Source organism: Hylobates moloch, unplaced genomic scaffold (genome assembly GCF_009828535.3).
Source record: "Hylobates moloch isolate HMO894 unplaced genomic scaffold, HMol_V3 SCAFFOLD_8, whole genome shotgun sequence".
NCBI lineage: Eukaryota > Metazoa > Chordata > Mammalia > Primates > Hylobatidae > Hylobates > Hylobates moloch.
The window spans coordinates 82816186-82888099 of NW_026652283.1; the positions used below are offsets into that span (position 1 = coordinate 82816186).

At 43.5% G+C, this 71914-nt stretch overlaps 1 protein-coding gene across 1 annotated transcript; it reads left to right on the forward strand.

The window, feature by feature from the left end:
* The first annotated feature begins 20193 nt into the window (after positions 1 to 20193).
* Positions 20194 to 54536, forward strand: LRRC2 (leucine rich repeat containing 2). Its single transcript, XM_032161798.2, has 8 exons — positions 20194 to 20318; positions 26494 to 26701; positions 32496 to 32652; positions 40589 to 40725; positions 43422 to 43567; positions 45925 to 46080; positions 51863 to 51999; positions 54448 to 54536. Exons 1-8 carry the CDS (start codon positions 20194 to 20196, stop codon positions 54495 to 54497), a joined length of 1116 nt encoding a protein of 371 aa, XP_032017689.1. The 3' UTR covers positions 54498 to 54536.
* The last annotated feature ends 17378 nt before the right edge of the window (positions 54537 to 71914 follow it).

The following is a 71914-nucleotide window of genomic DNA, read 5'->3' on the forward strand; positions in this document are numbered from 1 at the left end:
TTAACACCTGAGCTACACTCCTGCGGAAGCATTATCCACCCAGTGTGTCCTGGCCACACTTCATTAACAAGTTAATGGCTTTCTGTTTTCACTGGCAAACTTACAAATTGCAACTGGAAACTTATTCGGTATTTGCCACAGGTCTCTGTGTGGGACATAAAAGGACAGATTCCTGCATTCAAAAATCTGCAATTTCAGTGGGGAAGACGTGCTCAAGCGAGTCATTTTAGAGCCATATTGTTACATAAACAGTGTAAGAGGAATGGAGAAGGGCTTAAGAGAGGACTTCATTTTTATCCGTGCGCCATGGGGGCCGTATCATATTTCTTCCTATGTAGACATACTATACATTATTTTATCAATGAATAGACATGACATACTTCCACATTTTATGGTGAACTTCCTTGTACATATATCTTGGTGAACGCTTGACAGCATATTCCTCTTGTAAATTTTCTAGCACTGGAATTGCTTAGTTAAAGGGTGGATGCTTCCAAATTATTTTCGAAGAAGCCTACACCAATCTCCCCTCCGCCCCTCCTCCCTCCCCCTTGAGTTGTTATTGAGAGCTCATCTCCCAAGTACTTACCAGCTCTGGCTGCAGCAAGCATCTTAAGTTTTGCTAATACAGTATGTGAAAAGTAGTATTTCATTGTTGCTTGGATTTGCATTGTGTCCTGTGGTTATTGGGTGTTTGTATTTCATTTTCTATGACCTGGCTGGTCCTCCTTACAGAGCACTTGGACTGGCTTCTTTGAGACTCAGCCCAAATGTCATTTGCTCTGGGAAGTCCTTGCTGAGACCATCCTCCCTACTCCAGCTTCCAGCTGTTCTGAGAGCCCTGTCCTGGGCAACCACTGTCCCCAGAGTTTATCTTGTCATCACAGTATATATATATATATATTTTTTTTTTTAGATGGAGTTTCACTCTTGTTGCCCAGGCTGGAGTGCAATGGCGTGATCTCGGCTCACCGCAACCTCCGCCTCCCGGGTTCAAGCGATTCTCCTGCCTCAGTCCCCTGAGTAGCTACAATTACAGGCATGCACCACCATGCCCGGCTAATTTTGTATTTTTAGTAGAGATGCGATTTTACCATGTTGGCCAGGCTGGTTTCAAGCTCCCAACCTCAGGCCATCTGCCTGCCTTGGCCTCCCAAAGTGCTGGGATTACAGGCGTGAGCCACCTTGCCGGGTCTCACAGTATTGTAAACTGCTTGTGTGTGTGTGTGTGTGTGTGTGTGTGTGTTTGTCTTTCACCAACTCTCCCCTTATCCTTTATTCCCTCGGACTAAGAGGTCCAGAAATCCGGTCTTCCAGAAACCTCAGCTTCTCCAGCCTCTAGTGTAGTGTTTACCTGTGCTGGTTTTCTTTTGGCTTAGTATTTCTCCACCAGCCACATCTGCGACAGACACATATTAAATCTCAGCCCTAATACTTTCTAAAATGGGGGTGGGGCGAGGGCAAGGTCCTTGAGAAGCGCCACAGGAAAACAACTTGTTTCCTCAAACTTGATCCTGGAAATAGAACAAAGAATACCCTCTTCCCCCAGCAAAGAAGGGAAAAAAGACAAATTTGAAATATGTAACCCAAACCACCACTGATATTCTGGGCTGAATTCTGGGCAACTTATTACGAGTATTTACCATATATAGCCAGGCACAGAGACTCACGCCTGTAATCTCAGCACTTTAGGAGGCCGAGGCGGGCGGATCACGAGGTCAGGAGATCGAGACCATCCTGGCTAACACGGTGAAACCCCGTCTCTACTAAAAATACAAAAAATTAGCCGGGCGTGGTGGCGGGCGCCTGTAGACCCAGCTACTCAGGAGGCTGAGGCAGGAGAATGGCGTGAACCCAGGAGGCGGAGCTTGCAGTGAGCCGAGATCGCGCCACTGCACTCCAGCCTGGGCAACAGAGTGAGACTCTGTCTCAAAAAAAAAAAAAAATGATAATTTAACACATATAAGACAAGATAATTTTGATGTACTTACTGGGAACCATGTTAGACTATGGAAACTCTGATTTAACCTTTTTTTTTTTGAGATGGACTTTCATTCTTGATGCTCAGGCTGGAGTGCAATGGCACGATCTTGGCTCACTGCAACCTCTGCTTCCCAGGTTCAAGCAATTCTCCTGCCTCAGCCTCTTAGATAGCTGGGATTACAGGTGTGCGCCACCATGCCCGGCTAATTTTGTATTTTTAGTAGAGAAGGGGTTTCACCAGTTGGCCAGGCTGGTCTCGAACTCCTGACCTCAGGCAATCTGCCTGCTTTGGCCTCCCAAAGTGCTGGGATTACAGGCATGAGCCACTGCACCCAGCCCTAATTTAGACTTTTAGACATAGCTATAATTTAGAATTCTTTCACACCAAAATCTTAATTTTTTTCAATTAAATTCAACAAATATTTACTGATCAGCTATCTGTGCTTAGCACGATGGGGTAAACAGAGATTTCCAAGGTAGGGCTCCTGCTCGCATCTCCCCTCCCCTGAGATAAGACAAGTCCAGTAATCTAATGAAGTGCCATTTTAGTGTGATCAGTAAGCTGCTGATGGTGAGGAGGCAGTCACTTCCTAATTTCCTACCAACCAAGTCAAGGCCATTTGGCCCCAGCAGACAGATAGATGGACAGACAGACTCCCAGGAGTTAGACTTGGGAGGCAAGGTGGGGCCTCACTTGGTTTTAATGACCTGCACAATCTCATTTAAAAGTGCTTCTTAAGCCGGTGGTGTGGCTCATGCCTGTAATCCCAGCGCTTTGGGAGGCCAAGGCAGGCAGATCACCTGAGGTCAGGAGTTTGAGACCAGCCTGACCAACATTCAGAAACCCTGTCTCTGCTGAAAATACAAAATTAGCCAGGCGTGGTGGCAGGCGCCTGTAATCCGAGCTACTCAGGAGGCTAAGGCAGGAGAATTGCTTGAACCCGGGAGGCAGAGGTTGCAGTGAGCTGAGATCAGGCCATTGCACTCCAGCCTGGGCAACAAGAGTGAAACTCCATCTCAAAAAACAAAAAACGAAAAAACAAACAACAACAACAGAAAAAACAAGTGCTTCTTACGTGGTGGATTTTGTATTTGATCACATACAGCTCTTAATGGATATTTTTTTTTTGAGATGGAGTCTTGCTATGCTGCCCAGGCTGTAGTGCAGTGGTGCCATCTTGGCTCACTGCAGCCTCTACCTGCTGCTGGGTTCAAGTGATTTTCATGCCTCAGCCTCCTGAGTAGCTGGGACTACAGGCACGTGCCACCACGCCTGGCTAATTTTTTTTCTTTTCTTTTTTTTTTGAGATGGAGTCTCACTCTTGTCTCCCAGGCTGGAGTGCTATGACACAATCTCAGCTCACTGCAACCTCCACCTCCTGGGTTCAAATGATTCTCCTGCCTCAGCCTCCTGAGTAGCTGGGATTACAGGTGCCTGCCACCATGCCTCGCTAATTTTTTGTATTTTTAGTAGAGACAGGGTTTCACTATGTTGGTCAGGCTGGTCTCGAACTCCGGACCTCAGGTGATCCACCTGACTCGGCCTCCCAAAGTGCTGGGATTACAGGCGTGAGCCACCGTGCCCCGCCAAAAAGCATTATTTTCAAAAGGCCGGGCACGGTGGCTCATGCCTGTAATCCCAGCACTTTGGGAGCCGAGGTGGGCGGGTCACCTGAGGTCGGGAATTCTAGACCAGCCTGGCCAACATGGTGAAACCCCATCTCTACAAAAATACAAAAATTAGCCGCACGTGGTGGCCGGCGCCTGTAATCCCAGTTACTGGGGAGGCTGAGGCAGGAGAATTGCTTGAACCTGGGAGATGGAGGAGGTTGCAGTGAGCCAAGATTGCGCCACTGCACTCCAGCCTGGGCGACAGCGTGAGACTCCTCTCAAAAAAAAAAAAAAAGAAAGAAAAGAAAATAATGCTTTTTAAGGAAATGAATTTTAGAAGTGTGACACATATATCACAGAAAAGGTATTTTTCAGTTTAGGCTAAGGGATATGAGGAGCCATTGCCATTAAGGATCAGGAAGTGGTCACATGGACTCCTGGGAGCAGCCAGGGACTTGATTACTGATTATTAACTTGTCATATTTTCACGATGTCGGCTATCAGCAAAACATATTTGGCCAATTAGTAAAGTATCTAAAGAGAACCTAAACTCACACACATTTTAGGATATTAAAAAGATAAAATATAACGGTGAAAGTGAGACCTTCGATGTCTGCTGCTTCTAACATCTCGAAAACACTTTTACATTCCCTTGGTCATACGGCTTTCAAAGCCTGCGTCTGGCTGGGTTCCCAGCTTAGCGTGCTGAGCACTCGGAACCCGCTCCTTTCCATTCCACACCCTCTGGGATCTCCAATGTGAAAATGTCTGGCCCTGGGTAGGAGGCTGCAGATAGTCCCTGGGCCGGGGCTCGCGCCGGCCGGCTGCACCGCGCAGGGTGCCAAGCCCTCCCCTACGAAGTCTGTTTTGTCTCAGGCTGGGCTGAGTCACAGAGAATAGATAGATAGTTGATTTAGCACATGTCCTCCAGATCATATTATCCGCCTACAAATATAGCCTGTTAGCGCACAGGCACGGGAGGCTTCTTCCCGCTCGGCCGTGCTGCTCAGCGGGTGTAAACAGCCTCTGCGGTGTAAACAGCCGCGGCGGGCAGGCCAGGACTGTCAGTGCCCGCCCCTCGGGGCAGGTAAGCGCTGGGCGTCCGAGGTGGCCGGCGGGGCGGGAGCGGGGGCCTTGCGCTGCTCGTGGGAGGACGCGGGCCGACGGCCGGTGCCCCGGGCGTTCAGTTGTTTACTCCTTCCTCCGTGCCTTGGTGACCTGCAGTCGGCCGGAACGACAGGGGTAAACGTCCCTAACCGGACAGCGGCTGGGGCTTAGGCATCGACCGGTATCTGAGGTCCAGGATTACGGTGGGATGGCGAGAAAGGAGAGAGCGTGGGGAGGCAAGGGTCCCCGCGAGTGAATCTCGCTCCGGCTTAGCAGTTCCCCTGCGCTTACTGCTCCGGCGCCCAAGGCTGAGCCCAAAGCTTTCTGGTCCAAAGCGCTGTCCAGGGGAGATAAATCAACTTTGTTTGTGTCCTGAATGGTATGATTGACACATGGCCCTGGCGGGGAAGTCTTTTCTTCCAGCGTCTCACGCCCCCTGGCTTGGGGTGGGGACAGGCGTGAGGCAAGGGCGGAAAGTGACTGGAGACCCAGAGGAGGAGGAATTGTCTGGCTTGTTAGCGGCTCTGCCCTGTTGCTGGCTCTTCTGCTGGACCAAACCCTCTCCCAGAACTCAGGGACTGGGGGTTCACCCATTATTCACCCAAAGAACCTCTGCTAATCATGCCAGGTGGAGAAAAACCTTCGGATGCTCTCATACCTCTTGTTTTTGTCTTACGTTTAATTGGTGACAGGGATTCTTAGTTTCCTTTCTTTTTTCTTTAAATGATTGAACTTTTTTTTGACCTTACTAGGTGCCAGGTACTGTCTTAAGCTCTTGACACAATGATCCTACGTGATGTTCTCGCCAACCTGTGAGCTCAGTGCTGTTTGTTCCACCACGTCCACATGAGAACACCAGGCTCAGAGAGGTTAGGCCGTGTTCTCAGGGACATGTGGCCAGAGAGTGGGTAGGCAAGGCTCCAGCCCAGGCAACTTGGCCCTGGAACTGACCTCTTAATCCCGTCTGGACCCTCTGCCTCCCCTGGCTGGATTTGCTAGCTTAACAAATTACAATAAAATTAATCAGATGTCCCCAGGGAAACTCTGATCATGTGGCATAAATGTCATTTAATTCAGGATTTGGCTGACTATACTGACCTTACTTGACTATTTAGCTCCTATTTACCCCCGTTTCTATCAGAAAACTCACTGCGTTCATTCCAACCCTAGTGTCCAGGCAGTGGCCTTATGTGAGGATAGAATGGAATTTGTGAGTCACCAAAGCTCCTTGGTTGTCTTATTATTGCCCATTGTATCTTGGTGCCCCCAGAAATTCCCATAGGTTAGTTGTTCTCTTGGATACAGCAAGGCTGATGATAGAGGTTTTCCTTACATTGATGACACACCTGGAAGGGTGCTGTGGAGGGCTTGGAGCTGGGTAGCCTGGGGTGGAGGGCTCCTGGGAGTTCTGAGGGGCAGGTGTGGAGGAGAGAACCTCTCTCTGCTTGGCTGGTTCAGGTGACCTCTGGCATCAGCTCCGTCCTCCTCTCCTGCTCCATCCCTTGCTCCTGTCCCCCTCCCAGCCTCACAGTGGGAGTGCCAAGAATGGCTTGGCACCTACATGATGAGGTGAGTCTCCTCCCAGACTCCCCCAGATCCTTCTTAGGATGCTCTGAGAGGTTAACTCTGAACCCACTTCACACCTCTTACCCAGCAACCCAGTGTCATTTGACAAGAAGGGAGAGGACTAGGTGACCGGAAAGCCCCTCCTCCCCCTGGCATATGACTTCTGAGTGGAGACTAGTGCCCTGGTGCCAGGGGACATATTTTTCCAGTCATGCCCTCTGGCTCTGTAAAGTGGGTGGCTCTGTAAAGTGGATGGCTCTGTAAAGTGGTTCTGATATAACTGGGTTGGGGAGGGGGGTGTGGAAAGTTATTCAGCCAAACCCGCACTGTTAGCCCTTTCCCCTTCCTCAAGGTCCCTGCAGGACTCTCCCCACCCCTCCCCCTCCCCTTTCTCTTTTGGCTCCTACAGGGGTTGGTTCAGCCTCTGTTGTCTAATGAACGTACTGCGCTCAAATATATCCTTCGATGCTCTCCCCTGTAGATTGGGAACTTGGAGGCATGGACAAGGCTTCTGTCTTTCTGCATTTCGTGAGTGTCCATAATGTCACTTAGGGTTCCTAGGCATTGAAAAACAGAAATACACACTAAGTACACTGGCTCAGTACACATGGTTTCTGTGTTGAGGTTCAGAAGCAGGAGACTGGCATCTGTAGCCCCTGGACTACTCCAAACCTCCTCATTTGATGGCCATAGCACACCTCTCTCTGCAGGGGCTTGGACAAGGTGATGGAGAGGCCCCTCCAGTTCCCATAGTATGCTACAGTATGACCTCTCAGCTGAACTCGTGGGGGGCAGGCTGTGAACCCAAGTCTGGGGACTCCCAAGTGGCTGCTCCTGTCAGTAAACTGTGGCTCGTCTATGGCTTGGTCCATGGATAGATAAAATATAATGAATCAAATACTTTAACTTGCACTAAGTATTGTGATGCAAATAAACAGTAGACTGAGAACTAAAATAACAGGCGGGTTTACTTTAGATGAGGAGGCCAGGAAGGCCAGACAGGAGAAAACATTTAAGGTGGGTTCCAGGGGTGTGGGGAGGAAGCCACATGACTTGGGGAGGACTGCTCTAGGCTGAGGGAGCAGTGTGTGCTGAGCTCTGAGCAGGAAGAGGCGTGGGGTGGATAAGCACTGAGAAGGGGAGCAGGAGGGGTGAGGTGGGATGGGCTGGCCGAGGGCAGACCATGCCAGGGGCTCACTGCCTCTGTGGAAAGCTGGGATCTCATTCTTATTTCAAAGGCAGGCCTCGGGGGGATTTGTGCCAGGTGGTGGCATGATCTAGGTCTCATTGGAAAGTGACTCTCACTATTGAGTAGAAGATGGTTTGGATGGGGTTGAGTGGGAAGCCAGGAGACCAGTTAGGAGGCCTTTCCCCAACTGAGGCAAGGCGTGACACTAGTTGGTGGTGAGAAATGCATGCCCTCTAAGACGTAGGTGATAACTGGATGTGTGGATGAATGTGTGTGTGCATGCTGTCTGCATAGTGGGTGGGCAGAGTGAGGAAACGAAGCAAAAGAAGTGACTTCTGGCCGAGTGCAGTGGCTCATACCTGTAATCCCAGCATTTTGGGATGCCAAGGTGGGCAGATCACCTGAGGTCAGGAGTTTGAGACTAGCCTGGTCAACATGGTGAAACCCTATCTCTACTAAAAATACAAAAATTAGCCGGATATGGTGGCTTTTGCCTGTAATCCCAGCTACTCAGGAGGCTGAGGAAGGAGAATTGCTTGAACCCAGGAAGTGAAGTTTGCAGTGAGCTAAGATTGTGCCACTGCACTCCAGCCTGGGTGACAGAGTGAGACTTCATCTCAAAAAAAAAAAAAAAAAGAAGTAACTTCTAGATCTTCTAGATTATGATGGAGTTATTCTTGAGGTGTGGAATTAAGGGAGGCCTAGGATGGACAGACTCTAAAGGAGCAAGTTTGGAGAACATCATGTTTCTTTGAGATATGTGTGAGACATCCAAGTGCATATTCAAGAAGGCAGCTGAGCATGCACACCAGATGGCACTAGAAGTTAAGACTGATTTTTAAAGTGTCTTTTATAAAAATCCACTGTCTTGGTTATTTATTGCTGCATAACAAGTTACCCCCAGGCATAACAGTTTAGAATAACAGACATTTATTATCTCACAGTTTCTGAGAGTCAGAAATCCAGGGCAGTTTAGCTGAGTGTTTCTGGCTTAGGGTCTCATGAAGTTGTGGTCAAGAGGTCCACAGGGGCTGCCGTCATCTGAAGGCTTGACTGGGGCTGGAGGATCTGCTTTTAAGACAGCCCCCTCTCATGGCTGTTGACAGGAGGCCTCAGTTCCTCTCCTAGTGAAGCTTTTCCACAAGGCTGCTTGAGCATCACCATGACATGGCAGCTGACTTCCTAGAGTGAGTGATCTGAGAGAGAGTGAAGACCTAGTCTCAGAAGCCACACACCATTACTTTCACCACATTCTAGTCATTAGAAGTGAGTCACTAAGTCTAGCCCATGCTCAAGGGAGGAGGAATTAAGTTCTACCTTTTTAAAGGGAAGAATGTGAAAGACTTTGTGGATGTAGTTTAAAACCATCACATCCACCAAAGCAAAATATTTTACATTTTATTGTCCACTAAAGCTAGGATCAGTAAACTATAACCTGCAGGCCTGGCACCTGTTTGCATATGGAATGTGGGCACTGCTGGAGCATCTGGGGACCAAGCTGGAGTATTTTCTTCTGTTTCTATTCCCCCACTGCTCTCAGCTCCTGTCCACCTGGCCAGCTGTATTTTGCTGCAGCCCAGGGCCCACCCTGGTTGCCATCTACACATTGGAGACTCTATTGTTAGCAACCAAGCAGTGGAATCTCAATTCAGGAGCTGGTGACTGAGTAGGTCACCTTGCCTCCAGCCAGCTGTCCAACTTGTGATGACTGGAGGAGAGAAGGACACACAGGCACCTGTCTGGGTGATACTGGGGCAGAGAAAGAAACGGACGGCAGCAGGCTCACTCCCCGGCCCCTTCCCCTGCCAACCTCTCTCCTCTCTGTTTTTTTGAGACCCAGGCTGGAGTGCATTGGTGCAATCTCAGCTCACTGCAACATCTGCCTCCCAGGCTCAAGTGATCCTCTCACATCAGCCTCCTTAGTAGCTGGGACCACAGATGCATGCCACCACCCGGCTATTTTATTTATTTATTTTATTTTTTATTTTTGGTAAAGACAGGGTTTTGCCATGTTGCCCAGACTGCTCTCAAACTCCTGAACTTAAGCAATCCATCCACCTCAGCCTCTCAAAGTGCTGTGATTACAGGTGTGAGCCACCGCACCCAGCCACCCTGCCCCTTTTTCACCATACCTGCTAGGCCTTTCCCTCTTGGGCTAGTCCCTCTTGTTCTGAGAATGTTTTTGGCAAGCAGCAGCTGGACATGAAACATGCTCGCTACTCCGGATGGTTCTCTGGAGGCAAGCAGGGAGAGGCTCGCCAGAGGGTTCTCTTTTGTTAGGTAAACACCTACATATATCTTCAATTTTGCTTATTGGCCTGTGAAACCTCTATTATTTACCATCAAGTTTTCTCAGCCCTGCACTGAAACAAAAGATTTTCCAGGCGTTATTTTCCTTAATCCAACCTTTGAGAGTGTGCTGATGGTTAACATTTTCACTCAGGAGCTGGAACACTCCTTTGCAGTGAGAGATGCCACCGTTCTCCTTCTGTCTCATCATTGCAGGTGTTTTCTTCCCTGGAAGATGCTGTGTGACTGTGGACAGTGTAGCCCAAATCGAGGGAGGCTTGTTCTCATAATTCTGCTACAACCACACAAAACCAGACCCACAGCAGGGAACCGGAATCAGATGCTGTCTTGGAACCATGACACTTTGCTGTCAAATTCAATGAGGGCCCAGGCTGAAGCTTTACACTTAGGCTGCTTTGTAGAATCTACTTCGTTGTAAAGTTTCCTATAAGAGGATATTGCTTTGTTTGTATTGAGGGTCTCCTGACTGGATCCCGTAGAGGTTAACTTTTCCCTTTTCTGTGTTGGAGTAGCATATGATGATGACATTTCTATAGTCCTAGAGAAAGTTAATGCTTAGGACATTGCATTCTATGTTTTTGCCTGAAAGATTGTGTTGACTAGAGTTTATTTTACAAAGAAGAGATTAGTTTTGTAAATTTGTGAGGAGATCTCTCCCCTGAGCTGCTGAGGGACTGACACCTGTGTCTGTCCCTGACAACTGTGTCCTATGGGATACCCAGTGTGGTTTCTCCCCTGGATGGAGGGTCTCCTACTTACCCTGGACTGACACATGGACTCTCATTTGAAACTACTTTCTCAGTCTCAGAACCCACCCATGAACTACCTTCTAGGTTAAGGTAAAATTTGTCCAGTTGTCTAGAGAGGTCTGGACTTATCTTTGTCCTACATGGAATGCCAGGGGCTGGGCTGGAGCTGGCACTCAGGACTTTGTATGTCATAGCTTCCCAGCACCTCTGGACATCACATGTAAATTGCTAGCAAATGTGGTCATCACTCACTGTTCTTAGAGTCTCCAGTTTTCATTATACATGTTTACAAACCAAACTTCATCTTATAGGCAAGATGCTGATTTACATCCCAGTACATTCAAAGCCCCCTTAATTGTATAAGAGAACCTCTTTTCCTGCTTTTTAAAAACACACGGAAAATGGTGAACATGGTTAGATGACAGACAGAATATATTCTTTCCCACCAAAATACCGAGACTAGTAATGACTTATAACTACTTAAAAATGTCAGGGCCTTTGGTAATTAAATTTCATAATTCCAGGAATTTATTAAAGATGATTAAGCTGTTTTTTGTTGACATGATCAAATATTTAGAACACAAAGGTATTAAGAAGAGACCATTCCTCTAAGATGGGAATTAGAATTACATTTCTCTAAGTTAATGCATAGCAATTCATAAGCAACGATTTTTAAAATGTAGGGGCAGTTAATGTACAGCTCTGGCTACTTGCCAAGGGCTAACTGGCCTAAGGAAATGAAAGAACGTCAACAACAGAGTCTGTGATGTGTCTGGTTGATCTAGAGAACACGAGCCCTGTGTGTAGGGGGTAATTCTTCCAGCTTCAGTTACTCTGGCTGGCTGGGCTGCCCACACTGCTCAAATGCAGTTAACTTTACTTTGGCTTTTTGGTTTATGTATAGACTTGGGATCTGTGTAGAGATTTCCTCAAAAAAACTAGGCTGACTGATTCTCTTATTAATGTTTCTTCACCACTGGCTGTGGACTTTGATCTTTATTTTCAGGATGATGCGTAGTGTTCCTTTATAGAGACTTTTAAGTCGAAAGCCAAAGCCTTAATTAAGATCTTTGCAGGTTAGATACTCCTGAGCTGAAGATAACAGAGTAAGAAAAGTGGTAAAAGAAAAATTAAATGCACTTCTTTTACCTATCATTTTTATGGTAGACATTTGAAATTTACTCTTTCAGTGATTTTGAAATATGCAATACTTTATTATTGACTGTAGTCGCCCTGCTATGCAATAGATTTCAAAACATTCCTCCTACCTATCTGAAACTTTGTACCCTTTGACCAGTAACTCCCCATTCCCTTCCTCCCCGGCCCTAACCTCTTTCTACACTCTCCTTCTACGAGTTCAACTTTTTTAGATTTCACATAAAGTGGGACATGCAGGGAAACTTCCTTTTCTGATTAGAGGAGCTATAGCCCAAAAGAGTGGAGCAAACCGTCACGCTTTCTTACTCTCTTAAATCTTCGCTGCTTGGCCGCGACTGTGGGTACAGTAGTAGGAAGTGCACGGCAGAGCAGGGTAACTACACCACCAAGTTTTTGGCCAGAGGACCGAAAAAGGGAGCCCAGCGATCAGGAAAGGACCAGGGAGATCACAGAGAGGGAGGAATTGGGAGAAAACAGCTCCGTAAGTTTGTTCCTGGGCTCCTCCCCGAGTTGCGCATGCGTGGATCTGACCCTAACCAGCACTCCAAAGATGTTAGACCTGAACACTGAGATAGACATTCAGCCACGCCGTAGCCTGGCCACTGGGTGGCGCACACGGAACATAGCTGAATAGCACCAGGAAAACTGGAAACCGACCTGACATGGGGATCACAACCCACAGAAGGCAGGTTGGAATTTGTGGTCTGAACTCAACCAAATTGGTTACCCACGGTGTCAGTTATCAACTTACTGCCTCTCAGCTTTGAATGCGCCACTCAATAAATATACCCTGTGTTATACAATGGCATTCCTTTAAATATTGGTCCTTTAAATATTGGTCCTTTAAAGTGAGCGCAGTGCTATGCTTTCTCAGTAGAAGGCACTGGAGGGGCAAGGTAGTAGGAAGAGGCTTCCTGCCTCTTTTTGGCGTGGGCTGGGGATCAGCAGTGTGCATGTGAGAATATCCATCGGAACCTGCCCCAAGCATGGGCTCAAAACAGTCCCTTTGCGACTTTGCATCCTTGGCCTTGCAGTCACATTTCTACAGCTCTCTTGAGCCAGAAAACAGAGCCCTTGTGCAGCCCACGTGCTCTGAAGACCTACTGCCTGTGCTTGTATTTCGACTTTCTTCGCAAGCCTCCATATTACCTGCACACAGCTGCCTGTGCCCCTGAGGGTCACATGTCAACCTGCCATGCCTTCTGCAAGTGCCTGTGTGGTCCACACACTCTGAAGGCCATCTGGACTTCCATCACATGCCCATGCCACCAGTTGCTGATTGGCTGTCCCTGCCTGCACTTGAGGGGTTCTTCTATTAGTTGCCGAGCAACTCCAGACTAGCCTGCCCAAACCAGTGGACTTACCTGCTATCTGATAGGCTGAACCCCTTCCAAGTTGGCCCTTCCTTGGATATGCTCCCTCAGCCCTGGGGTATGAATGGAAAGATAGAAAAACATCAACAAAGAAACAGAAGATACAAAGAACTAATTGGAAATTTTAGAAATAAAAAGACAATAATTGAAATAAAATACTGGATAGGCTCGCAAACCTAATGGAGATGGCGTAGGGAAGAGCTAGGAAACTTGAAGTAGATTACTGGGTTTCGTGCGCGTCGGTGTGAAGAGACCACCAAACAGGCTTTGTGTGAGCAATAAAGCTTTTAATCACCTGCGTGCAGGTGGGCTGAGTCCGAAAAGAGAGTCAGCAAAGGGAGTTAGGGGTGGGGCCGTTTTATAAGATTTGGGTAGGTAAAGGAAAATTACAGTCAAAGGGGGTTTGTTCTCTGGCGGGCAGGAGTGGGGGTCGCAAGGTGCCCAGTGGGGGAGCTTTTGAGCCAGGATGAGCCAGGAAAAGGACTTTCACAAGGTAATGTCATCACTTAAGGCAAGGACTGGCCATTTTCACTTCTTTTGTGGTGGAATGTCATCAGTGAAGAAGGGGCAGGGCATTTTCACTTCTTTTGTGATTCTTCAGTTACTTCAGGCCATCTGGGCGTATATGTGCAAGTCACAGGGAATGCGATGGCTTGGCTTGGGCTCAGAGGCCTGACACTGGGTATTACCAATCTGAAAAAAAAAATAGAAGATTTATCTAAAATGAACAAGCCCTCAAGAATCTATGGAACAATACTGAAAAGTCTAATATTTGTGTCATCAGAATTCCAGAAGGAGAGGAGAAAAAGTGTAATGCAGAAAAAAATTTCAAGAAATAATGGCTGGGGCTGTGCGCAATGGCTCATGCCTGTAATCCCAGCACTTTGGGAGGCTGAGGCGGGTGGATCACAAGGTCAGAAGTTCGAGACCAGCCTGATCAAAATGGTGAAACCCTGTCTCTACTAAAAATACAAAAATTAGCCAGGCATGGTGGCATGTGCCTGTAATCCTAGCTACTCGGGAGGCTGAGGCAGGAGAATTGCTTGAACCCTGGAGGCTGAGGTTGCAGTCAGCAGAGATCACGCCACTGCACTCCAGCTTGGGCGACAGAGCGAGACTCTGTCTCAAAAAAAAAAAAGAAACAATGACTGAAAAATCCCCAAATTTGTCAAAAGACAAAAATCAAGTGATTAAAAAAGCTAAACAAATCCAAATCAGGATAATCCCACCCAAAATCCATGCCTAGACATAATAATTAACCTGAAGAAACCCAAAGATGAAAAAATTTTGCCAGGTGCAGTGGCTCATGCCTGTCATCCCAGCATTTTGGGAGGTTGAGATGGGAGAATCACTTGTGCCCAGGAGTTTGAGACCAGCCTGGGCAATAGTGAGACCTCATCGCTGCAAAAATATTTTTTTAAAAAATTAGCCGGGTATAGTGGTGCATCCCTGTGTTTCCAGCTACCTGAGAGGCTGAGATGGGAGGATTGTTTGAGCCTAGGAAGTTGAGGCTGCAGTGAGTTGTGATGGTGCCACTGCACTCCAGCTTGGGTGACAGAGTGAGATCTTGTCTCTGGAGGGGGGAAAGAAAAAAAAAAGAGAGTAGCAAGAGAAAAATGATGCATCTCCTATAGAAAAGTGTGATTCAAATTATTTCAGATTTCTAATCAGAAACTATGGATGTCAAAAGAAACTGGCACAACATTCTAAAGGTGCTGATTAATAGAAAAGATTGCTTTCAAATTCTATATCCAGCAAAAATAATATTTATGAATGGAGGCAAGAAAAAGACATCTTCAGTTGAAGGAAACCAGAATATGTCAGCATATTTTCTCTAAAATAATTGTTAAGGCAAGTTTTTATTTTATTTATTTATTTATTTATTTTTTTTTTTGAGACGGAGTCTCGCTCTTTCACCCAGGCTGGAGTGCAGTGGCGCAATCTCGGCTCACTGCAAGCTCTCCGCCTCCCGGGTTCACGCCATTCTCCTGCCTCAGCCTCTCCGAATAGCTGGGACTACAGGCGCCCGCCACTACGCCCGGCTAATTTTTTGTATTTTTAGTAGAGACGGGGTTTCACCGTGGTCTCGATCTCCTGACCTTGTGATCCGCCCGCCTCGGCCTCCCAAAGTGCTGGGATTACAGGCGTGAGCCACTGCGCCCGGCCCAAGGCAAGTTTTTAGATAGAAGGGAAATGATAACAGATGTAAACTTGAACAGCAGGAAGGAAGGAACAGGAACATATAAATATCAAGATAAATATAATGGACTAGTTTTCTCCTCATGAGTTCTTTAAATTTGATGATTAGAAGCCAAAAATATAACATTGATTGACATAATACATAAGACAACTGCAACATAAAGGTGGGAGTGTAGGAGGACCTATATGGTGGTAAGATTTTTACATCTCACTTGAAGTGGTAACATACTGTTTCTAAGTGGACTATGAAAAAGTAAGTATGTGTAATAATTCTTAGGGCAACCATAAAACAAGAGAAAAAAACTACCCAAAGAGACATAGTAAAATATATAATAGAGAAAATAAAATGTAATACTAAAAAATGTTCAGAGAAAAGAAGGCAGGAAAGTGTAAAAGAGGAAAACAAAAGAGGGATCAAATAGAAAAAAGTAATAAAATTACAGATTTAAATCCAAATATACAAGTAAGTGTATTAAATATAAATGGCATACATACGTCAATTAAAGACAGAGATAGTCAGAACTGGTTAAATAAATGATCCAGTAATAGTCTGTCTACAAAATCTCACATCAACTATAAGCATATAGTTAGGTTAATATAAAATGATGGAATCAAGAAAGTGAAAAGCAACTCACAAAATGGAAGAAATTTTTTGCAAATTATATACCTGGTAAGGGACCTGGATCTAGAATATATGAAGTACTATTGCAACTTAACAATAAATAAAAAGACCAATTAACCCAATTAAAAAAGGGGAAAGGATCTGAATAGACATTTCTTCAAAGAAGATCTATAAATGCCTAATAAGCATATGAAAATATGCTCAACATCATTAGTCATCGGGAAAATGCAAATCAAAACAACAAGATACCTCTTCACATCTACTAGGATGGCTATAATAAAAAAGACAGATAATAACAAGTGTTGGTGAGGATGTGGAGAGACAGGAATCTTCATACACTGCTGGTGGGAATGTAAAATGGTGTAGCTCCTTTGGAAAACAGTCTGACAGTTCACAAAAAGGTTAACTATAGAGTTTTTTTTTTTTGAGACTGAGGTTGAAGCGGTCTCTCGCTCTCCTGACCTCATGATCCGGGCTGGAGTGCGGTGGCTCAATCTCGGCTCACTGCAAGCTCCACCTCCCGGGTTCCCTCTCCGAGTAGCTGGGACTACAGGCGCCCGCCACCACACCTGGCTAATTTTTTGTATTTTTAGTAGAGACGGGGTTTCACCGTGGTCTCGATCTCCTGACCTCATGATCCGCCCGCCTCAGCCTCCCAAAGTGCTGGGATTACAAGCGTAAGCCACCGCGCCCAGCCAAGGTTAACTATAGAGTTATCATATAACCTAACAATTCTCCTTTATATTTACCAAGGATAAGACAACAAATGTACACACAAAAACTTGTGCATCATTTTAACTTTTGTCAAAAATCTCCTTTGGGTAAAACAATTCTTCTTTTTTTTTTTTTAGACAGAGTCTTGCTCTGTCTCCCAGGCTGGAGTGCACTGGCATGATCTCGGCTCACTGCAACGTCCACCTCCCAGGTTCAAGCAATTCTTCTGCCTCAGCCTCCCGAGTAGCTGGGACTACAGGTGTGCACCACCATGACTGGCTAATTATTGTAATTTTTAGTGGAGATGGGGTTTCACCGTATTGGCCAGGGTGGTCTCGAATTCCTGACCTCATGATCCGCCCACCTCTGCCTCCCAAAGTACTGGGATTACAGGCGTGAGCCACTGCACCCGGCCTCCTTTAGGTAAAACAATTCTAAAGGAGACAAAGGCAGTCTCCGGCTGGGCAGAGTGTCTCATGCCCATAATCCCAGCACTTTGGGAGGCCTAGGTAGGTGGATTGCTTGAGCCCAGGAGTTTGAGACCAGTCTGGGGAACATAGTGGGACCACCAACTCTACAAAAAATACAAAAATTATCTGGGCATAGTGGCGCATGTCTGTAGTCCCAGCTACTTGGGAGGTGGAGGTAGAAGGAATGCTTGAGCCTGGGAGGTTGAGGCTACAGTGAACCATGATGGTGTCACTGCATTCTAGCCTGAGCAACAGAGTGAGACCCTGTCTCAGGAAAAAAACAAAAAAACAAAAAAAAACCCAAAAACCAAAAAACAACCAACCAAACAACAACAACAACAAAAACAACAACAAACAAAGGCAGTCTCAGACATCAGAAATCAAAGGAAAGAAGGGAATAAATTAGGTCAGCATTGTCAGCTGTTTAGAGTAAAATTATACACGTTCATATTTTCAGCTGCACAAACATAAGCCAGTTCTCCCACTCCTATTGACAAGCCATTTATAGAGAGCACACTCTTGAGTCAGAAGATTAAATATTTTGGCCAGGCATGATGGCTTGTGCCTGTTGTCAGGCCTCTGAGCCCAAGCTAAGCCATCATATCCCCTGTGACCTGCACGTACACATCCAGGTCGCCGGTTCCTGCCTTAACTGATGACATTCCACCACAAAAGAAGTGAAAATGGCCTGTTCCTGCCTTAACTGATGACATTGTCTTGTGAAATTCCTTCTCCTGGCTCATCCTGGCTCAAAAGCTCCCCCACTGAGTACCTTGTGACCCCCACTCCTGTCCGCCAGAGAACAATCCCCCTTTGACTATAATTTTCCTTTACCTACCCAAATCCTAAAAAACGGCCCCACCCCTATCTCCCTTCGCTGACTCTCTTTTCGGACTCAGCCCACCTGCACCCAGGTGAAATAAACAGCCTTGTTGCTCACACAAAGCCCGTTTGGTGGTCTCTTCACACGGATGCGCATGACACCTGTGATCCCAGCACTATGGGGGAGGCTGAGGCGGGAGGATCACTTGAGCCCCGGAGTTCAAGACCAGCCTGGGTAACATAGCGAGGCCCCGCCTCTACAAAAAATTAAAAAATTCGCCAAGTGTGGTGACGCACGACTGTGGTCCCAGCTACATATGGGAGGCTGAGATGGGAGGATCCCCTAGCCCAGGAGGGACTACAGACGTGCGCCACTATGCCCAGATCCAGGTGCAATGAGCAGTGATTGCACCTGGATCACTGCCCTCCAGCCTGGGGAACAGGTAATACCGTGTCTGAAAGAAAAAGAAAAAGAAGATTAAATATTTGGCTTCATATCCATGATTGCTATTTAGAAGTGTCTGAAATTGGAGGGGAAAGTATTCACCATCCCTACTATTTAGCAACTGACAATCTGTGTTTGTGCAAATCAGGACATGGATTTAGCAAGACTTTGCTGCTGCAGTTAGGGAATTTCAAAACAATATCTAGAAAGTTACTTTACTTAGATAAGGGACATAAGTATAACTTAGTGGAATGGACACTGAAAGGTACTTTTCTGTCCTAATAATTTTTTTTTGCAATGATCAAATAATTACTTAAAACAAAAAGTAAATATAAAGTAGGAAAATAAAAAAGAAGAGAGCTCATTTAGTGTCCTGAGAGTGAAGCAATATCTTTTATTTACTCATTCATTCATTCACTCCCTCATGCATTCCACAAATATTTATGGAGGGCCCACCATGTGCAAGGCGCTATACTAGGTGCCAGGGATATAGACATAAAATTTTGGGGGGCCTCTCATGTTTCATTTGGTGACACTGAAAGTAGAGATTAAATCATCTCTAAATTCCCACTGAGATGTCATGGCCAAAATGTGCCCAAGTTTGACTTTCCTTGCTCTTGGAAAACCAGGTAAACAGAGATCAACGGTTTGTGAAGGTTCAATCTGCAGGGAAACCTCAGAGGACATGTCTCCAGGCTGTGTGGTCAGTCTTAGGTGGCAGAATGCTCAGTGGGGCTCAGTGCCATTTTTTTTTAACTTAATGGTGGCTGGCCTGTGGCCTCAGATGATGAGGGCTGGGAATATTGGGGAGGAGAGGCAGAGACTGGTGGTGGCAGAGACTACCCTGGAGAACAGAAATGAGGTAGGTCAGCCGGGCTGAGGAAAGAAGGCAGGAGGAGGATGGAAAAGGCAATCCCAGAGGGGAAGAATTGAGGTGATGGGTTACAGAAGAAAGTCGCTGTTATGTGCCTCGTGTCCTATACTTAAAGGAAGGAAAGAACACTCAAATATCTTTAGAATAAATTCTACCAACAAAAGGGGACTTTTAGAAAAGCAATTATAACACTGCCTGTGTGAGCTTTTTTTTTTTTTTAGATTTAAATAAACTAAGAAGTTATATTCCATTCTACTTGAGAGGAGAGAGGATGTGTGTGCATGCGTCCCTGCGTGTGTGTGTGTGCACGCCCGTGCCCTGTGATTAATTCATCTAACTTATCCTTGATTATGTAACAACCTACTGGGAATATTAGGTACATATACTAGTGAATTCAATACAATGTGGAACCGTGAAGTTTGAGGAATCCCCAGGGGGCTTTGGGAGCCCAGAGTCTATCTGAGGGTTAAGGAGACAAGTGTGACCATCTAGAGAAGGTGACCCTAGGGTGAGTGTTGAACTATGACTTACTTACACAAAGTACTACCAAACCTTAAGAACATTAGGAAACTGTCATCCTCCCAGCCTGGGCAATAGAGTGAGACCCTGTCTCTACAAAAAATTTAAAAATTAGTTGGGTGTGATGGTGTGAGCCTGTAGTCCCAGCTGCTTGGGAGGCTGAGGCAGGAAGATTGCTTGAGCCCAGGAGGTTGAGGCTGCAGTTCAAGCTATGATCGTGCCACTGCATTCCAGCCTGGGCAACAGAGTGAGACTCTGTCTCAATAAAAACAAGACAAAACAAAACCCAACCAGCCAAACAAGCAAAAAAAAAAAAAAAAAAAAAGGAAACTGTCATCCTTGAAGTAGTAAGGCATATCATTCCTTAAGCCAACTGAGTCATTCATATTTCATTTTAAAGTTTATGTTAAAACTGTTTTCTGTTTGTGTATCAAGCTGACATATCTATATATTTTTTAAATAGGTAATTCCATGCTCCCAGAATGGGACATAAAGTGGTTGTCTTCGACATTTCTGTCATCAGAGCCTTGTGGGAAACTCGTGTCAAGAAGCACAAAGCTTGGCAGAAGAAGGAAGCGGAAAGGCTTGAGAAGAGTGCCTTGGAGAAGTACGTGTTTTCTCAACCCAGTCTTGTAGCTTGTTTGGTGAATTAGGATTTGGACAGGCAACAGTTGCTTTGTGGAGGAGGATGCTTTTCTTCTGGGATTTCTCACTGTTGGTAACATTTTCCTCATTAAACTTCAGAACCTTACACTGTTGCTCAGTACAAATATGCAGTTCCTATGATAGCAACACCCATGGTTATAAGGACCTACTTACCACCCTCGTGGTAGGCACGAGGAAGACCGAGATGACACAATAAATCCCCCTACAGCAAATGCTGTAGCAGGCTGCCTAGCTAGAGTTCACTGAGCTAACTCACTAGGCTGTCTGGCACTCTGGAGAACATCTGATTGCCATCTGGGGCAGCTTGGGGCTACTGTGTTGTGCACTTCAGCCCTCCTCCATTGAGCTGAATTCTAGGTAAGATTCATTGTGTTGGTGTCATTTTTACTTGGATGAAATGGTGTCATTTGCCTATCATATATGGCCATGAAATATGAGTAAAAGAAAGTTATGTATATGAACACCAAGTTGAGTGCTTTGGAAAATCTACAAGGTAGAAAAGTTGCAGGCGGCTTTGTATATATCTGCAATTTTTATTCCCTGTGGAGAATCCAGAACTGGAACTCATGGATGATGCATTAGGGGTGCTGTTTATCTAAGATTGACACAGTGGGATTCTCACTGGCAGACCCATTCTCAAAGAAAGTCCCAACCCTACATCAAGTTGGCCAATGGTGGTATATTTGCACACTTTAAGTTAAAAATAAGATGTGTAGGGGCTGGGTGCAGTGGCTCACGCCTGTAATCCCAGCACTTTGGGAGGCCGAGGCGGGCGGATCACGAGGTCAGGAGATCGAGACCGTCCTGGCTAACACGGTGAAACTCTGTCTCTACTAAAAAATTAGCTGGGTGTGGTGGCAGGCGCCTGTAGTCCCAGCTACTTGGGAGGCTGAGGCAGCAAGGCAGGAGAATGGCGTGAGCCCAGGAGGCAGAGCTTGCAGTGAGCTGAGATCAAGCCACTGCACTCCAGCCTGGGCGACAGAGTGAGACTCCGTCTCAAAAAAAAAAAAAAAAAAAGATGTGTAAGGTGTGAATGTATCTACATTATCTACATTCTTGGTTCTCCACCTTTATTAGCTTTTTGGATTAAACAAATACCTATTCTGATCATGCTTGATAATTAAGCTGCTACTGTATTCATCACAGTGGTTTCAGGTGGTTACCACCATCCCTAATTTGCAGATGAGGAAGTTGGGACTTAGGTAAGTTGCTCAAGTTCACACAGATGGTAAGTGGAAGATGTGGCCAAGCCCTTGCCTCTATATAATGCTGTAATCACAGGTAGTTAGAACATCTTTTCTCTTGCCACTAATCTGAGATTGCCCAATATGAAGTAAAGGATTGCTTGAGGAGTTTGAGACTAGCCTGGGCAACATAGTGAGACTCCGTCTTTACAAAAAAACAACAAAAAAGAATTAGAACCCTTAAACCAGAAAGCCCACATGGCAACGCATCCAAGAGACCTACACTCACATAAATCATACAAGGTCCCAGAGCCCAAAGTAGCTCTCAGCCCTGCTTCGATTTCCTCCGCACACCTAGCATCTGGGGTTACTCTAGAGCAGAATAAGCTTGCTGCATGGAGGCCCATGCCCTTGGCAGTGGGGAGGGGAGTTAGGGAAGCACTTGTAGCTGATGCAACTTCCGGAGGTTCTTGGAAGAGGAGCCATCTGCAGACACCTGGGGTCTGCAAACTGTATTCTCTCATCTGCTTTGGAGTGGGATCTGCCCTTCAACCCTGTCTTTCTTTGTGGTGTTAAACAGCTTCACGCATCTCACGTACATAGGATTGAGCTTGACTTGTCATTGAGCTTGTGCACTGTCTCATCTTAACCTAAGACAGAAAACTTCTTGGATATTTGTTTGGCTTTTCTAGCCCAGGATAAGGAAAACAGCCACCAAGTTGGCTGGGCAGATAAGGAGGAATGTGAGGCAGGGCTGGGGAGGAATGTGCATGTTTAAGAAAGGAACTTAGTTTCTCAGGCTCCTCAGAAATGGGGGTAGTGAATTTGCCTTCTTTACAGGTGTTTTTGAGCTTCCATAATATAATTCATACTGTGATCATTAGTACTATTCGAGGGTTAACTTTTAGTTTCTCAGGATCTGTTTACTGTGCAAAGGAGGAATTAATATGTTGAAAAATTAATGGCTGCCTGATTATAAAAGGCAACTATTTGGTTAATTTAAATTTATTGAAACAAATAAAACCTCCCAGCTTGTTTTGTGACCTCACTTTAGGGTATCTCATCCTGTAATGCTGTAACTGTCCCATGAAGTATATACCGATGCTTAAACATTATAAGTAGAGATAAAATACGAAATACCACTCTCTCCGAATGAAACTTGATCATTTGGAGCGGAGGTTCCCAAGCCCTGGGCTGACCTGTTAGGAACTGGGCTGCACAGCAGGAGGTGTGCAGTGGGCGAGCGAGCATTACTGCCTGAGCTCCGCCTCCTGTCAGATCAGCCGCAGCATTAGATTCTCATAGGAGCACTAACCCTTTTGTGAATTGTGCATACAAGGGATCTAGGTTGCCCACTGCTTATGAGAATCTAATGCCTGATGATCTGAGGTGGAACAGTTTTATCCCGAAACCATCCCCCCAACCCCTCATCCATGGAAAAATTGCCTTCCATGAAACTGGTCCCTGGGGCCAAAAACGTTGAGGACCACTGATTTAGAGGGAGAAATAAAAGAGCTATTGTTAGGCTGTAAGTGAAGAATTTCTTCTCCATTGAGGCTGTTTGCCATCTGGGCTGGGATTGTGGGTTCCTTTCCTAAGGAAAAGGTATTTTATTTGCACATTTATTGATTTAATTAGAAGAACTCTAATGGCATTTTTTTGTATGTTTATTGCATATTTGGCATTCACCTAAAACTGAGTTGAGAGGAAGATTTCACATTCAATTATATGGGAGGTAGAGTGAAAAGACAATGAATTTTATTTATTTTAATTACTCTCAAGGAAGAGAATGGAATTAAAAAATGGTTTATATTTCCTTCTTCATTTTCCTTTCATTAGGTTTCAGAGGGAATAAGACATAAAATATTTAATAAAGAAAATAAGACATAAAGAAAATAAGACAAAAAATATTTACGAAAGATTACAAAATAGATTTGGTATATAATTATTTTTAATGGGGTACATCTAATTTTCTTTTTTTCTCCATTTTATATTGGCTGTACCAAAATATGTGAAATACTTAAAACAATTTGTAATATGTGCTATAGGAATGATATATTACATAGGGATGAACTGGTATCATCTCATTATATTGCTAGGATCTGCCTTCAGGTTCAGTCTAAGAAATGCGGAAAGAAAAGTTAGAGACATTAATCTGAAAAGTGCCCAGTGAATACAAAAACTTGCAGTGGCTGTGCTGTTGGTTTTAAAAATTTTGGAGGTATTGCTTCTAACAGAATTTCCAGCAGCATGTCTTTGACCTAGAGTCTGCCCCTTGTCCTGACTGCTACAGTAAGATCTAAATCTACAGGTAGATATTTAAAATTCATTTTTATCATATGGTTATAAAACTAAATCGCACAGAAAAGCTAATAAGGAAAAGCAACAATTCCAAGCCACTACAACATCTCCCAGAGGAGCCCACTTCTCTTTCAGCACTTTCTTCTGCTTTTAAATTCATATCCCTTCATGTGCTGACACACACACACACACACACACACAATATATATATATATATTTTTTTCTTTTAATTTTTTTGAGACAAGTCTCTTTCTGTTGCCCAGGCTGGAGTGCAGTGGTGTGATCATAGCTCACTGCAGCCTCGACCTCCAGGGCTTAAGCAGTCTTCCTAGCTCAGCCTCCTGAGTAGCTGGGACTACAGGCATGTGCCACCAGCCCCACTTTTTTTTTTTCTTGTATTTTTTGTAGAGACAGGGGTCTCACTTTGTTTCCCAGGCTGGTCTCAAACTCTTGGCCTCAAGTGTTCCTCCCGCCTGAGCCACTGCACCCGGCAATATTTTTAAATTTATCACTTTTGTTATATTACTTACAGACTTCATATGTAGATCCTGAAGCCCCGACTCATTGATTGCTGGGTGCCTTTCCCCAGCACAGCTCACTGGGACTGAGACCTATAAAGCTGTGCCAGCCAGTGCTGTCAGCAAAATATTTTTTTTCAAATGTTCCAGCTTCCCTCAGCTGAATGGCAAGCATGAAACTCCAGCAATATCTGAAATGGTTTCTTAAAAGCAAAACATCTTATTAAGAAGGTGACATTTGCATGTAGACCTGGGGAGCCAGACCTGCAGAAATCTAAGAACAAGGGTTCCAGGCAGGCATAACAGCAAATGCAAATGCCGCTGATAGCAAGAGAGGGGCAAGGGAGTTAAGGATGGATGCCAGGAGGTGATTACAATGGGAGCCATGAATATGTTTGCCTTTCAAAGCCAGACCAGTGTGCAAGGTTATGAGTTTTCCTTCATCTCATTTACTGTGTGGGAGCAGGTGTAGAGCAGGGAGATAATGGGATATAAACTAAACTGTGGCAGGCACCTGTAATCCCAGCTACTGGGGAGGCTGAGGCAGGAGAATCGCTCGAACCCGGGAGGCGGAGGTTGCAGTGAGCTGAGACTGTACCATTGCACTCCAGCCTGGGTGACAGAACAAAACTCTGTCTCAAAAAAAAAAAAAAAAAAAAAAGGAGCAAATTGGTGTTTCTGGGGATGGGAGAGGGTTGTCCCTCTACTGGGTAGAATTTATGTGTGTTTATGGATAAGAATTATTTGCATGGCTTTCCGTTTTCTACAAGTTAACTTTACTCTCTACAGAGTTATAAAATAGCTTAGTCAAAGTCAAAGGTACATTCCTATAGAATCGGAGAATCCCCTGGAGGCTCCAGCATTCCAGGAAAACACTATCCAGCTGTGTTTTGCTTCTTTCAAAATCTGAAATTTCTCCTCACACTTGACAGTTCCTAGTGGTCCAGACCGGGACTTCCTGCATGCCCAGTCCTGGAAGCTGGTCTTGTTCTAGGTGCAGTAAATCTTCAGACCCCTCCTAACCACTCCAATGGCAGGCTTGCCTGTGCCCCACAGTGCCACCCTACAGCCTGACTGAGACTCTGAACCACCCTTCTTTCAGATAACAGCAGAGAGTTTCCATACTAGGATTGTTCCTTGACCATGGGGCTTATCTCACACTTATTTAGTGTATATACTGCCTTGGGCCATGTGAAGACCAAGTCTGCACCTGCAGCTTGTTTCTAAAGTAGCCCCCAGAAGACCTGAATCCTGACTGCCACCAGGTTCCCAGTTGGGCTGAGTAGGGTGTGGAATGCTTTTCTGAGTGTGGAATGCATCTAAGCCCCTATCAAAGGTGGGCTACCTTATTTTGAGTCAGACAACATCTGTGTTTGATGGTTTTGAAGGAAAACCACAAAGCATCTTGTTTTGCATCACATAGAATATGTTAAAGGCCTCAAACAGAAAACAAATTCCTAAATGAAGAAAGGCCCACCAGGTGCAGAGCCCTGTTCTGACAGCTGTGTTGGCATCTGAAGGGCTGTGAGACACGCCAGCTGTCATCATGGAGCTTAGCATCAAGCTGGGGGATGAGCTATGGATGTGGAAAGCTCTAAAGGATGGGTCAAAAAATTAGCGACACGTGAGTGGTGAGGTTTGGTGGGGATGCTGAGTCCTCAGCCAGCTCCAGTGTCTGAGTGGACCTCAGGTCCATCTACAGGAGTGAAATTCCCCAAGGTGGCTGATGGTGACATTCCAAAGTCAGGTGTTTTATACACTGGAGCTCTGTATTTCTATTCAAATACCCTTGAAAGATCAGTGAATCCCTGTGGCCCTGCACTTTTTTAAAACTTAGGTTGGCATGATATAATTTCAAAGGAAATTATAATTAAATGCATAGCCAGAAATTCCATCTAACCCATCGTCTCTACTTTTAAAGTTACTAATAATTCACAAAAGGGTTTAGGGTTTCCCCTGCACCCCCACAGCAGGGAGGAAAGAGGAAGGGAGTGCTTATGTAGGCCTGGGAATGACAAGGAGAGCACCCATGCCCAGGTGGCTGACTCACTTCTCTAGGCAGGTGATGGCCAGTCCCCAGGAGAGTAACTGTGACCCCTGCTGCCTGTTTTAGGATAAAGGAGGAGTGGAACTTTGTGGCCGAATGCAGGAGGAAGGGCATCCCCCAGGCTGTATACTGCAAGAATGGCTTCATAGACACCAGCGTGCGGCTTCTGGACAAGATTGAAAGGAACACTCTCACAAGGCAGAGTTCACTTCCCAAGGACAGAGGCAAACAGAGCAGTGCGTTTGTGTTTGAACTTTCTGGGGAGCACTGGACGGTGAGTCGAGGCAGTTCTCACCCAATGAGGTGCTGTGGTCGATGACTGCTGCTCGCCTGAGCCCAAGGATGAATGAATGAATGCTTTTGCCTTTAGAGGCGGTTCTCCTGTCCCTTCCTCAGTGAAACGCAGTGCAGTCCTGGAAGCAGTGATGGGACCCACTTGGATACTTCTGTGGCTGAGCAGCTGGGATGCTCGCACCCTCTCCTGGACAGCACCGTCTTTCAGGATGCATTCCTCTCCTGTTCCCCCCCCCGACCCTTAACATAATTCTTTGCCTTTAAAAAACATTAATTTAAGTGACAGCGCCCTTTCATTCATCTAACACCCTGGCAGTGGGCAATTACTTACTTGCCGAAGTGCCGAAGGGCAGCAAAGGAATTTCTGCAGATCCTTTATCTGGTTTTCCTGTCCTGAGATTCTGAGGCCAGGGCAAAGACAATTCCATCTTTCTTTCCTCAGGTCCCATAATAACTTGGGCTATTGCCCATTTCATCGGGACAGGGTTCCCTGGGACCCTCCCTCCATCTCTTTCTATCCTGCCATTTTGTGTCTTTTTTGTTGTTGTTGTTGTTCAAGAGTCTTGCTGTGTCACCCAGGCTGGAATGCAGTGGCAAGATCTCAGTTTCCCGAGTAGCTGGGACTACAGGTGCGCGCCACCACACCTGGCTAATTTTTGTATTTTTAGTAGAGACGGGGTTTCACCATGTTGGCCAGGTTGGTCTCGAACTCCTGACCTCAGGTGATCCGCCTGCCTCGGCCTCCCAAAGTGCTGGGATTACAGGCGTAAGCCACTGTGCCCTGGCTTTGTATTTTTTTTCTAGAGGCGGGGTTTTGCCAGGTTGCCCAGGCTGGTCTCAAATTCCTGAGCTTAAGCTGATTACCCTGCCATTTTGTGACTAAAAGGGCTCGGTGGAGAGACTAAATATTTGGCCTGACCCGGGGCTGTCTTTTATTAGCCATGTGATCCGAGGCGGTTTTTATCATTTGATAAAAATGCATATCACTTTTATGGGTTTGTATCATTCTTATCAGTAAAATGCTGCTAATGCTTGCCCTGACCCTATCTGAGGGCTATTGAGAGGATGAAGTGCATGAACATTCTGTGAAGTATAAAGTTCTTAAAAAATGCGAGAGGTTATTACTGTAAACCTCTTTGCTGTTCTTTCCCTTACATCCCCATCATTGAGATCAGTAGGTAACGGGCTGCCTATACTGGGGCACGAAGGGAGGCATGTCTGGATTGTTAATTAAACACCATTGGCCAATAAACACGATCCTGGGTGTGGCACTTACCCTGTAAGGGTGTCCAGTTCACCTGGAGAACCTGTCACGAGCCCTCATGTTTCACAATCTATCTTTTGAAAATCATTGTAAAGCGTATTTATTATTATTATTATTATTTGAGATGGAGTCTCGCTCTGTCGCCCAGGCTGGAGTGCAGTGGCACGATCTCAGCTCGCTGCAAGCTCCGCCTCCCGGCTTCGCGCCGTTCTCCTGCCTCAGCTCCTGAGTAGCTGGGACCACAGGCACCCGTCACCACACCCGGCTAAATTTTTGTATTTTTAGTAGAGACAGGGTTTCACCGTGTTAATCAGGATGGTCTCGATCTCCTGACCTTGTGATCCGCCCGCCTTGGCCTCCCAAAGTGCTGGGATTACAGGCGTGAGCCACTGCACCCGGCCGTAAAGCGTGTTTAATGTGCCCGGTATGGTAAGGGAAATGGGAAGATGGTTAGGATTCAGAAGGCTCGGAGAGACCTCCATTGTGAACCAGGTGGATGGCGTCCTCAAAACTTGCAATCTCTTTGTCCCCATACTCCATCCCCTAAGCTGTACTCTGTTGTGACTGAGTACAGGAGAGTCCAGGAAGGCTCTGGGCCCCACGTATTCATTAGAGTGAATTTCAGTTACAATTTTCCTCCCCCAGAGAGCTTGTGCTTCGGCCTCACCTCTGACTAAGGAGTGAAAGGCTGTGTGTGTTAAGGGATTTTTCAACCTCTTAGAGTGCTCTGTGGCAGTGAGGGAGTTGTGGCCTCTAAAGTCACACCTGGCAGCCTGCCTGGCCCCTGCAAGAGGTCAGGAGGGAAGGAATGGGCTGTGGAGCTTCTGGGGCCTTAGGGACTAGGTAGAGATCTGCTACAGCCCTTAGGGCTGGCTGAGGCTGTGTGGCCAGCTTGGGCTGGGGGCTGGGGCTCCTGTTTTGAGCCAGAAGCTCTCAGACCCCGGACCCTGCTCTTATAGGGGAGATCTTCAATTTTATTTTCCAACCCTGCAATAGAATTTTTCATTTTTACTACCACATGTTTAATTTCCCAGAGCTGTTTGCTGTTTGTTTCTTCAAATGGATGAATTCTGTGAAGTGGCTTTATTTTTCCACTTTTACAGATATCTCTTAATCTTAGCTTTTAAAATTTTGTTCTGTTTTTATTTTGCAGGGTAATGGCTTTTCTTAGCTATCTTGGGATCAATCTTTTTTTTTTTCTTTTGTTTTTTTTTTTTTGAGACAGAGCCTCGCTTAGTCACTCTGTCTGGAGTGCAGCGGCATGAACATGGCTCACTGTAGCCTCTATCTCCTGGACTCAAGTGATCCTTCCACCTTAGCCTTCTCTGTAGCTGGAACCAACAGGTGCATGCCACCACACTAGGCTAATTTAATTTTTTTTTTTTTTAAAGATGGAGTCTCACTTTGTGGTCCGGGCTGGTCTTGAACTCCCGGGCTCAAGTGATTGTCTTGCCTTAGCCTCCCAAAGTGCTGGATAGTTTTTTTGTGGGGTGGCGGGGGTGTTTTCTCGTTTCAGAGTTTCCTTTTTCTTTTAGGGTATGTGTCTTTATCTTGCATGTTGGGACTTTTCTTGGAGGTCTGGAGACACTGGGTTGTCCAGAGCACTAACAAGCTGACCAGAAGCTCTGAATGTGTGTCGGGCACACTTAGCTTTCGAGGACCTTGCTGTAAAGTCGTCATCTCACTGGTGCCTCCCCTCTCCTATTCATGATTATTCATGAATGTTCATGAATGCACATTCATGATTTGTCTGGAGCTGTGGGAGCATACAGAGAAGGATCTTCTCAGTTCCTGGGACAGAGAGAATCTCAGCATTCGTCACTCATCATCTGATTGCCACCTCCCCTGCCTCAGCTGTGCCTGAGATACCCCAGTTCAGGGACTTTGTTGAACCTCCTCCAGTGACTAAGCCTCAGCTTCCTACTGGTGGGGAGCAGAGGTGATTGCTGTGTGGCATGGATGGGGGTCAAGGTTCTGGTCCTCAGACTTTGAACCTGATCTCTTTCTTTGGGCCCTGACTTCAGCTCTCACTTCCAGGGGTACCAGGCTCTTCTACCGCTGAGTCTCTGGTGGCTTCTGGTAAGAAGCCCAGGTTGTATCCCAGTTGTTTCTGCTGCTGGTCTAAGATTGAGCAGCTCTGGAAAGCCAGGTTACCATCTTCCAGCTGTCTGGTTATCCACATTTTGCAGCTGATGTCTCCTTTCCCTTTCTCTTTGCCCTTCTATAAGGTTTATGGCACCTAAAAAGTTCCTGTACTGTTGTCTTTAATGGAATTTTGGAGAAGAGCAAAAGTACATGCATACATTCGATCTGTCATTTTTACTCGATTCTTTTCATTTCTATTTCATCTGATATCCTAATTTTTGTTTGTTTGTTTGTTTGTTTGAGACGGAGTCTTGCTCTGTCGCCCAGGCTGGAGTGCAGTGGCATATTCTCGGCTCATTTCAAGGTCCGCCTCCCGAGTTCACGCCATTCTTCTGCTTCAGCCTCCCGAGTAGCTGGGACTACAGGCGCCTGCCACCACACCCGGCTAATGTTTTGTATTTTTAGTAGAGACGGAGTTTCACTGTGTTAGCCAGGATGGTCTCGATCTTCTGACCTTGTGATCCGCCCGCCTTGGCCTCCCAAAGTGCTGGGATTACAGGTGTGAGCCACCATGCCTGGCCTATCCTAAATTTTTCTTGTTAAAAATAGTCATGAACATAATTTTAGAAATTTAATAATCTTTCATGTGTGCCATTATTGAGAGTGGAATGAGATAGGTTATTTATGAGGGAGTCAGTACATTGAAGTTTCAATGAAGAGATTGTGATTATGAGCCTGTGGTCAGCTCCCTGATGACCCAACTCATTTTGTCTCAGTTCCAGGAGGCAACCCTCTGGTGTGGTGCGGGTTCCATTCAGATCAAGAGGTGTCAGGACAGTTTGCCAGGACCACTTGAAGGGGGCAGGTGGTAACTAGGTAGTCGGCTGCAGAAGCAGTGGCACAGGGCCCTATGCTTGGTTTAATGCTCTGTGCTCACCATCTTGAACTTCTTAATTTTTAACAAGGTGCCCGCATTTTCATTTTGCACTAGACTCTGCAAACTCAGTAGTGGAGCCTCACTGTAAATCATTCACTTAAATGTCTTTGGGGTTTCAGCTTTCCTCTTCCAAAAGGGCTCACTTTGCCTATCAATTTTTTTTTTTTTTTTGAGGTGGAGCCTTACTCTGTCACCCAGGCTGGAGTGCAGTGGTGCTATTTTGGCTCACTGCAACCTTCACCTACCGGGTTCAAGCGATTCTTCTGCCTCAGCCTCCCAAGTAGCTGGGATTACAAGTGCATGCCACCACACCCAGCTAATTTTTGTATTTTTAGTAGAGATGGGGTTTCACCATGTTGGCCAGGCTGGTCTCGAACTCCTGACCTCAGGTGATTCACCCGCCTTGGCCTCCCAAAGTGCTGGGATTACAGGCGCGAGCCACTGTGCCCGGCCCACTTTGCCTATCTTATGGTACTGTTGCATGAGATAGTACTAGAGCGAAAGCACTTTTGCAAGTTAACAGCTTAACCCACACACAGGATGGCAATGGTTGTAAAGCACATTACAAGTACCAAGTACAAAAAAGAAGGATCACTATGGACTCCATTGCTCCCTCCACCTCCCCTTCAACTGCCATGGAGTTTTCCACACCTCATCCCACATCCACCCTGTGCTCCAGCCACTTTGCTGATGGTGCATTGTGGTCAGCTTCTGAGGTGAGGGGACCTGTGTGTCTCGTATTTGCCCCACCCCTCAGTGCTGAGCACCCCTCACCTGCAGTGGGGGCTTGGTAACTCTCGGTGAATTAGATTTCTTCAGCTGGATAAATAGCCTCCCTAACATCTTTAAATGCTTCTTGCTTGACACCTTTACAGTTTTATCCCAGAACATTTGAGCTAGGGGAGGCCTTGGACACTGAGTTCATCAATATCATTTCAGCAGTGGAGACCCAGGGAGGTGGCGTGACTGAAAAATGGCAGGGCCTGGGCCAGAACTCAGGTGTCCCAGCTGTCTTTCTCCTGCTTTTTCCCTTTCATAGACTTAAGAATATTTGGAAATGTGGTGCAGCAAATATTAGAGGTTTATCAAGTATTTCTAAAAGCAACTACAGACAAAGGGAAACGAAGCGCAAATGTTGAAATCGAATGTATAGACAGACCTTAGGGGATGTTAAGTTGGTATGTTGCAAATAAATAATACATATTGTAGCTGTAAGTGTGAGTCTGGTTTTTTGTGTTCACTAGGATTTAATTTTAATAACATCATGAATTCATGGCAGTTTTGAAATAGGGCTAATATCCTGTTGTGAAGTTGATGACAACTGTGGTATCTTTGGTTTCTTTTTGAAATGGCTGGAGTGCTGGTGGTTAAGTTTTATGCTCTCGTGTCTGCTTTCTCTCTTCCTGTTTTAAAATAAATGCTTGGCTTTACACGGCTTTGTGCACACGGAGGAGCTAGTCCTGACTGATGTCATTCTTTCTATTTTAGGAGCTCCCAGATTCATTGAAGGAGCAGACACACCTGAGAGAATGGCACATAAGCAATACCCTGATTCAAATCATTCCTACATATATTGAGTTATTTCAAGCGATGAGAATTCTGGATCTGCCAAAAAACCAAATCTCATATCTTCCAGCAGAAATCGGTATGTCAACTTAGCAGGGGTCTTCGGGCCTCTGGTGTGTTAAGCAGGCAGCTGTCAGGCAGGTGACAGACACTGTGCAGACACCGTGTTTCCTCTCCAGCTGCCCCAGGAAGTGGCTGGGCAGGGCAGTTTCGAGGCTCCCCAGAGCTGCTTGTTTGCAGCATCCGTTTGGGCGGTGAGGTCGGCATCTCACCTGTATAACTCAGCACGTGGGACACTTGCCAATTGCTCAGAAACCAGAAGTTTCATGAGTGAGCAATACTTTGTTTAGGAACTCTGTGTTTATTTTCTTTTAGTTTTAAACCTATAAAAATGCAATATGCTTATTATAAATGTAATGTATTGTTCCTATACATTAGTCCATTGATAAATCTAGTTTAGCTTATGATGTCTTTTTTTTTTTTTCCTTGAGACAGAGTTTCTCTCTTGTTGCCCAGGCTGGAGTGCAGTGGCGCAATCTCGGCTCACTGCAACCTCTGCCTCCCTGGTTCAAGCGATTCTCCTGCCTCAGCCTCCGAAGTAGCTAGGATTACAGTCACATGCCACCAGCTGATTTTGTATTTTTTTTTAGTAGAGAGGGGGTTTCACTGTGTTGACCAGGCTGGTCTCAAACTCCTGACCTCAGGTGCTCTGCCTGCCTTGGCCTCCCAAAGTGCTGGGATTACAGGTGTGAGCCACTGTAACCAGCCTATGTCTTTTTGATGGATCAAAATTTTATAATTCTCAGTCATTATTCAGTTGTGTTATCTTAAAATGAAAATAAGAGTGATCATTATTGCTTCTCTTTTTCCTGGGGTGTGAGAAGTGAAGGTCTGGGGCTGCACGGAGCTCCATTCTTACACATGTGCCCTGGGACCAGTGGTTTCAAACAGTTACGTGAAAATTTACCAGAAGCCAAGACCCTGTGGGACAGGTGGCTTGTGGGGCCTCTGGTGTTCGTACACATCTTGCTGGCTGTGTCAAGACTACAAGGCTCTGACCGCCCTCTTACCCAGGCCGATCTTGGGGATGTTTATGCACGTACTAACTTTGAGGGATGAGGTGACACCTGCTCCCAGGCAAAGAGCAGCCTTGCTAACCACTTGCTGTAAAAGCGGTGGGTTCCCCAAGCTCAGGGTTCTCAGCTGTGATGTATATTTGCATAGCATCTATCCAGGCCATCTGCGTCAGGCTTGGTAGACTTAGCTGTAAGTCCAACTCACATCAGTATGCTGTCTTGGACCAGGAGCCTTGTGTCTTCTGCCGGTATCGATGAAACAGGAATAGGCAAAACTTATTAGCTTCTAAGCAGGGTAAAATCAAATTCTAGACCCAACAAGGACGAGTACTTCTGTTTCCTTGCCTAGTTTCTGGAAAGGTAGAAATGACCTTAGAATTTTTATGACTAAAAAGTACCATTTTTGACACATAAGGGGTCATTTACCTCCTGCCCCTTTATTTTGCAAATTGGAGAGACCCACTGACGTTAGCTGACTGAATCATTTATCATTTACATATTACACTAAGGAACTTCTTCAGAGCCTGGGCTAGAAGCCAGATTTCACTATTTGCAGGTCATTTTTGGGCAAGCTCATGGTATATTTAAATAACTGGATAGAGTTTCTGAGGACTGAGTTACTTTTAAAAACGCTTTTTAGGCTGAAGGCGGTGGCTCATGCCTGGAATCCCAGCACTTTGGGAGGCTGAGGCGGGCAGATCACTTGAGCCTAGGAATTTGAGACCAGCCCGGGCAACATGGCGAAACCCCATCTCTACAAAAAGTAAAAAATTAGCCAGACATGATGGCACGTGCCTGTGGGATGATCGCTTGAGCCCAGGAGGTTGAAGCTGCAGTGAGCGGTGATGGCACCGCTGCACTCCAGCCTGGGTGACAGGGTGAGACCCTGTCTCAAAACAAACAAACAAACAAACAACCCTTTTCAAGTAGGAAGGTTCTGTCCTTATACATTTGAGAAACCACAGTGGTTGACCTAGACTCAGGGATCCTTGCCATCCTCCACCTGGGCTTGGGAATCCAGTGGTTGGCAGCAAGATAGATGGGATATTAAGCATGGATCCGTCAAAAGGGGGGCATCAGAGCATCACCATGGGATGAGTCAAGCTCACAAGTTGTCTGAAATGTCATCAGAGGTGCTCCACTTAATATGTGTTTTTGTCCGTCTCTTGAAATGTCTTCCTTGAAATTATTTCCAGCAAGATTAACACCTGTTCTTTTTTAACTTCCCACACTACACCAATGTAATATTCATTCTTTCCTCGTGAGCCTGTTTGATTTGAGCAGTGGTCTTCACCCTGGCTACACCTTAGAATCCCCCCAAAGAGCCTTAAAAATCTAAATGCCCAAGACCCACTGCAGACCAATTCTATAGGAATCTCTGGGTACAGGGCCAGGAATCAGCATTTAACAAACTCCCTACATGATTCCCATGTGCAGCCATGGTTGAGACCACTGGTGGGGGAGTGAGGATGTTATCCTTGCACACTTGGAGGAGGAGAAGAGATTGGTGGGTGAGGGGTATCCGTGGGGGGACCAATGTGGGACTGGGGCACTATACTTAATCTCTCTGCTCTTCAGTTTCTTCATCTGTAAAGTTGGGATAGTAGTTGTTGCTGTCATTTAGTTGTTGCAAGGATTAGATAAGGCAATAAACACCAACATATTGGGTACATAGTTGTTATTCCAAGTTTTCATTCAAGTAATTATTCCAAGGCACTCGAGTCCTGTTGAAGACATGATGTCATCTCCACAGACCTAATTCATGTGCAGGGAAAACTATTCAAACATTCTAGAAAGGTGTAAAATGTAAATCAAGCCTCTCAGTAAGTGCTAAGTTTCCTGGGTATTCACATTGTACATACACTCATGCTCTTCTAGAGACCTACGTTGTAGCTATTTATAAACAGACATGTAACCATGCATGTTAAATATATTTACACACATGGGCTTACACTGTGTTCTTCAGTCTGTGCCTCACATGTTTCCCCCGATCACCCCATGAAGGCAGAGGTGGACTCTAGGATCAGGCTCCCTGGCTCTTTGACTTACTGGAAGGTCACCTTGAGCAAGTCATTTACTGGTTTTCAGTTTCCTCATCTGTGAAATGGGGATAACAAGAGTACCTAGTTCACAGGGTTGTTGTGAGGATTAAATAGATAATACATAGAAAGCATTTAGAGTAGGTGAATCACTGGTATTCACTAGCCATTATTATTATTATTAGAATCATCTTTATGTTAATGTTATTTTTCAGTATCAGAACATCTAAACCTTCCCTATTCTCCTTAGTAGCTGAGTGATGATTATGGCATGATTTATTTAACTTGTTCCCAAAATATTTTAAAATTAAACTTAGTCAATTGAAGACTGACCTAAGATTCTGAAGACGCGGATGTTATCTAACTTCGAGTAACTTGAGCACATATTTTAATTTTTTAAATCTTAGTATCCTCATTTGTAGGATAAGGGGTCAGAATGATCTTTAAAACATCTGCCGCCTCTAAAATTCTCTAGTTGAATTTTTTTTGTGAGTTAACCTATGGGAGGGAGGGGGACAATAAATCTCAGAGGCTTTAATACTCTTTCTATACCAGACTTAAGTCATATATGTATTTTATCCAACTTACAATTTTCAGTCTATTTCAAATCAACGGAATATAATTTATCCAAATACATCCATAACTTAGGCAAAGACAGACCATTCCCTTCTCACATGGCCGAGACATATATCATATCTCCAGTTTGGAAATTCTTATGACATGTGAGTATCACAATTTTTCATCATTATATAGGAAATTCTTAAGAAAAGAACACAATAATAAAGAGGGAGATGTTCTTAGAATGATTTAGGTAATTTTCTTTTTTATTTTATTTTATTATTATACTTTAAGTTTTAGCGTACATGTGCACAATGTGCAGATTTGTTACATACGTATCCATGTGCCATGTTGGTGTGCTGCACCCATTAACTCGTCATTTAACATTAGGTATATCTCCTAATGCTATCCCTCCCCTCTCCCCCTACCCCACAACAGTCCCCAGAGTGTGATGTTCCCCTTCCTGTGTCCATGTGTTCTCATTGTTCAGTTCCCAGCTATGAGTGAGAACATGCAGTGTTTGGTTTTTTTTTTTTTTGAGACGGAGTCTTGCTCTCTCCCCCAGGCTGGAGTGCAGTGGCGCGATCTCGGCTCACTGCAAGCTCCGCCTCCCGGGTTCACGCCATTCTCCTGCCTCAGCCTCCCGAGTAGCTGGGACTACAGGCACCCGCCACTGCACCCGGCTAATTTTTTGTATTTTTTTAGTAGAGACGGGGTTTCACCGTGTTAGCCAGGGTGGTCTTGATCTCCTGACCTTGTGATCCGCCCGCCTCGGCCTCCCAAAGTGCTGGGATTGCAGGCTTGAGCCACCGCGCCCGGCCAGTGTTTGGTTTTTTGTCCTTGCGACAGTTTACTGAGAATGATGATTTCCAGTTTCATCCATGTCCCTACAAAGGACATGAACTCATCATTTTTTATGGCTGCATAGTATTCCATGGTGTATATGTGCCACATTTTCTTAATCCAGTCTATCATTGTTGGACATTTGGGTTGGTTCCAAGTCTTTGTTATTGTGAATAGTGCTGCAATAAACATACGTGTGCATGTGTCTTTATAGCAGCATGATTTATAGTCCTTTGGATATATACCCAGTAATGGGATGGCTGGGTCAAATGGTATTTCTACTTCTAGATCCCTGAGGAATCGCCACACTGACTTCCACAATGGTTGAACTAGTTTACGGTCCCACCAACAGTGTAAAAGTGTTCCTATTTCTCCACATTCTCTCCAGCACCTGTTGTTTCCTGACTTTTTAATGATGGCCATTCTAACTGGTGTGAGATGGTATCTCATTGTGGTTTTGATTTGCATTTCTCTGATGGCCAGTGATGATGAGCATTTTTTCATGTGTCTTTTGGCTGCATAAATGTCTTCTTTTGAGAAGTGTCTGTTCATGTCCTTTGCCCACTGTTTGTTCTTTTCTTGTAAATTTGTTTAAGTTCATTGTAGATTCTGGATATTAGCCCTTTGTCAGATGAGTAGGTTGCAAAAATTTTCTCCCATTCTGTAGGTTGCCTGTTCACTCTGATGATCGTTTCTTTTGCTGTGCAGAAGCTCTTTAGTTTAATTAGATCCCATTTGTCAATTTTGGCTTTTGTTGCCATTGCTTTTGGTGTTTTAGACATGAAGTCCTTGCCCATGCCTATGTCCTGAATGGTAATGCCTAGGTTTTCTTCTAAGGTTTTTATGGTTTTAGGTCTAACATGTAAGTCTTTAATCCATCTTGAATTAATTTTTGTATAAGGTGTAAGGAAGGGATCCAGTTTCAGCTTTCTACATATGGCTAGCCAGTTTTCCCAGCACCATTTATTAAGTAGGGAATCCTTTCCCCATTTCTTGTTTTTGTCAGGTTTGTCAAAGATCAGATAGTTGTAGATATACGGCATTATTTCTGAGGGCTCTGTTCTGTTCCATTGATCTGTATCTCTGTTTTGGTACCAGTACCATGCTGTTTTGGTTACTGTAGCCTTGTAGTATAGTTTGAAGTCAGGTAGAGTGATGCCTCTAGCTTTGTTCTTTTGGCTTAGGATTGACTTGGTGATGTGGGCTCTTTTTTGGTTCCATATGAACTTTAAAGTAGTTTTTTCCAATTCTGTGAAGAAAGTCATTGGTAGCTTGATGGGGATGGCATTGAATCTATAAATTACCTTGGGCAGTATGGCCATTTTCACGATATTGATTCTTCCAACCCGATTTAGGTAATTTTCTTCTAGAACTTGCTTCTTGATACTCTTTGAGTTATTAACATGGAGTATTTTGAGTAAATCCTCTTTTTTACCAAACGTAAGTATTGAGAGCATCTAGAATAAATCAATTTTCACATGTGGGGCAAAACGAAAAGTAATGAAAACATATTAATTCAGGGCATGTTTCTTTCCTAGAGGAGCAGATATATCTCCTTACAAACTAGGGATAAATGAAGAAACACTCAGCTGCAGGATCTGATGCTCAAGCATAGTGAGGAATGTGGGAATGAACAAAGGATTTTTAGCTCTTTTATGTTGAGCAGCTGAATTTTGTAAAGGAGGTGGGGTTTGATCTCTTATCGTGTTGTCTTATAGATCTGTTGAGGGCTGATGGAGGGGAGGAGTCAGGGAGGTGTGATTACTAGACAGGGTATTCTTTATCTCATTATTAGAGCAATTATTTTTGACATTTGACATCAAAGAATTAAGAATGACAACGAGTGGTGCTCTTAACTTCTTTGTGAAACTCCCAAGAAATTATCATTATATGGATTTAAAATAGCTAATTATTGGAATTACAGATGATCCCTAATTTACAATGGTTAGATGTAAGGTTTTTCAGCTTTTTGATTGTGTGAAAGCGATGTACATTCAGTAGAAACTGTACTTTGTTCCCAGAAGGGTGCGGCTGCTAGAAAGAAAGAAAGAAAGAAAGAGAAAAGAAAAGAAATACAACAAAAAAGAAAAGAAAAGAGCAGCACTATTTACAATAGTAAAGAGTTGGAACCAACCCAAATGCCCATCAATGATAGACTGGATAAAGAAAATGTGGCACATATACACCATGGAATACTATGCAGCCATAAAAATGGAGGAGTTCCTGTCCTTTGCAGGGACATGGATGAAGCTGGAAGCCATCATTTTCAGCAAACTAACACAAGGAACAGAACACCAAACACCGCATGTTCTCACTCATAGTGGGAGTTGAACAATGAGAACACATGGACACAGGGAGGGAACATCACACACCGGGCCTGTTGGTGGCTGGGGGGAAAGGGGAGGGAGAACATTAGGAAAATACCTAATGCATGTGGGGCTTAAAACCTAGATGATGGGTTGATAGGTGCAGCAAACCACCATGGCACATGTATACCTATGTAAGAAACCTGCATGTTCTGCACATGTATCCCAGAACTTAAAGTAAAACAAAAAGAAAAAAAAAAAAAGAAAGGAAGGAAGAAAGAAAGAGAAAGAAAGAGAAAAAATAAAGAAACAAAGAAAGAAAGAGAAAGAAAAGAAAGAGAGAGAGGGAGGGAGGGAGGGAAGGAGGAAGGAAGGAAGGAAGGAAGGAAGGAAGGAAACTGTGAGTACCTATACAAACATTCTGCTTTTCATTTTCAGTGTGGTATTCAATTTATTATAGGAGACATTCAACACTGTATTATAAAACAGGCTTTATGTTGGATGATTTTGCCTAACTGTAGGCTAATGTAAGTGTTCTGAGCACATTTAAGGTAGGCTAGGTGAAGCTACAATGTTTGACAGGTTAGGTGTGTTAAATGCATTTTTGACTTAATGATATTTTCAACTTATGGTGGGCTTATTGAGGTGTAACTCCATCGTAAGTTAGGGAGCATCTGTATTTAAACATTTTTACTCAAATATTGTAGGATATGGTAATTCCTTAAGCTGCTCCTTGGGCTCTAGAAACAAGGAGCCTCTATACAATTCACTGTGCTCCAGTTGTAATATCTTCCCCTTACTGGAAATTAGGTCTGAGGGCTTTGGGAGAACAGGGAGTAGGTAGGCAGCTTCATTTCAGTTGGAAAAGATCCCTGGGCATTTCAAGAAAGAATAGACTAATCAGTTATTTAAAAATATGACACACTGAAGGCATGAGCCTTAAAAGTTTTGTTTTAGATTCTGTAATGCTGGACCCTTATCACACTGAAAAACTCTGTGATTTCCAGAACCTTGGGGTCATGATGCTACAAGATAATGTTCATCAGATACACCCCCCAAAACCCAAATACTAAATTATGTTTAGTTCCTTCCCCATCATTATTTACAGAGCTGTTTACTTCTTAGTTTTGTTTTTTGTTCTTAAAAGACCATAAAGGACCTATTCAATGGAAGTTAACTTTCTCTGATGACAGGTTGTTTGAAGAACCTGAAAGAGCTCAATGTGAGTTTCAACCACCTGAAGAGCATTCCTCCGGAATTGGGAGACTGTGAAAATCTAGAGAGACTGGATTGTTCTGGAAATCTAGAATTAATGGAGCTACCCTTTGAAGTAAGAGATAAACATTTCTGCACTACGATTTACTTTTATTTGGTTTATGACATAGAATGGCCTATAATATGGCAAGAAGTTTTAACATATGAAATCTATCTTTATTATATCACATTTTCCTGACATTTCAATCACCGTATACTGGTCTTTAAAAACTCTTTTTTTTTGAGATGGAGTCTTGCTCTGTCACCCAGGCTGGAGTGCAGTGGTGTGATCTCGGCTCACTGCAGGTTTTGCCTCCTGGGTTCAAGCAATTCTCCTGCCTCAGCCTCCTGAGTAGCTGGGACTACAGGTGCACACCACCACGTCTAGCTAATTTTTGTATTTTTAGTAGAGATGGGGTTTCGCTATGTTGGCCAGTCTGGTCTCTAACTTCTGACCTCAGGTGATCCACCTTCCTCGGCCTCCCAGAGTGCTGGGATTACAGGCGTGAGCCACCGCAACTGCCCTTCTTTAAAAACATTTTATACTAGGTCAGAACCCAAATTTAAGTTCAGAAATGCTATCAAAGGAAAACCAGGCAAAATTTCACACGAGAAATTTTTATTTAATGCTTGTTAATGCTTGTAATATATGATGCCTGTTGTCTCTAATGCAGATCCTGATTTATTTATCCACAATGGTAAAATTGAAAATAAAAGGGGTAAAATTTTTTATATACTCATAGCAAAACTTGTAGATGATTAAAGTAGTCCTACAGATAGGATTTAAGAAATCCACTAATTTAAAAATATTCATTAGTTTCTTTTGGTCTGTATTCATGGAAAAATGATTTTAAATCATTTTCTGATAAAGTAGAACACATAAAAGTGAACAATTTTTAATGCCAAATTAAACTCAATAAGCATCTCATGCTGGAGCGAGACAAGGATGTCACAATCCTACTGGTAATTAATGAGCTAAAAATGGTGATTGCTGGTGACAAGGCACGGGACACCGATTGCCATCCTAGAAGGGGCATTATTTTCCTTTCCTGAATGCTGCAGGGTAGGAGGAAGTGGCTGCTTCTAAGTTGTTAGCACCCATTCTACCCTAGGAGATGCACAGCAGGGGTCCTGGTGAGGGTGCACAGCCAGGGGTCATGGTTCCCCGCACAGATCCACTCATCTCCCAGTCTTTTCCAGTTCAGGCAATGGCTCAATCTTCACACAGATGTTAAGGCTGGAAGTAAATTAAGTCATCCTTAACCTCTCTTCTCCCATGTGCCATATCCAATCCATAAATAAATCCTGTTGAGCATGCCCTCCAGAATAAACTCTGTCTAACCATTCTTATCACCTTCCCACTGCCACCCTGGTCAAGACAGTGTTGTCTGTCATCTGGACTGGGGCAACAGCCTCCCTGTTTGCTTCTCTGCCCCTTCTTCTACCTTTTCCTCCTTTACTGAAGTGTAATCCACATACCATACTACTCACCCATTCAAATTTAGGCCATTTCCATCACTCCTTCCCCACCCACTACCCCCAATTCTCTCTTGCTCCTTTGATATGAATCCCCATTCCCACTTCCAGGACTAGGCAACATGGGAGGTGGAGGCTGAGATCTCTCCACTGCACTCCAGCCTGAGTGACAGAGTGAAACTCCATCTCAAAAAAAAAAATCTAATTATAATTGTTGAATTGTCTCTTTGTCCTTTTAATTCCATCAGTTTTTACTTCATATATTTTAAGTTGTTAGTTGCATATACATTTATTATTCTTGTATCTTCCTGACATACATCAGGGGAGCTCCTGCTATTGACCCTTTTATTATTATGAAATGTCCTTCTTTATTCTTAACAATATTGTTTCTTAAATATAATTTGTCTGATATTAATATAGTCACTCTAACTCTTTTATAGTTATGTTTTACATGATATGGTGATATGGTTTGGCTGTGTCCCCACCCAAATCTCATCTTGAATTGCAGCTCTCATAATTCCCACACGTCATGGGAGGGACCTGGTGGTGAGGTAATTGAATCACGGGAGCAGGTCTTTCTTGTGCTGGTCTCGTGAGAATAAGTCTCATGAGATCTGGTGGTTTTATAAATGGCAGTTCCTCTGCATAAGCTCTCTTTTTGCTGCTGCCATGTAAGACGTGCCTTTGCTTCTCCTTTGCCTTCCACCATGGTTGTGATTCCTCCCCAGCAATGTGGAACTATGAATCCATTAAACCTCTTTTCTTTATAAATTACCTGGTATCGGTTATGTCTTTTTTGTGTGCAGTGGCATAATCTTAGCTCACTGCAACCTCCACTATCCGGTTTCAAGTGATTCTCCTGCCTCAGCTTCCCAAGTAGTTGGGATTACAGGTGTGCGCCAGCACATCCAGCTAATTTTTGTATTTTTAGTAGAGATGGGGTTTTGCCATGGTGTTCAGGCTGGTCTTGAACTTCTGGGCTCAAGCAATCTGTCCACCTCAGCCTCCCAAAGTGCTAGAAGTACAGGCATGAGCAACCACACCCAGCTTGCACTGATAATTTATAGCAATATAAAATCCTGGAAGGCAGCCGCAGTGTATTATTTATCTTAACTTCCCTACATGTACACAGTGAATGACACATCTGAGGTGCTTCAAAATACATACTGTATTGATCTGCTTTGCATATATTCATAGAAATGCCTTTGGGGAAGAAATACCAATCTTAAAATTATTAGTTGAACTTAATTCCCACTCTTATAAAAGTAATTAGAACATTTTGTTATTCATTTCTAGTTAAGTAATTTGAAGCAAGTTACATTTGTAGATATCTCAGCAAACAAGTTTTCCAGTGTCCCAATCTGTGTCCTGCGGATGTCGAATTTGCAGTGGTTGGATATCAGCAACAATAACCTGACCGACCTGCCGCAAGATATAGACAGGTAGCTACTTGCATTCTAAGGTGAGGTGTATGTATTAGTTACTAACGCTTCGAACACTGTTAACATTTAAAACATGTACAGTACATGAATGTTCTTTGGAATCAACTAATTTTCCAGAATTTATTGTTTCCAGGAAATCAGTTTCCAAGGAAATTATAGAATAAGACAATTTCCAGTCTGCATCATACATGTATGTGTTTACGTGCATTTGAACACATCTTCATTGTCTTGATGAACTTTAATTTGCTTTAGTCTTCCATAGAATGGCACCACTAACTTTCCTTCACTCTACAGAAGTGGAAAAGTTAATTTATTAAGTATAGAATAGAAACATGTCACTGTATGTTTAGAATATCAATGAGGACAAATTTTATTAGTTTCACTTATTGATTCATTATACATAAACTTTCAAACAAAATTGATATACTTAGCCAGGTTTTCAAATTATATTCTTTCAAATCAAAAGTACACATATTTTCAAATTTTTATTTTTGGTTGAGACAGGGTCTTGCTTTGTTTCCCAGGCTGGTCTCAAACTCCTGGGTGCAAGCAATCCTTCTGCCTTGGCCTCTCAAAGTTCTGTGATTATAGGCATGCCACTGTGCCTGGCCCAAATTATATTCTTGCAGCTATTTCATGTCTTTTAAAATAAGAATTATCATGTAAGATTCAGTAATTCACTTATGATATTATTAGACTCCAGTATGGCAAGCCTAGAGAATGGGATGGGTTTAAAGTGGTAAATGAAACACAATCTCTGGCATCCTGGAACCTACAATTTATTTTTATATTTATTTATTTATTTATTTAATTTATTTTTAGACAGAGTCCCACTAGCTGACCCAGGCTGGACTGCAGTAGTGCAGTAATGGCTCACTGCAGCTTCGACTGCTTGGGCTCAAGCAATTCCCTCACCTCAGCCTCCCAAGTAGCTGGGTCCACAGATGTGTGACATCACACCTGGCTAATTTTTTAAAATAATTATTTGCGGAGACAAGGTCTTGCTGTATTACCCAGGCTGGTCTTGAATTCCTGGACTCAAGTGATCCTCCTGCCTCAGCCTCCCAAAGTGCTGGGATTACAGGCATGAGCCACCGTGCCTGGCCTACAATCTTTTTTATAAAGAAACACAAGCAAGCTATGATGACACAGAGGCCAGCAATGGCTTAGGCCTGAATGCCATCTTGTATGACTTTTCTTTATTCCTGGTACATGTGATATGTATTGATGCTTTCTAGGCTTTTGAGACTAAGAGGGAATCTTATAGTTTGCAACATGGGAACTTTATGAAATATTTGTGTGATAAGCCAAAGTTTTGGAAATAAATGAAAGAAAAATTCCCAAGGGGAGGCCACTGAGTTAGAATAAAATGGAAAACAGAATAAGACATATTTGGAACATATTTTGCTCATTTACTTTTCACTCTGCAGTTGCCTTCCTGTCTTAAAGTTGGAAGATGTGATGAGAGAAGGATAATAACTGGGCTTTAAAGATATACAAGAGGAGGCTGGGCACAGTGGCTCTTGGCTGTAATCCTAGCACTTTGAGAGGCCAAGGAAGGAGGATTGCTTAAAGCCAGGAGTTCAAGACAAGCCTAGGCAACATAGTGAGACCTCGTCTCTCTCATTAAAAAAAAAAAAGGTGTACCAAAGGAAGTACATTGCTAAAATCTGTTTATTCTCATTTCAATTCTAGTATGATTGCCTTCCCATGCCCTGTTAACCCTTGTAAATGCAGTAGACTCTCAGAAGGGACATAGTGATGTTTGTGGCTCCATCATGGCCTAGTGTGTATTGTGCAGTATGCTTATCCCGCTGCTATAGCTGTGTCTTCAACTGGTGATTAAGTCAGTAAAAACTTACAAAAAATCATGTCACCTGGCATGACTTTAGTTATTTAAAACTTAGGCAGAGCATAGTGGCTCATGCCTGTAATCTCAACACTTTGGGAGGCTGAGGCGGGCAGATTGCTTGAGCCCAGGAGTTCAAGACCAGCCTGGACACTATGGCAAGACCCTCTGTCTCTACAAAAAATACAAAAAATAATTAGCCGGGCATGGTGGCATGTGCCTGTAGTCCTAGTTACTCAGGAGTCTGAGGTGGGAGGATCATTTGAGCCCAGGAAGTTGAGGCTGCAGTGAGCCGAGATTGTGCCACTGCACTCCAACCTGGGCAACGTAGTAAGACCCTGTCTCAAAAAAAAAACCAAGAACAAAACTTAGAATAAGTTGGTTCTCATAAAGGTCACATGTATAAAATAAAGTAGGGACTTCCTGTTAGAATTTATTTGTAATTCATGTTGGTTTTCTTAGCTATGATGCTAAGTCCAGTGCTATGATTGTTTTTACCTCTTCTTAGGCTAGAGGAGCTGCAGAGCTTTCTCTTGTATAAAAACAAGTTGACCTACCTTCCCTACTGCATGCTGAACCTGAAGAAGCTCACTCTGTTAGTCGTCAGTGGGGACCATTTGGTGGAGCTCCCAACTGCCCTTTGTGACTCGTCCACACCTTTAAAGTGAGTAGCCCAGAAATCCCAGTAGACACACTCAGACACAGGTAAGGAGTGAGAAGCACCGGAGCCTGGGAAGCTGTCTCAGGACCCGGATTAGATGGCTCTCATACTCTGAGAACCTGATCCCAACTCACAGAAGTTCTGGTGACTTTTTATAGGATTTTGGAGTTTGTGGCATATGACACGAGGAAGAGGCATAGGGTTCAGAGGATTTCTGCACAAATGCTGCATGCTGGTTGATGGTGTTGTGAGACATATGTCCAGGGCCTGTGATCTCTCGCTCAGTGCTCACATCGCTGCTGGCCTGGAGGGGTCAGCAGATGTTGAAAGGACCCTCCCTGGTTGCTTCACCCTTCTTTAGGTTTCCTTAAGTGAACCTATAAACCACCCACAACTAAGAAAAACCATCCATGCAAATGTACTCCAAATAGCCTTCAATCTGGGGATGTGGAAGTGGACTTGAAAAGTCCTAGCTCCACCCTCCCCTGAAATGACTCCAAGGCAGCTGATAGCTCCCTGGCAGCACATCCTCCCAGAATCTGGAGCTTTGGGGTTGCCCCATTAATTCTACCTGAGACCATTTTTGTCCATCCCTAGCGGTTTGGGCCCTCCCCACATTCTTCACACGAGGCTGCTCTAGTAAGAGCCACCTTCTCTCTGTCCAGAGACCAATTGGCCTTGAACACCAGGTGGCTCTTAACACAACCACTAGCGAGAATATTTCCCCAGGACTCCTGGTTCTTCAGTGGTAAGAGCTTACTGTCAGCAGAGTTCAGTCTTATCTTCCTGTCCTTGCAGTGAATGCATGGCAAACAAATAAAGAGGTTCGACTGCTGGAGAGAAAGAGACCAACTTCATATCTGCATAAGCACAAGATAAACAGGGTGTAAGACATCTCACACATGCCCTACTCTGCTCCTTCCACTAGAACAGGTCTTCCACTGTGCTTGGCTGTGTGTGGAATATTGTTTGAATAAGAAGAGGACCACTGGTGAGAGGGGTAGCAGGACTCCTCCCTAGAGCCCCTTCCACATCCAGCTCCTGGAAGCAGGCTTGGCAGCTTCACGTCTCATAGCAGTCAGGGTAAACCTGTCACCTAACTAAAGTAATTTCAAATGATATAATTGTAGGACTCAGAAATCTAAGAGAATCAGATGGAAGCTCTTTGAATTATTGAAATTTCAATAAAAAAGGATACAGGTTTGCATAAAAATTTAACAGCTTACTGATTCTTAGAAATAACCTGTAGAAGTTCAAGACCAGCCTGGCCAACATGGTGAAACCCCATCTCTACTAAAAATACAAAAAATTAGCTGGGCACAGTGATGGGCACCTGCAATCCCAGCTACTCAGGAGGCTGAGGCAGGAGAATCGCTTGAAACCGGGAGGCGGAGGTTGCAATGAGCCGAGGTCACACCACTGCACTACAGCCTGGTGACAGAGTGAGACTCCATCAAAAAAAGAAAAAAAAAAAAAAAAAAGGAAATAACCTGTAGAAAAATAATGGAAGAAATGATGACATTAATAATAATAACCAAAAATCTAAAATATCTAGGAAAACCTCTAGTGAAAATAGTTCTCTTACATGAAGAATATTAAACAGTCTTCCCAAAGAATAATAAAGAAGACTTGAATATTTGAAAAAGGTATAATGTATCTTTTCTGGGTGAAAAGGTGGTAAAGATGTGATTTCTTCCAAAAATTATACTTAAGTGTAATGTAATTCCAATCATAACTCTAATGGAATTTCTTTTTTGGAGCTTGAAAAATGTATTTGACAGTATATGTAGAAGGACAAAAGCTAAGGACAGTAATAATAATTTTAGAAAACAAGAGTAATGTGACAGAACTTGGCTTGTCAAGGATTATAGTGTGGCTGGGCACAGTGGCTCATGCCTGTAACCTAACCCTTCGTGAGGGTGAGGCAGGAGGATTGCTTTAGCTCAGGAGTTCGAGACCAGTGTGGGTAACATAGCAAGATACTGGATCTACAAAAAATTAAGAAATTGGCCAGGCATGGTGATATGCCCCTGTAGTCCTAGCTACTTGGGAGGCTGAGGCAGGAGGATTGCTTGAGCCCAGGAGTTCGACGTTTCAGTGAGCCGTGATTGCACTGCTGCACTCTAACCTGAGCAACACGGCAAGACCTTGTCAAAAAAAAAAAAAAAAAAAAAAAAAGCCTGGCTTGGTGGCATGTGCCTGTAGTCCCAGCTACCTGGGAGGCTGAGGTGCAAGGGTCGCTTGAGCTTGGGAGGTCGAGGCTGCAGTGAGCTATGATTGTGCACCACTGCGCTGCAGCCTGGATGACAGAGCAAGACTCTATCTGAAAAAAAAAAAAAAAAAGAGAATTACAATACATTTTGAAGGGGTGACCTCAAAATGATGCAATGCTGGGCAATGATTTGTAGGTGAGTTATTGGAAGAGAATAGATAGTCCTGAAATCAATGCTAATACGTGATATAGGAATTTTGATAAGCAACTGGGGAAAGTATGAATGACTTCATATGGTATGAAGAAACTGGCTAGTGATAAAGCCTGTTCTTCACTTTATAGCATAAGAAATCTTGGAGTACGTTGCTATATATGCCATATATAGTTAATATCACAAATATATGGTATAAATAGCATACAGAAAGAAAACTAGACCAAGAGACAAGTTAAATATAAAAAGAAAGTTATTAAAAGAATAAGGAATGCCATGTTAATGATGATGGCTTGATCCCTTTTAACACTTATACACTTATCCTTTATAAGAGCCTATTAAAATGAAAGGAAAAAATTTAAAATATGAGAAATCTCAACATTTTTATGAGATACATCAAGCAGACAGAATAGCAGTCATTGATGAAAGTAAGGTGAAACAGACCAAATGCCAGAGAACAAGCCGAGGAGCAGGCCAATCTGTCCTGAAGATGCTTGGTGGCCAGAAATTTCGGTACAGGGAGTTGTAGACAGAAATATGGTGCTTAAAACAAGAGGAAAAACGGAAGAATTTTTATATCAACAGGCACCCCCCAACCTCCTCCTTAATTACAATGGGCAGACCACTCTGTACCAGCAGTCCAGGCCCCAGACCAAAAGCCTGAGATTTTCTCTAAGGTAGCCCTGGAGAAAAGACCCCAGAGTTCTGTGTTTGGCGACTGCCCTGGGGACCTGCTAGCTCCGTCCCTGAGTGATCACCCACAGTGAGGCCAGTACCTTGGCCAGCGCTGCATACATACTCAGGGGCCCAGCCAAATTCTGCTGTCTCATTCTCAGATATGAAGGCATTACCAGCCTTACCAGATAGTTGTCACAAAAATGTAAATGTTATTTATTGATTTTCAATTTTAGAATCAAACTACAGGCAAAAGAAAAGTGAGATGTGATTACACATCAGAATGTGTATAGTATTGACCTTAACAAAGTAAAAGTACACAATGTCTGTGATTGTGCTTTGAGATGCATCAAAAACAATGAGATGTCTGACATGGATAGATGGGTGGATAGATGTGCAAACAGATGGGTGGGTAGATGGGTGCATGGATGGGTGGATAGATGGGTGGACAGATGGGTGGGTAGATGGGTGCATGGATGGGTGGATAGATGGGTGGACAGATGGGTGGATGGATGGTTGGATAAATGGGTGGATGGATGGGTGGATAGATGGGTGGATGGATGGTTGGATAAATGGGTGGATGGATGGGTGGATAGATGGGTGGATAGATGGGTAGATGGATGGGTAGATGGATGGGTGGATGGATGGGTGGATAGATGGGTGGATAGTTGGGCGGATAGGTGTGTGGACAGATGAGTGGACATGTGTTAAAGCAAGTATAGCAAAATGTTCAACATGGAATCTAGGGGATTGTACATGGGTGTTCACTGTGAACTTTTTTCTACTTTTGTAAATATTTAAGAATTTTCATAATGAAATGTTTAAAAAGTAAAATAGTAGGTAAAAATTTGGAAGTGTGAAGGTTGGGAAACTGGAAAGAAGGGGAGAAATACCAACACTTGATTGAATGACATGAAAGTATTTGTCCTAAGGTAAAAGGTATTTTAAATAGATTAAGGAAAAACAGTGATAGACCAATGAAAAAAGATTGCTTTTGGGATCTGAAGAGTAATCAAAGGGAGGGTGAGAGACTATTGCTTCACAAAGAAGCACGATTACATTCTGAAGATTTAAAAATATGTACAATGATTACTTTGATTAAAAATTTTAAGAATGATAAAATGTAGGTATATTTCTTATTTTTGAATAGGGAAGGATGATAAACATTAACTCAATGAAAAAATTATAAAGGAAAAGTTGAATGGTTCTATCTACATTAAACATTACAACTTTTAAACTTTCTCCATGTTCAGACATTAAATAAAATTAAAAGGAAAATGAAGTGGGAAATATATAGGTATACTAAAATACAACACTCGTGGCTCATATCTTCCATATATACAGCCCTTGTCTATAATCCAATGAGAACGCACTAACATCTCAAGACAGCAGGGCCTGCAATTGCAACCAAAAACTATTTAAGAGATTTACTGTTTTGAATTGAAATAATTATAACATTTTTCACATTGATACATCTTTGAAAATTGTGAAGATGGAAGATCAAATGCCATTTGGGTTTCCCCGCTTTAGCTTGTGTGTGTGTGTGTGTGTGTGTGTGTGTGTGTGTGTGTGTGTTTTAGCAGTAGTTCATCTTTCATTTAATTTTATTCTTATTTTTTCAGAGATGGGGTCTCTCTCATTCTGTTGCCCAGGCTAGAGTGCAGTAGTGTCGTCATAGCTCACTGGAGCATTGACTTCCTTGGACTAAGCGATTCTCTTGCCTCAGCCTGCTGAGTAGCTGGGATGACAGGCATGTGCCACCACACTCAGCTAATTTTTTATATTTCTTGTAAAGATGGAGTCTCTCTATGTTGCCCAGGCTGGCCTCCAACTCCTGGCCTCAACCGTATCCTCCTGCCTTGGCCTCCTAAAATGCTGGGATTATAGGCATGAGCCTCTGTTCCTGCCCTATCTTTTATTTATTTATTTATTTATTTATTTATTTATTTATTTATTTATTTGTTTATTTTTGAGATTGAGTCTCGCTCTGTTGCCCAGGCTAGAGTGCCATGGCATGATTTCGGCTCACTGCAACCTCTGCCTCCCAGGTTCAAGCAATTCTCCTGCCTCAGCCTCCTGAGTAGCTGGGATTATAGGCGCCTGCCACCACACCCAGCTAATTTTTGTATTTTTAGTAGAGACGGGGTTTCACCATGTTGTTTAGGCTGGTCTCGAACTCCTGACCTCAGGTGATCCACCTGCCTCAGCCTCCCAAAGTGCTGGGATTACAGGAGTGAGCCACTGTGCCCAGCCATGTCCTATCTTTTAAATACCCATTTTGTGGGGATTTTCCTTAAGTCCTTTGTAATTTGGACACATCATTTTAAAGTTGGATGTCCCTTACTGGGAGTAACATCAAACATTGCATGACTACATGCAGCTGTGAGGATCTGCCTGAGAGGAGGTGTTACTGTCCACTCCATGGCCTCCTGTCCTCTCTGCCTGTGACTAAGGAGCTCTCATTTCCCCATCAGGCCTCTGAAAAGTCTGTACTTTAAAATTGGCTCTATATTACTGTTGGATTATTCCACACTGGAATTCCACTGGTGATGCTAGTATCATGTGGTCAATTGTGACTTTTAAAGATAAGCCAGAACTTGGGATAACAGAGGTTATTTTATGTGAGGAATTTTGCAGTTTAAAATGCACAGGTGATAATGTGATACTTTCCATGCTTTCTCGAATAGATTTGTAAGCCTTATGGACAACCCTATTGATAATGCCCATTGTGAAGATGGCAATGAAATAATGGAAAGTGAACGGGATCGCCAACATTTTGATAAAGAAGTTATGAAAGCCTATATTGAAGACCTTAAAGAAAGAGGTGGGTTACTCATATTTAAAAATTATTTAAAATTAGTATACAGACTTCCACTTACGGAATACATTTGTTAATAGAAGTCAAATTGACAAAAAATTTATTGGTTGAGGGGCATGTTACTTTGTAAATTATTTTTCCATTTACCCTCCAACACACTCCAAATGATACATTTCCTTAAAATATCAAATCGTCCTAGTCCATTTGAATGCTTGATGAATCATCCACTGTTTGACAGAGAGGCTGGGAAACGTGCACTTAAAATGTCAGGGTTGCATTACTAACCATACGTGAGTTTTTAACTAAATGATATTGACAAAATAGTATCCTAAGTTACTAGAAAAATAAGATGTCATTTCAAAATCCATTTACATTCAACTTTTGAAAAAGTTATCTCACATAAATCAAGAACACTTACATAAAAATCACAAAAGGGAAAGCACAGGATGGCCAATTTGTGCATAGATGCATTTAGTTTTGGTTCCCATAGGGTGGTGAGAATACAGAGGGGCGAGGGGGGTCAAGTACCTCAGGAAAGGGTGGGAAGGCTTTTTCCCAGCGCCAGATTCTGGCGGCTGTTTCCAAAGGAGTGGAGAGATCCTAATGGTGTTCTGGAAGCCTTAAGCCCTTCCTTCCATCACAAGACAGCTTCCCTAGGAAAAAGGCATACATCAGTCTTTGGTCTTCTAATCACTGCCTCCCTTCTGGGTGTGGATGCCTGAGAGTCATTCCTTAATTTTTCAGTTCTTTGATGAGCTAGGTGCAGACCTCGCAGGAAGAGAGATGTCCCACAGGTGGATTTAGGAAGGAAGAAGCACTGGCCCTGGGCCTCTGCTGATGAGCATCTGTGGGCAGGCTCCCTCAGCCACCCTCACAAAATGGCATGTGTGAGCATGCCCCTCCCTCATCAGTAGATGTCTGAAGACGATTAGTCACATTCAGATAGTTAGAAATGATGGAAAGTGTCACTTATTGGGCAAATTAAAAATTGTTTCAGCTAAACTAAAATTTCTATATGGTTACTTTTAATCTGTTTGGATATCCCTAATTTTGAATGCTGAACTAATATGAAATAAATTAGAAATTTATTGTAAATGTGAAACTGAAATAACAGAACCATTTATTTGTCAAAATTTACCTTTGGGTTGTATGGTTTTCCTCTTGTGAGAACCTTTAGTGTTCCATTTTATTCATTTATTTATTCATAATTATATTGTAGTGCTATTATGTAAAACTACAAGAAAGAAAGAAAATAGGTGTTAAGTTTTGGATCTATGTGGCCAGCAATAATAATTTGCTTTTAAAATTAATCAATTTAAATAAAATAAATATATTTATATATTATAAAACATCATTTAATAAATATATTATTTATTATTAATTTTATTGATAATATATTATTAGTTATTATTTACTTAAATAACTTAATTTATTTTAAAATAATTTGCTTTTAAAAATTAACTTTAGGGATGATAGATTTTTAATTTGTTCACTTATTTCTAAATAATAATAATTTATTCTGTATATATTCATATATATTAGATTGAACACATGATATTGCTAATATTCAGCTGGTTTTGTCCTACAGAAATGACACTTTTTAATGTTTCAACCTAGATATGGTCAGGCATGTACTCTGAATTTTAAAAAATTTGTTCGTTTTCTTTTCTTTATCATGGTGTCTTCCCTGTTTTCCTTCTTTCCCCATCAGACCAATGTCTGAGTGAAAAAATAGTAGATTTAATCTGCCCACAAGGACCTACAACCTTGTGTGATTCAAGAAGGATGAGGATGTGAAGCCCTCACTGGTCCTCAAGCTTTAGTGAACATAGGAATGAGAGTTTTTACTCATCAGGCCTGGGGCAGGGCCTGAGAAAGTACACCTCTGACCAGCTCCCTGGTGATGTTGACGCCTTGTGTCTGAGAAGTACACTTTGAGAGCCATTGGTATAGACCATCCTTTGACAAAACTTTGGCTGTGAAAGGAGAGAGAAGAGGGGTCAGCATCTAGTGGGAAGAGCAAGGCTGAGAGAAGGTTTACTTTCAAAGATCATGTATGGTTTAGGAACAGCCCAAACTTTTCTTATAAACGGTACCCTCTGCCACCTACTAGCCACAGTCCCAAGTCCATGACCATCTATTTCTATTTTGTCAACTATTAATACTATAGGGTCATACAGCTTCCAAGATCTTGATGTAACTGTGAGTTGGCTGGAAAGATGGCCAAAGAATGAAAGTTAATTATTCTTAGATATAAACATTTCTAAAGTTGGACTGCACATTTGTGATGGCTTACTTAACGGTGACAAATGCATTATTTATCACCTATACAGTATCTCTGTACTTAAAACATGAAGTGACAATAATGGGTATATTGACATAGGCCATAGCATGTAGTTAGATTTCATAATAAAATGGTGAATGATTGAGAATATTTTTTTCTTTCTGTTACAGAATCTGTTCCCAGCTATACCACCAAAGTGTCTTTTAGCCTTCAACTTTGATATCCATCAGAAGACTGCAAATCTCACTACTCTCTGGAGCTATATATAAATCTTTGTTATGATCATGTCATATAGGAAGAATGGCTTGTGCTTAAGGACAAAGTCTAGAAACCACTATCATAGTTGCTAAGAAAAATGGTTTTCAAATGTCAAATACATGAATATCTCCCTCCATGGACTGGAGAATTGAAAAACTGGTTTATAGATTGATATTTCCAGGTTCATTTGCATACATTTGTTTCCAAATAATGCACATTTAATATGTTTTAAAATGTCTTATTTTTAAGAATTATAACTAAAAGACCAAATACTGAAGTTAAGTGCATTGTTTTCAGGAATCAAAAGATAAAGGGGCCGGGTGTGGTGTGGCTCACACCTGTAATCCTAGCACTTTGGGAGGCCGAAGTGGGTGGATCACCTGAGGTCAGGAGTTCCAGACTAGTTTGGCCAACATGGCGAAACCCCATCTCTACTAAAAATACAAAAAATTAGCTGGGCATGGTGGCAGGTGCCTGCAATCCTAGCTACTCAGGAGGCTGAGGCAGGAGAATCACTTGAACCTGGGAGGCGGAAGTTGCAGTGAGCCGAGATTGTGCCACTGCACTCCAGCCTGGGTGACAGAGCCAGACTCTGTCTCAAAAAAAAAAAAAAAAAAGATAAAGGGTTGGTGAAAAGAGCATTTATACTGGACTAATCAGATGAGAGTATTTTGTTATTTTGAAAGAGTTTAATTATTTCTTTTACTGAGAAAAATCTTCCTTGAGTTTATATAAACTGCTATTTCCATATGTTTTAAGTTATATTTTGGCAAGTGTAGACTCCCAGGAGAGACTTGTAGGTACAATCTAGGCCTTGAAGAAAGAAAGGCTGAAATATCTGCCCATGCTTTGGGCACGAGATGCTCAGATGGTGCATGGGTAGCTCTAGTTGAGGAAGTGTGGGCCTGGCTGTTCATGGGAAGTCTTCAGTGGCCTTCATGGACGGCCATCCTGCCCTGAGTGGTCACCTTGGGGGTCCTGGGACACACCTCAGTAAAGAGCAAAGGCAATGCCCTCAGGGTCCCTTCCTCCAAGATGGCCATGTAGGGCAACGGAGATGACCAGTCCACACTGATAAGGAGTTCCTATCAAGGCTTCCTTGTGGGTACCACAGGACAACTCTGCCCATAGCAAAGATGCTTCAGTCCGGAGGGAGCCCATGGGCTGTTTGAATCTGGGAGAGGTGGGATTCATTACAGGACTTTGGGCTCTTATGTCACATCACATGATTTGGAGAAATTAGACACAATCTCTTATTTTTATACCACTGTCTTGGGCTAAAATAAACAGGTTGTGGCTGATGGTGTTGGAGATAAATAAGCTTAAACAAATAACTTTGGCCGGGCATGGTGGCTAACACCTATAATCCCAGCACTATGGGAGGCCGAGGCAAGCAGGTTGTTTGAGCCCAGGAGTTTGAGAACAGGATTTTAAAAACAGCTTGGGCATCATGGCGAAACCGCATCTCCACAAAAAATTCAAAAAATTAGCCAGGTGTGGTGGCACGTGCTTGTGGTCCCAGCTACCCAGGAGGCTGAGGTGGGAAAATCACTTGAGCCTGGGAGGTCGAGGCTGCAGTGTGCTGTGATTGTGCCACTGCCCTCCAGCCTGGGTGACAGAGTGAGACCCTGTCTCAAAAGCAAAACAAACAGCAATAACAATATTATTATTGTTATAACTAAAAAAAACAAGCAGCTTTTGTGACTAAGAAGGAAAATATGCATATAGTGGCGTATTTTTATATGAATCGTCTCCTCTGTGGTCCTGCCCAGTACCATCCAGTGGAGCTTTCTGCAGTGACGGAAATGTTCTGTATTTGCGTTGTCCAACGTGGTAAACCAGACACATGTGATTCTTGAGCACTTGAACAATGACTGATGTGATTGAAGAACCCATCTTTCAATTCAATTAAATTTAAATAGTCACATTTAACGGTTGATCTTTCAGTGTTTCCAGCAACAACCTAAACACCTTTATCAGTGCCTAGGAATGTTCAAGGCCCAGGCTGGGGTTCAGACCTACAGAGGAAAACATCAGCTGGCTGGGTCAAGGCACCGTGTGTTTCTTGGTCAGGACAGAGACAAAAATGAGGAAAACTAGGGGACCCCACACACACATGTGGCTACCATACTCCCAAACAGGTCTAGCCAGTTTTTTGTTTTTTGGAAGTTAATCTGGGGTAGAAATGTATGGTGATTTTTATTTTCTCTGTCTGAAGAACCAGCCACTTTTAAAAAGGTTGTTATTGACATCCCAGTATTTTGTCTTGATGGGCTTACTCATAAGTCCAAACATTTTATTCTCAACAGGTGTAAAACAGGCAGAGCGTTCTAAAACCACATGGTAGTGCTTCAGTGGAGGACTGCTTCCACTTAGAAACAAACTCTGCAAAGTAGGCTAAGAGAAGACAAGAGGGCCGGTGCGGTGACTCACGCCTGTAATCCCAGCACTTTGGGAGGCCGAGACGGGCGAATCACAAGGTCAGGAGTTCGAGACCAGCCTAAGCAACATGGTGAAACCCTGTCTCTATTAAAAATACAAAAAATTAGCCGGGTTTGGTGGCGGGCACCTGTAATCCCAGCTACTCGGGAGGCTGAGGCAGGAGAATCGCTTGAACCCAGGAGACAGAGGTTGCAGTAAGCTGAGATCCCACCATTGCACTCCAGCCTGGGCAACAGAGTGAGACTCCATCTCAAAAAGAAAAAAAAAAAAAAGGATGAAAAGAGTAGGAAAATGAGAAATCACCTTCGCTGAATATTAAACAGTTACATTTTTTCTTTTTAACACTAAAAATACAATTCAAATTTATTAGCTATACTACTTGAATGATTTTGGAATTTTATTTCATGCTAAGGTATGTGTTACATATAGCCAAGTGGAAAATATATCTGAAGAGGGGCTTTCACACAAATAGACTGTTCATAATTTATGTAAATTTTATTTTAATAAAACCAGTTTTTTGTTTAAAAATCTTGTTTCACTGTCACATATGAAAAAAATACTGCATTGATATATAATTATTTCATGTTACATAATAACCCAAAACAAATATATTACTTGAATATGTTTGCAGAGATACTATTTAATTTATTCATATAAATGCACAGAAAGATTCCAAAGGAGAATATATATCTTAGGGAAAATATAGAGATTTGAAAATTTGACATGATGAAAATAGACTGATATATAATTTGGAAAGGTTATTTACATGGCAGAATACATGTATGAATATTAAAGTAATATGAATGGAAGAATAAAATATTCTTAGAAGAAAAATGTCCTGGTTCTAAAAGCTTTTTATTAAACCTATTTTTTATATGTTGGAAGTGTAGGGGGGAAAAGATTTTTTTTCCTCATCTGTTGCTAGGTTTATGGCTGAGACTCCTATAACAAAAGATGGATTAAGAAGTGAAAATAGCAAAGAAATATATTTAATATAAGTTTTATGCAATATGGGAGGCTTCAGAAATGAAGACCCAAAGAAACAGGTAAATTTGTGTTTTTTTGTTTTTTTTTTTTGTTACCCAGGCTGGAGTGCAGTGGTATAATCTCGGCTCACTGTAACCTCCACCTCTCAGGCTGAAGTGACTCTTCCACCTCAGCTTCCTGAGTAGCTGGGATCACAGGTGTGCGCCACCACGCCCAGCTAATTTTTGTATTTTTAGTCGAGATGGGGTTTTGCCATGTTGGCCAGGCTGGCCTTGAACTCCTGACCTCAAGTGATCCTCCCACTTTGGCCTCCCAAATTGCTGGGATTACAGGCATGAGCCACTGTGCCTGGATAGCTAGTGCATTTTTTAATACTAAGTTTGATGATGAAGTGCATAGTTGTGGAAAAAGATGATTGGAGGACAACAGGGTGTTATCTAATAGAAATATGCTGGGGGAAACTTAACAAGGCCTGTCAGTTCAATTCTTCTTGGTGTCCCTGTGTCTTTGAGGATAAGGTTGTTCCTATAATTCAGATACAGGCAGGATACCTCTGCAAGGGGGCGTCTTATGACTGACTGCAGGGAGGAAGGTCAGATAATTCTGTTATGGCCTACTTCAGGGGTGAAGGCGGAGAGGAAAGTCAAAGACACCTTCCTGCTTCTGCCGTTTTCTCAAATGCCAAGGCGCCATATTTTGGGCTAGAATGTAACGAAGCCCATAAGAAGTGAAGGGGCAAAGGCACTTAGGTGAAATCCTTAAGTGGTGTATTGTAATTAATAGCAAGACTCACATCTGGTTTCTTGACTGTAGCTTTAATTTTATTTCCACCAGAATCTCTTAAATTTATTGATGGTTCTAGCCACCCTCCCCACCCACATGTTTCCTTGTTTGGGGTGTAATGGATCATGGAGCTAGTAAGCTATAAAGTAGTGAATTAAATCCTTACTACCGTATTCCTCCCAGTTTGAATTGTGGAATAATTCAACAGTCCTTTTTGTACAGAGACAAAAGGTCATTTTAATTTTAATAACTGGATGTGGTAGGAGATGATTCCTTCTCACTTTCTCACTTTTCTGTAGGAAGACCCAGCAAGCTTCTTAACTCTCCTTCTGGCTTAGGCACGCCTCCTTCTGAAGGCTTAGCTGGTGTTTGTTTGGGTCATTAGAGCAGACATTCACAAAATGGTCAGTTTTTTAAACTTTAAAAGGGAAAGGTTGAGAAAGTGGATATCCAATCCTATTGCTTACTGAGGTATGTATTCTAATTGGCTCAGAATGGATTATGTTTTCACCCAAAGACCATTCTGTATTTGAGCCAAAGTTTAGTGCTTTATAATTGTACTGAGGGTACTAATCCTTTTTAAAACGAGGATTTGGTTTTGATACATAGATGACTTATGTTTCTTACTCCAGCTTTGACCTTTAATATTGGCACCTGTTTCTGGTTTCTCCTCTATGGGGCAGCTCCACTTGGGAATCCCACTGATATCTAAAACAAGTGTATTACAGGTGTGTTTATTTTCTTCCTCCATTTCCCAAAGTTACGTGACCAATACTTACAAATGTGTAATTCTATATAATTTTCTTTTTGAAAAATTACCTATTTAAAAAAATCCACAGATCTTACTCATTTCTCTTTTCTTTAAAATGTTTACTTGATTCTAATTTTTCCTGATTAATAAGGAGGACATTTTTTTCTAGTATCTCATCTTTGAGCTTCTCCCACACCACTTGTCAGTGGCAAGATCTGTCATCAAAGTCAGTTTAGACCACATGATAGCATTTCTTAGGATTTTGAAGGGCTTTCCAATTCTTTCTTGAGATTAAAGTTCTTGGCTCTAGTCTTCAGTGAGCTCACAAATAATCTAACTTCCATTTCTTTTATTGTTCTAATTATCCAAGTTTAAAAAATTATCGTCTAGTTTGTTTTCCTTATTTAATTGGTGCTATGATATATAAATATTGTTTGTGATATTGCCTTGAAAGTGTGAATGTGCATCATAAAATAGCATTTTCTAGAAATGCAAATCAAAATGACTACAAGATATCACTTCATACCCATACGTATGGCTATGATAAAAGAAAACAAAAGCAGAAAATGACAAGTGTTTGTGAGGATGTAGAATAATTGAAACCCTCGCGCACTGTTGGTGGGGTTGCAAAACGGTGTTATCATTGTGCAAAACCATGATAGTTCCTCAAAAAAATTAAAAATAGAACTACCATATGATCCAGAAATCTCACTTGTATGTATATACCCAAAAGGATTGAAAGAAGGGTCTCACTTAAAATAAAATTAAAAAAAAAAAAAAGAAGGGTCCCAACGAGGGATATTTGCACATTCACGTTCATAGCAGCTCAGTTCAAAATAGCCAAGAAGACGGGCCGGGCGTGGTGGCTCACGCCTGTAATCCCAGCACTTTGGGAGGCCGAGGCGGGCGGATCACGAGGTCAGGAGATCGAGACCATCCTAGATAACACGGTGAAACCCTGTCTCTACTTAAAATGCAAAAAAATAGCCAGGCATGGTGGCAGGCACCTGTAGTCCCAGCTACTCGGGAGGCTGAGGCAGGAGAATGGCGTGAACCCGGGAGGTGGAGTTTGCAGTGAGCCGAGATCACGCCACTGCACTCCAGCCTGGGTGACAGAGCGAGACTCCGTCTCAAAAAAAAAAAAAAAAAAAAAAATAGCCAAGAAGAGTAAGCAACACAAATGTTTATCAATGGATCAATGGATGAATGGATAAACAACATGTGGAGTATTATTCAGCCTTAAGAAGGAGGGAAATTCTGACACATACTACAACATGGATGAACCTTGAGGATGTTAAGTTAAATGAAATGAGCCAGTCACAAAAAGACTAATGCTGTGTGATTTCACTTATTTGCAGTATCTAATGTAGTCAGATTCGTAGAAAGAGAAAAGTAGAATGGTGGTTGCCAGGGGCTTGGAGGAGAGGAAATAGGGAGCTGTTTGTTAATGGGTACGGAGTTTTAGTTCTGCAAGATTAAAAAGTTCTGGGGAGCTGTTTCACAACAATGTGAATCTACTTACATGACTGAACTGTGCACTTAAATATGGTTCATGATTTATGAGTTTGTTTACCACAATTTTTAAAAATTGCATTTTCTTACTTTTGTGAAATCAGATGTCAAGCCTGACTTACAAGCACATTCTGTGTGCACCGAAGCTCTCTGAAACCTTGCGTTAAGTTTCAACTCTCCAGTGAGCCAAGTGAGAACACTTTAGGGCTAATTTCTCATCTTCACCTTTGTCAACTTTACTTTAAAAATCCTCTCATTATATAACAGAGGATGGTATGTTCATTAGATAACACTGTAATTAAGGTGACATTACAACTGAGGTAATTAAAACCTTGCAGAAGCCAAATTGCTTGGGGCTGAGAGGAGACAACTGGCAGGCTGCATATTTAGTAATGTAATCTGAGAAATTAAAATAACATTCCTTCACAGAGGATTATGTTAATCTTCTACAGTTCTCACTTCTATCTCTGACGTGTCTAGTAACCAGCTATTTCTTATTTGTTCAAGTGCAACTTGCTGGACCAAAAGTCCAGCTTGCTGTCCTTCCCATCTGGGTTCTGGGAGTGAGTTTGGCGGGCGGGGGTGGGGTTCCCTTTTGATTCCCTGACCTGTGCCACTATTTCCAACATTCCTACTGAATAAAAATTTAGGAAAGAGCAGTCAGAAGCTTAGATTGTGACTTAGGATGGGGCCGGGAGACAGTCCCTTTGCTTCTCAGGCAGGGAAATTTAAGAGGTATGAATTCCCTATTGCTGCTGTAACAGAACCACAAATTCAATGGTTTAAAATAACACAAATGTATTCTCGTACAATTCTGTAGGTCAGAAGTTCAACACAGTTCTCACTGGGCTAAAATCAAGGCCGGGCTGCGTTCTTTTCTAGAGGCTCTTCGAGAAAATCTGTTTCCTTGCCCATGCCGGCCTCTGGAGGCAACCCCCATTATTTTGGGCTCCTGGCCTCCTTCCTTCATCTTCAAAGCCAGCAACATTGCATCTCTCTAACTCTTCTGAAGTCACATCTCTCTGACAAAAGCCAGGAAAGATTCTCCACTTTAAGGACTCATGTGATTATACTGAGCCCAGCTGGATGATGGAGGACACTCTCCCCATCTCAAGGTCCTTCACCTTAATCACATCTGTGAAGTCCCCTGTGCCACGTAAGGTTACATGTTCACAGGTTCTGGGGATTAGGACATGGGCATCATTGAACCACATCACAGAGGAATTTACTCATTTTTTCCATGTACTTATAAGGTTTTATTATTTCCATTTAAGTCTCTAATTTGTTTGAAATTTATCCTGGCATATGGCTTGAAGAATGGTTCTAATTTTATCTTTTACCACAGGGCTGTCTAGTTATCTTAAAAACACTTACTAAAAAGTCTGTCTACTCTTTCTGCACAGATTTGAGATGATGCCTTTGTTGTATATTAAATATACATATGAGTCTGTTTATCTGTTTATGTACTTTACATTTTGTTTTAACAGCCTTGAATGCCCATTCTTGGTTTCAAAATACTCAATGAAATAGAAATTGATGAGTATTTTCAAAGCCAACTTTGTACCTAATAAGGAAAATTTGGAGACATCTCCTGTAAAATCCCTACTACTATTACCCAATTAGAGAAGAGGAAGAAAACAGAGATATCAAAGTTAAAAAGGAGGTAAAACCCACATTTTGCAGATGATGTGATTGCCTACCTGGGAAACCCAAGAGAATCAACTGAAACATTACTATAAAAAATAATAAAAGTCAGGAGGATAGTGGCATATAAAATAATATATGGAAGCCAAAGGCCTTTATACATAGCAATAACAGCTAGAAGATATAATGAGAGAGAAACCAATTTGTAATATAAAATATTCCTGATAACATATATACAAAACCTGTATACGAAAGACATTAAAACACATGTGAAGGACACAAAAGACGTTTACAAAGGGAATGATGTACCATGTTCTTGGATAGGAAGATTTAGCATGATAAAGATCCCAATTTTTTCTTTCTTTTTTTTTTTTTTTGAGACGGAGTCTCGCTCTGTCACCGGGGCTGGAGTGCAGTGGCGCGATCTCGGCTCACTGCAAGCTCCGCCTCCCGGGTTCACGCCATTCTCCTGCCTCAGCCTCTCCGAGTAGCTGGGACTGCAGGCGCCTGCCACCACACCCGGCTAATTTTTTGTATTTTTAGTAGAGATGGGGTTTCACCGTGGTCTCGATCTCCTGACCTCGTGATCCGCCCGCCTAGGCCTCCCAAAGTGCTGGGATTACAAGCATGAGCCACCGTGCCCGGCCTAAAGATTCCAATTTTTTCTAAATTAATCTATAAATTTAATGGGATCACAATAAAACACCCACAGGTTTTCTTGTCTTTCTTTAAATTTCTTTCTTTTTTTGTCAGGTTGATTCTAAAATACATATGGGAAAATAAACAAGCAAAATAGCCTGGGAAACCTGAAAAGAAGAGTAAAAATTGTGAAAGCACTAGTCGGTTCTTTATCTCTTAGTAAGTTTGAGGAGATGAAACACAAGCTCAGGACTTAGTGAGATTTATGCTGGGAAGGGAAATCTAGGAAGGTGTAAATGGTTCATTTTAGATGTCTACTTGACTGGTCTAAGAGATACCCAGATATTATAGCTGGTGAAATATCATTTCTGGGTGTGTCTGTGAGGGTGTTTCCCAAAGAGGTTTACATTTGAATCAGTAGACTGAGTAAAGAAGATTGCCCTCCCCAATGTGGATGGGCAGACAGAATAAAATGGTGGAGGAAAGGCGAATCCACTCTTCTGGAGCTGGGACATCCATCTTCTTCTGCCCTCTTGCTCTCAAATGCCAGAGCTCTCAGGCTGTCAAACTCTGGGACTTACACTTGTGGCCCCACACCTCCAGTTCTCAGGCCTTCAGACTCAGACCGAATTACACCCCTGGGTTTCTGGTTCTCCAGCTTGCAGACTGTGGGACTTTTTGGCCTCTTTAATCACATGAACCCATTTCATAGTAAATCCCTGTCACAGGTGAGTGGCGACTATCTGGGCTGGTGGTGAGGGGGTAAAAGAATTTACCAAGACAGTTGTAGGTAAAGAAAGGCAGATTTATTGCAGAAAGTATGAAAATACATTGCAAGAAGGCAACGGGCAGGATCAGCAGAAGAGGAGCTGACTGCAAGGAGACAAAGGCTTGCTGGAGATTTTATAGAATGGAACTTGGGCTGGTTGATAATGCCAAGGCAGCAGGGATCTTAACTTGCATTCTTCTGTCAGCTGGAGTGTTTGATAAATTGAGGCATTTGATGGTAAGCAGGAATTTTTTGAGTTATGTACGTCATCAGGACATATGGCCATATGTCATGCACAGATAAATCTTGTAACTAAAGGAGATAGGAGTGACTAAGGGATAAAAGACTAATCTTTAGGGGACAACTCCTTGGGGGAATTCCTTGAGGAATAATGACCAAATTATTTTTAAGAAAAGATCATTTCCTAAGTTAAACTTGAACTGTTTCTAGCCCAGTGTTACTATTAGCATATTTTGTTACTTCCATGAGTTCAAGAAAATAAGAAAACCCAACCCACTAACCAGTGTTTGGAGTCACCCAAGCAAGTCTGGTCTTCCCTAGTCACCATGTTCTCTCTGTGTTTATCAGCAAATATTAGTTGCCTTCCCCAGAACCTCGCTACCAAGAGGCAAAGACTGAATTCTGCAGGGGAGTAAACTGTCATTGGCAAGCAAGTCCTTTGTCATGCCACCTGGTCTGTGAGCCTTTGGGTTTTCTTTTTTTTTTTTTTTTGAGACAGAGTCTTGCTCTGTCACCCAGGCTGGAGTGCAGTGGCGCGATCTCGGCTCACTGCAAGCTCCGCCTCCCGGGTTCACGCCATTCTCCTGCCTCAGCCTCTCCGAGTAGCTGGGACTACAGGCGCCTGCCACCACGCCCGGCTAATTTTTTTGTATTTTTAGTAGAGACGGGGTTTCACCGTGGTCTCGATCTCCTGACCTCGTGATCCTCCCGCCTCGGCCTCCCAAAGTGCTGGGATTACAAGCGTGAGCCACCACGCCCGGCCATGCCTTTGGGTTTTCAGGTGGCCCAGACGTGCTCCTGCATATGCCCCTTCCAGGCAGACAGGAATGTGCTCTGATGGCGGGAACACTGTGTCAGACTATGGTGTCCTCTGTTTAGTGGGGAACACAGGGCCAGGGTTTTAAACCAGGGCACGGTTCTCAAAGTATGGGACCACTGGGCACTTCTGATTCTTCTACCACATTCATGGGAAAGGGGAAAGATACCAGCACAGCCCCATGTGGTGAACATCACTTATTTCACCAATACAAGCAGTTTCTGATATGTTTTATGCAAATTAACAATGACCCCTTTGCAGAAATATTTGAAACTTAGCACAGCTGTCTTGAGTGAGGATCCCAATTAGTTGCTAATGAATGCTAATTGACCAACTCTGGGATAGGGGCAATGGCCCATAGGGTATAGATAGCATAGAAACACACACACACCACCCAGTATCTATACTGAAGTGTTTAGAAGCAAATCACAATGAATGATTGGGGGTTCTGTGAAAAGGCTGTACACGGAAAATGACCCCCAAATGACACAGGATCCGAGAAACCAAAGAAAGAGGCAAACAAATCCAGTTTGTCGGTATTGGGCGATTTTTTAGGGGGAATTTACAGATAGAAGTGTGGTCTTTTGTGGTTGCAAGACAGGCAGATCTCTGCATTGCAACCCTCCAGACCCAGGGCTTATATCTTGGGTAAAAAGCATATGTGCTGTAGAAGGAATGTGCAGGATGCTATGGGCATCTCAGTCTATGATTTCTGCAACAACGAGGGTTGTTTTGGAGGAAACTTACAATGAATATGTGTTCCTACATAAACAGCCAGGAGTTCAAGACCAGCCTGGGTGACAGGATGAAACCTTGTCTCTACCAAAATAATAATAATAATAATAATAATAATAATAATAATAATGTGGCTACTGAAAACATTTAAGTTACCTATGTGGCTGGCATGCTCTAACTCTACTAGATAGCACTGCCAAAATGAAGGTGATGTTTATAGAAGAGGAAGGAAATTCTCTAAGTTGGCTGGCTTTGCGTTCACCTCTACTCCCACATTAGAAGACAGTAGCCTTGACTGCATGTGAGAAATTTGACAATTCTATTGAGATTTTGGAATAACAACTGCAAAATTCTTTCTGATTCTGGCCACTGCAGAGTAGCTAGGTTTGGACCCTTCCTAGCAAGCCCCATGTGCCCCGGGTTTACTCGAAGACAGTTTCTGAATTGCAGCCCGGGAAATAAAGCAGAGCAAAAAGTGATTATTTCAGTTGACTGAGGAGACAGAAGTCAGAATTTGAGGCTTCCTAGGCACCTGAAATTTAAAGGCAAAATCCCAGAAAGAAGGGAATTGAAGAGAAGAGGCTCAAAATGCTGCATTCCGTTTTTCTTTCATCGGGTGATTACCAGGATGTGCTGTTCTAAGGGAAAACAAAGCCAGGCTCTGGGAGGCTAAAGGCTTGCATGGGAATTTTGGCAGCCATGCAGTGCTGGGAAGTCAGAAATGGGAGTGAATGCCTAGTACGGAGTGTGTGTGGGGGTGGGGGTGGTGTTGGTAAACACCCGTGGCTTCCAGGCGAGACCACAGAAAACCTCAGCCTAGGATTGATGGTCTCCCCAGCATGGGCTACACAGCCTATGAGTAAGCGCAAAGGTGAAGTATGCCCCAGCTTCAGGTAGGTCCCAACGATGTCTAAAAACAAGCCAAATTGCCCAGCCTGCTGCTGTCACTCCTCTCCAAACACAGGGACCTTCCTTCAGTTGTCCTGGCTTGCTCTGCAGTGCTGCCTGTCCCTGAGCCAGCACTCTGTATGCTAATTACCACAGTGGTGATGTCTTCTAAGGCAAGGTCCACCTGTGGTCATTTTTTCCTGACTTGTTTATCAAGTTTCAGTCACTCATTCTTCCACATGAATTAAATACACATCTTTTTCAGTTTCAGAAACAGTGTGTCCTTTGCCAAAGAGTGAGCTAGGATCACCCATGAATACACATGAGGAGAGAAACGGCAAATGGGTAAAGTGGAAAACACTATTTTCATTTCTAAGCTGTTCATGGCCAAATGGCATGCAGAGAGCCCAGCAGTGCTCAGTCCAGATGAGGCAGGCTCATTCTCCACGCAGCCCTTCTTTCAGCTCACACAGCTGTGCAGAGGCTCCTCCCTGGGTTAGGAAGCAGGCAAAGGTGAGGAGAACCGGGCCCTGCCTCAGACACTCCTGGTTCACTAGGAAGCCAGTCAGCACTAGAAGTGGGTGGAATAGAACGGGGGCTACGTAGATGGACAATCAGCACTAGTGGAATGAAACCCTCACCAGGGGGATGAAAAGAGGCATTGCAGGGATACTGGCACTCCAGTAGGGAATTAAAAGATGGACATGATCTCATGAGTAGCTAAGAAGAGGCAGAGGGAATTTGCGAGCAAAAGCCTAGGAGTGGGAAAGATAAATTAGCCAAGGCATGGTTGCAGGTGTGGTTTGAGGGGACAGGTGGGAGATGTGAACTGCCAGAATGACACTCCAGAAGGATAACGTGAGGATGCAACGTGCCCTAGAGGGAGCGCAAGGATGCAGGAAATGCACAACTCCAGTCGATGGAGGGGGGAAGATGGGGAGAGGATGGGGATGGGGTGAGTGAAAAGAAGTTATTGGCTGTAAGTGACTATTACACTAATTTCCATTGCATAAATGGAAGGATTCACATTTCTAGTTTTTTAAAAAAAAGGTGTGAGAAGGAGTCTTAAAATTAATGTCATTAATCAAGACAGAGCATGTTCAAAAGACTGCTTTGGTTTCAGAGTCCTGATGATACGGTTTGAATGTGTCCCCACCCAAATTTCATCTTGAATTGTAGTTCTCATAATCCCCACGTGTCATGGGAGGGACCCAATGGGAGGTAATTGAATCATGGGGTTGGTTACCCTCATGCTGTTCTTGTGATAGTTAGTGGGTTCTCACGAGATCTGATGGTTTTATAATGGACTTTCCCCCCTTTGCTTGGCACTCATCTCTCTTTTGCCACTCGGTGAACAGGTGCCTTTCGCCATGATGGTGTTCCTGAGGCCTCTCCAGCCATGTGGAACTGTGAGTCAATTAAACCTCTTTTCTTTATAAATTACCCAGTCTTGGGTATTTCTTCATAGCAGCATGAGAATGGACTAATACACCTGGTAAGAATCTGTCCACAGACGGCCACATTTGCTCCTTTAGAATGGGAGTCCTCAGTATTTCTTTTTATTATTTTCATTATTTTTTGATCATCCAGCCCAAAATGTCAGTCTCAATGTTTTTTTTGTTGTTGTTTTGTTTGTTTGTTTTTGTTTTGTTTTGAGACAGAGTCTCTCTCTGTCACCCAGACTGGAGTGCAGTGGCGCGATCTTGGATCACCAAAAGCTCTGCCTCCCAGGTTCATGCCGTTCTCCTGCCTCAGCCTCCCGTGTAGCTGGGACTACAGGCGCCCACCACCACGCCCGGCTAATTTTTTTTTTGTATTTTTAGTAGAGACAGGGTTTCACTGTGTTAGCTAGGATGGTCTCGATCTCCCGGCCTAGTGATCCTCCCGCCTCAGCCTCCCAAAGTGCTGGGATTACAGGCGTGAGCCACCGAGTCTGGCCTCAGTCCCAGTGTTTTTGATTGCACAACGAGGTTAAAAAAAATTGAGCATGCACTCCAAATGTGTGTATATTTGTCATTCATGAGTCCTCTGTATACTTATGCATATCATTATTCTAATATGTTTGCATGCATTATAAAAACATACCATAAGAAATAATAAACTTTAAGAAAAACTAAACAGGATATCTCTCCCTCCTCAGTGGTGCATCCTCCCTCACCCCTTAGTCACAGGTGGCCCCAGGGAGACCACGCACTGAGAACCCATGTTTTCAGCCTAACTGGCTCCTTCCTCAGCAGACTCACACTGTGGCAGTCTCCCCTCCTCTCCACCAGTTTTGTTTTTCAGTATTACTTTGCTCAGCTCAAAAGTTACCTAGATTTCAGGGCTCTCTTAAGTTCTCCCTTTTGACTATTTCTTTTCTTTCAGCCTCTCTCTCTGTGCTCCTCCCACTGACTCTCAACTTCAGGGAAAGGGAGAGGGTGCAGGGGAGAGAATCTGGACTAGAAGTCCTGGAAGCTTTTGGCCTTGGGCTCTGAGCAGCTGTGGACAATGCCCTAGTCACTGCGGGTATTCCGAGGATGAAGAGCAGCTGTTTATGTGAAAGGGTGCTAGGCACGTGCTGTAGTTTGAATATTTGACCCTTTAAATTTCATGATGAAATTGGACCCCCAGTGTTAGAGGTGGGACCTAATGGGAAGTGTTCGGATCATGGGGGCGAATCCCTCATGAATGGCTTGGTGCCATCCTTACTGTAATGGGTGAGTTCTTGCTCTTAGTTCCTGCCAGAGTCAGTTGTTAGAACCCAGCACCTCTCTTGCTTCCTCTTTCCCCGTGTGATTCCTGCTTGTGCCGGCTCTCCTTCACCTTCTATCATGAGCAGACACAGCCTGAGGCCCTCACCCGAAGCAGATGCTAGTGCCATGCTACTTGTACACACTGCAGAGCTGTGAATGAAACAAGCCTCTTTTCTTTGTAAATTACCCAGACTCAGCTATTCCTTTATAGCAACATGAACAGACTTAGTATGCCTGTGCAGAGAAGGGCCCATAAGCCAATGCTGGTCTCTCATCTGCTTGAGCTTGACAAACATAATTCCAGGATCTATTTGGAACACCCTCTACTGTCACCCAGGCCTACCCGCTCTGGAAACAGATATTTATCAACATAAATACCAGCTTGCATTACCATCTCTTATCTGGCAAAGGCAGGACAGGCTTGGTACTCTCTTCCCTTCCCCTAGGGGGTGGCTTTGTCATGACCCTCCATACACTCACCTCAGTCTTCCAACCTAGAGGCCACTCTCCTTGTAACGGGTCAATTCCCAGCCTAGACACTCACTGTCAACTCTTTCTGAATACTGGACTGGGCCCTCGCGTGTTGCTGGGTGGAGGCCATCTCTGGCCTTTGTATACTGGGAGATAGTGGGAGCTCAGGGAGGGGCGTGGGTCTCCTTTCACGTTCCTGCTGACCTGCTGGAGGCCTTAGGTCAAATTTTAATTTGCACAGGAGCAATACCAGTATTCATCCAGTTCAGGTCATGCCCCAAGCCCACCACTTGGACACCTCCTTCCTCTTCCCTGCAGACACTAGGCAGCAGCTGTCACTGATCAGGCAATATATTTGTGAGCAGGTGTATGTATGTCAGAGGCTACTTTTTTTTTTTTTTTGAGACAGAGTCTTGCTCTGTCACCCAGGCTGGAGTGCAGTGGCACAATCTCGGCTCACTGCAACTTCTGCCTCCTGGGTTCAAGTGATTCTCGTGCCTCAGCCTCCCAGTAGCTGGAATTACAGGTGCATGTCACCACATGTTTGTATTTTTAGTAGAGATGGGGTTTTGCCATGATGGCCAGGCTGGTCTTGAGCTCCTGAGCTCAGGTGATCCGCCCAACTTGGCCTCCCAAAGTGCTGGAATCACAGGCGTGAGCCACCAGACTTCAACTACTTCTTTAAAAATTAGGCATCCCCTTAGAGGTGATAGATTTTTATTGTTATCTGGAATATTTAAAATCAAAACTTTCTATCTAGCCAGGTACCGTGCCCCCTTACATCCATCTTTCAACAGAAGTTTCATAAAGTCAATCCTTTGTTCGATTTTACTAAGAAAAATCTCAGCTTCGGTTCAGTCACTGGGAGGACGTGGTCTAAGCAGAAAATAGTTTCTGAGACCCTGTCCTCTGAATATTAAAAATTCTGGTTAGCTGGTAGGAATCCCAGAGCTCCAAGCTGACAGCCCTCACGTGAGCCTTGTGGGTGAGAACTCCACATGTGGACCTCATGTGTTAGTAAAACGGAGTCATTCACAGTTCAAAGCCATTTGAGAATGCACAGGTCAGCCCCATTATTCGTGGAGTCTATTTGTGATTTTGCCTACCTGCTGAAATCTATTAGTAACCCCCAAATCAGTACTCATGGTGTGTTTGTGGTCATTCACAGATATGTGCAGAGCGGGGGAAACTGGAGTCACCAGCACCTGTGTTCCCAACTGAGCCAGAGCAGGGCCTGTGTGTTCCCTGCCTGTTTGTTCCAGCTTTTGTACTATAAACAAGCGTCCTTCTCCTGATCTATTTTGCCATGCATTTCACATTTTTGTGCTTCTGTTGGTGATTTTGCTGTTTCAAATGGCCCTTGAGCATAGTGCAGAGTGCGGTCTGGTGTTCCTAAGAGTGAGAAGGCTATGATGTGCCTTATGGAGAGAATATGAGAATATGTGTGTTAGAGAAGCTTCCTTCAGGCCTGGGTTATGATGCTATTGGCTGTGAGTTCCCTTAATCAACAATTTACACTAATTACATTATCTTTAAAAAGAAAGACCTCATGGCACATCCTGCCCTCCCCCCTCAGCAGCGTGCACACCTCCCTCCATGGAGACAACTGTTTGAGAACCCAGGTTTTCATCCTGATGCTTTTGCCTTCACAGTCTGACCTCAGAGCGTCTGTGCAAAATTCCCTGGTGAGGGGGCCCACAGGCTTCACAAGATTTCCAAGTGGTTTATGAATCATAGACACTTCAGACTCAGTTCTCTTGAGAGTGAACACAATTGTGAAGGTCTTTTTTAAAAATACTGAAGTGAAAGTCACATAACAAATTTAACCATTGGAAGTGGACAGTTCAATGACATTTAGTGCATTGACACTGTTGTGCAACTACACCTCTATCTCAGTCCAAAACATTTGCGTCACACCTCTCTCCCCCACAAAAGAAACCCCATCAGGATTAAGTAGTTGCTTCCC

What these genes read in the sequence shown, in the direction of transcription:
- LRRC2 (XM_032161798.2), top strand. Translation starts at nt 20,194, where the DNA reads ATGGGACATAAAGTGGTTGTCTTCGACATTTCTGTCATCAGAGCCTTG. An exon ending in ATATCTTCCAGCAGAAATCG is followed by an intron (nt 32,653 to 40,588) that starts GTATGTCAACTT and finishes CTCTGATGACAG; the next exon opens with GTTGTTTGAAGAACCTGAAA. An exon ending in CTGCCGCAAGATATAGACAG is followed by an intron (nt 43,568 to 45,924) that starts GTAGCTACTTGC and finishes ACCTCTTCTTAG; the next exon opens with GCTAGAGGAGCTGCAGAGCT.